At 40.2% G+C, this 72,089-nt stretch overlaps 1 protein-coding gene across 1 annotated transcript; it reads left to right on the top strand.

Moving 5' to 3' along the window:
• The first annotated feature begins 23,760 nt into the window (after nucleotides 1-23,760).
• Nucleotides 23,761-27,543, top strand: LOC149500417 (uncharacterized). The gene is made up of 2 exons (XM_089736288.1): nucleotides 23,761-25,153; nucleotides 25,576-27,543. Exons 1-2 carry the CDS (start codon nucleotides 24,935-24,937, stop codon nucleotides 25,810-25,812), a joined length of 456 nt encoding a protein of 151 aa, XP_089592414.1. The 5' UTR covers nucleotides 23,761-24,934; the 3' UTR covers nucleotides 25,813-27,543.
• Nucleotides 27,544-72,089: the final 44,546 nt, after the last annotated feature.

Raw genomic sequence — 72,089 nt, forward strand, 5'->3', positions numbered from 1 at the left:
AACGCTCTGAGATCGTGGTCAATGAATGATAAAAAAATATGTTATTTTTTCTACGTTATGACAAAGTTAAGTCGTACACTGTGTGCATTACTAATAAAAATCTTACGTTACGGACGTTTTTTCCCGGTCAGGGTACCCCTCCGCATCGTCCCATAAGGAATTTTGTTCCAAAAATCACAAAACTATCTCAAAAGACACCACTGCCTTCTCCTTTAGACTGTAGCTTTATCTCAGATGGGTCGTCATCTCAGAAGTTAGGTTTAATTAAAGTCGCCACTAAGATCCAGTCGCCGCTTAAAGTCTCCGATTCCTGCTTCGAATAGGAGTTGGCGAACTATTTGCATTTTGTATTACTACCGGTACATTGTTCCCGACGTCCGAAATAGATTCCTCTTGTACTAATTCAATTTATTAATTTAAAATGATTTTGGAAATGTCAAAACCTAGACTGTATTCTCAAGAATGGGACAAAAAACCTGCCGTTTTCTATATCACAGCTTGAATTCGTTTGAGTCTGAAGTCTACAGAAGAACGAATAACAAATATTTTAAGACAATTAAAACTAAGATCGAATTCTTCAAGGTACCCAAGCATATTCACGCTGTTGATGATTAATGAGTTCAGAAGACCTCTTATTACCAGGTGTGTAGTAAACTACTGATATTTTTATTTATTTCTTTAATTTGATACTTTAGTTTGGTACCTACTGGATTTCTTTTTTCTGTCGTACACAAAATTGTAGTTTAGCCACCGGCACGCTAGCAAGTCGGGCCGCGTTCTCTGCGCTTTGTGCTTTGTGTCGTATGTCTCACGGGGAGGGCATAATTATATCAGATAACCCCATCATCTCTGTTAACGACATTGTCAATTACTCTAGAAAAAGAGCTCATCGTCACTACTTGAACTGCTGGGATTGATTATACGAGTAATACATTAACAAAAACTAATTATGTGGTGTCGTGGGACACCAGGTAGGAACGAAGTTCCTTCGGCTAATGTAGAATCGACACAATTAGCAAAAAAAATATCGTGCTCAATTTTATGTTGGTTTTCTTGATTTTTCTCTTAAATTTTGCTAATTAGTTTTTATTTAAGTACAGGAAAGTATTTAGGAAATTCAGTATTTTAGGAAATAATAAATTACGTAAAATAAAAATAAAATCGTAATTCAAATTATCAATTAAAATAACAAAATATGTCTCTTTATTTTTGTTTGACAACATAATATTACATAGAAATAGAAATAATTACAAAATAGAGAGAGAAGGGATGAGAGAACGAAAAGAAAGAGGGAGAAAGAGAAAGGTATTATACACTACTCGCTTGTGTATACGACTGTCGCGCCTGCGCACGTCTCATTTAACGGTTTTATTCCACGCACTTTTTTCCACGGATTTTTTCTTACGGTTTTACTATCACATTTTTTTCAGTTCGGTCGCGCAGCAAAATCCCTATCCCCTCCAAGCCTGCCGTAAGGAACTTCGTTCCAAAAACAGTTTTGCTCTCTTCCCTCCTCCCACCATTCTTTAGTATAAGTTTGGAAAATATTCTTACTCATATTCTCTTGTATTTTCTGATGTCTAAAATAACGATGCCTACTGACCATCAGGTGAGCTACAGTGTTATGAGATTTTAAAGGTATTGAAATATAATGATAACTGATGTTTATCCACACATTTTGTTCAAATTATATTTATTCTCGTTTACCAGAAATTATGTTGTAAAAGCTAGCTAAGCACACGATCGTACTAGCAATGTCGTCAATACGAGACACACGTTCAGTTATATCGCTAAACATTTTTAACGTTGCAAATGATTCTCGCTTTGACAGACCGAGCGTGCTTGCTTACTTATACGGGTTGTTAAGGCTGGTTGTGGGCTTGCGATTTTGACTATTTAGTCGTCAAGCACAACTGTGAACTGTGAACTCTCAATATGGGCTTGCGATTTTGACTATTTAGTCGTCAAGCACTGAAGAACTGTTTTGTGTACTGTTAACTCTCATTGGGAATGTTGTAAGCATTTGTACTGCGTTTAAAATGGGCAGGCTCGACAGAGCAAGAAGCTATGGCTTGCCTGGTGTTGAATGGCAAATGAAGCCCTCAGGTATGACAACCTAAATGTCATAGCCCAGATTGAGACGTGAAATCTGGTACTGGTTACTGGTGGTACGACCTCTTGTGAGTCCGCACGGGTAGGTACCACCGCCCCGCCTATTTCTGCTGTGAAGCAGTAATGCGTTTCGGTTTGAAGGGTGGGGCAGCCGTTGTAACTATACTGAGACCTTAGAACTTATATTTCAAGGTGGGTGGCACATTTACGTTATAGATGTCTATGGGCTCCAGTAACCACTTAACACCAGGTGGGCTGTGAGCTCGTCCACCCATCTAAGCAATAAAAAAAATAAAAAATCTCCAGTATTGGTACGATGTAAAACATTTGTACATCGTTGTATTTAGCATTTTAACATTTACAATTTTAATTGCTTGAGCGTTGATCTGTGGCCTACCTAAGCGGTAGCCAAGGCAATGTGTGTAAACAGACAAACGTTCACCCACAAAGTTAATTGACTCGTCAGTGGAAAAGCTAATGTATTTATTTGGTGTTCAACATTAAATATACTGCGCTGTTTAATTTGCAACTGCAAGCTATGCTCTTTGCCATACCCAGAACAGAAACACACATCAATAAGAATATATGTTAAATATTCTAAATTCTAGGTTTATTGGCTTATGCACAGTATTCAAACGTTACCAGTAAGATATTTATTTATAAAACAGACTTATTACCTAAATAATTACCGTCATATTGTAATTATGAGCACAATAAATGTAATTAATGAGAAGCTATTACATTCCGACGATAATTCTAAATTATATTAGTAATTCGTGCCGTCTCTGATTAATCTTGGTTCGAGGACGCGTGTACCAATCATTGTGCTATTAGGAGAGTGAGAAATGTGATGTAACGGTTGCGAGACCTGGTTCAGACCCTTTGTAAACTATTGTGTGGAGCCTTAGAAAAGGCGGACTTTGGAATTTTCGATTTCAGATGTTAACTAATATATAATACCATTTTACGAATGATTATAAAATAACCAGAAAATAGACAATACGACATGAACGTCACTTATCCCTTTGAAGCATAAAGTCAAAGTCACATTTTTATTCGTCAAAAATAGACACTCAATAGATCAGTCAGCTAAAAGATCTGACTAACAACACCCTCTGGCAAAAATATTCCGAGCTACAAGTTGAATATTGAAGACGCATTTCTGTTAAATTTAGTCTGTGATTTTTCACTTGATATATTTGCTACGAAATTCTATTATTGATTTAGAAAATTATTTAACAATCTAATTTGAGTTTCTCAATCAACTAAATCAGGGACTCCCAAACTTGTTTTTTTTTTATTATTGAAGGGTTGCTGGTGGCCCGTAGGCCTTTCCAGTTTCACCAGGACAGGTGGGCGAGCAAAGTCTCAGCCAGGAGGGGTGGGATTTGCTAACAGCTACCCGAGCCCCTCCGAAGGAGACCTAAAAACTCAAGAGCAACTGCTTCGCGAATGAATCTACTACCGGATCGGAATCGCGACCCGCTGAGAAGATCCGGCGAGAAACTCAGCGAGCTGATTCATGGGTTAGGTTGCACGGCGAACTCTTTGTCGAGTTCGACGAGTACGGTTACCGGGATCCCTAAGCCTGCTCCTAGTGTTAGAGCTGAAGGCGTCTAATGAAAAGGTTATTGGATCAGAGGGATCCGTAAGGACGTGTCTAGGGCGTCGACGGTGACTGGCTCCTGCGTGATCAGGATTCGGGGAGTAGTCAGCGGCGGTAACGATAAGGCGATTATCATGACGCATAGCCTTATCGAAGTACCGTTCCGACGCTGACTTCATGTATATCTGGATAGATTCGAGGCCCGGGTCGTCGTGTAGGTCAACGTTCCTCACGAACCACGGACCTCCGACGGCTAACCTGCAAAAGCGGGATTGTAGAGATTGGAGAGTGTCTGTGTGAGCGGGCCGCGTGAGCGAACACCACACTCGCGTAAGTTATGATCGGCCTTATGCAAGTTTTGTAAAGTGTCACCTTGTTCCGAAGGGACATTTTATTCCGCTTACAGATCATGGGGTAGAGTCTACCGAGAATAAACGCGGCACGGTCGCGGACTGATTTTATATGCGGGCGGAATTTCATGGATGCATCCATGGTAACGTCCAGGTACTTGACCTTCCTGGCCCAGGGTATGGGTTGTCTAAAGAGAGTAATCGGGGGTGTATCCTAAGCTTGTGTTGCGTACTGCCCACTTCGAGAATAAATTATTTTTAGCGCTCCCATTTTTCGCCTACTTAATAGCGAGAGCTCAGCGAGTGTCTAAGGGTCCTCCTAGATGAAATTACAAATCGCCTCCCAAGCCTCTCTACACAACGCCCCCATTTTTTTCTTGGTCTCTTACGGCCCCCCTTTAGGCTTGCAACGACTACAAGGGGATATTATGGCCCACTTTGGGAAAGGGTGAACTAAATCCTTGCTGCCTTACCGTCCATAAACATACCCATAAGTAATTCATCAGTCCTCAGCATCAGGACTACAATTGACGAAAAATTTAAATTTTGTTATTTTTAATATATCGCCTGTTTCGTGGCCCAATAGAAACACGCACACAGTTATTACGTACGACACTGGCGGCACTCAAACTCGTATTATCTGATACAGCGCACGAACAATCCGCTAATGTCGCCTTCACAATTTACATATAATTCCACACGACATTACACCACGCTACTATCACATTATATTTAAACTGGAATTTGTAGTTCGGGAAAATATTCAGTGGAAATTTTACAGTTGAATTGAAGGAGAGTTATGAAATCATTTATAAATTATTAAATACGTGCTAACTTTGTTAACTAGTTATTTGAAGTTAAACCTATGAACTTAATGCGATTTCGTCTATTATATCAAGAAATTGTACTGGAAATTTAGGAAGATTTTAAATGATATAAAATCATGAGGAATGGAAAGGATTACCTTTTACTTCACCAATAATACAATAAAACCTACAATAACTATGGAAGCACAAACATTAAGCAATTATTAATATAATGAAAAAAATTTAGAACCATTGGCTCCTTTTTCTTGAAACTACAAGCAATTATCTCTTCAAACTACAAGCACTATGTCTTTTCTTCCTTTCTCATTACCTCCCTGCAGCCACTTGAAGTATTATCTCGAGATGCTTAACATTTTACTCAATTTAATATATATTTTTCGAATTTTTAGCAATACTTTAGGCAGTTTTGCTTTTATAGAGAAACAAAAATGAAGATAATGAAAACATCGAGGTAGAAAAATTAAGAGTTCGCTTTATAAAAATCAGTGGCATTAAAACTTGAATGCGAAGAAAATTTACGCTTTAAACTACGTCTTACGACTTCAATAAGATAGAGAGAAAAACTGTATCATTTTTTTTATTGCTTAGATGGATGAACGAGCTAACGGCTCACCTAATGTGAAGCGGTTACTAGAGCCAATAGTCATCTACAATGCCGCCACCCATCTTGAGACAAGAGTTCTAAGGTCTCAGTTTAGTTTAATCGGTACGCAGTGGCTTGGCTCTGCCCCTGGCATTCCTAAAGTCCATGGGCGACGGTAACCACTCACCATCAGGTAGGCCATGTGCTTGTCTGCTTACAGGGGCAAAAACAAAGTTTTTAACAGTACAACCGTTAACGGCTGCCCCATCCTTCAAACCGTAACGCATTACTGCTTCCAAAAACTGCGCCAAAAATAGGCAGGGTGGTGGTACCCACTCGTACGGACTCACAAGATGTCCTATCTCCAGTAAATATAAACCGCTCCTAAAAATATATATTATTTAGATTGATTAACAAGCTTACAGCACATCTGGCTTGAAGTGATTACGATGTAATAGTTAGACTAGCGTGCTAAAAAACTATTTTATGGAATTTTATACGGCACTAATTGCATGGCACAATACTTAAACGTCGCATACGTAGACCCAATCTGTCACTTCCCACAATTGCCATTACTATCCATTGTAGCGCGTGAAGTTCAGTGCCAAGATTAAATTACGGTATTCCGAAACACTAAGTCATAAAATTACAATTTGTATAATGTCTGAACACAGAATAGCGCGTTTATTATCATAAAATAAATGGCAAACCCTTCATTTATCATTTAGAGGAACGCACCGACCTTTAGAATCAACAGACAAATGGTTGAGGATAAAACAACTACAGAAGGCCCAGTTTTATATTATTTCATTAGGAAATGACCACACAGCACAGATTTTTATCAGTTTATGTTTACAGGGCACACATTCTAACTTTGGACTCCGACCAATTACTAATATCACTTCTTCATCCGCAGTAAGTATTCTCAGATTCGTAGGGGTGTTTTGCATGTTCGCATAGGTTTCAACTGCTATTTTATCTTTGAAACAAAGTTAGCATGTAAGTTAAAAATTAAAAATAAAATCACTGCTACATCATAAAAGTTCACTAAGCAGTGAGGAATAACACAAAAGGTATATTGTTTCTGTCCAGTTCGTGGGGAAAGAAGCGGCACACCTTTGCACTTGATGTGTTTACGGAAACCCTTAGACGTCACGAAACTACCGTAAACTTTGAAAGTCATATAGCATAGATGGTATTCGTATTAAAAACCATCAATGTTGTGTGTTTGATAAGAACTACGTTGACATTTAATGGCAATATACTAAAATTTAATACGGATGACTGATAAAGTAAAAATATGTAACATCAAACTTATTGAGACTAAAATTCCTCGCAACACGTGCAGTGCTAACACGTATTATGAGCTCTGAGGGAACAAATCGACGTACCGTTTCTGCTAAAATTACAGACATGGTTTTGCGGAGTAAAAATATAAAGTTTGTCTCGTTCTGACTTTAATATTCCCAATCGCGATTCATAAGATTGTATTAAATTATCTGTTTCTCTAATACTACTGTTTAACTCTTGCCTATATTTGACACTCACAATTAACATAGATGCTCATCTTTTTCTATCAGTCCACGAGGTTTTTATTACGAATTGTTTTAAACTTTCGTAGATATCTACATTGTAAACTATATTACTTGTCGAGTTGTTACCACGATTGTCACGAGTTCCCGATATTTTGGCGCCACGATCACGGATAGACTGACCACATTTTTCAATGTCAATAGCAAAAGAGAGTATTAAACTGTAATAGATAAAATTAATCTAAACCTTGAAGCGTATGTAATTATGGTCGAACTTTGGTCAATGGACGAAAACTTTTCAAGTACCCAAATGTAAAATAAATAATAAATGCTCCATAATAAACGGCTCCAAGCTAGACTTTTTTTTGTATACTTTGTGCTTATACCCCAAAAACACGAAACTAGAACTAGGCAACCAGAGAGCGATTGCCAAATGTTTTAAGAAACAATATCCGTTCGCGATTTAAATCTGGACTTCAGTCGAGATCATACACCAGTATAACAATAAGGCGATCATAGATAATGCTAAGTTCATTATTGTTCTTTATAGTTCATGGTCCTTTATTTGAACTAAGCAGTTCAATTTATCTATTATGAAATAGATTTAAGTACAGTATTGGAGTTTACTCCTTTAGAATCGATTTACATATATAGGCCCGGGGTATGAAAATTATGGGGACCAAAATCGTACTAGCATGTCACACGAAATGCGTTATGCGCATTTCGTGTGACATGCTAGTACATGCGCCGGCAGTCCGCCACAAAGCCTCGTACTGATCGCGCGTTTCTCTCATTATTGTATTTTCATATATTTGTTAGTCGTTTGTTTTGTGTCTCGTTAATTTGTTAATAATCTGTAGTGTATCGTGTTGTCGTAATATAGAACTATTTCTCGTATTGTTTCGTTTAATTTTTTATATCCAGTAAACTCCAGTCGTGCGTCGGAGCGGACACACACACTTTTTTTTTCTACATATTTCTCCCGCGTTTAATTTTTGTGCTAGCTATATGGCTGTCTGAAAGAGGTCGTCTTAAGCGATTTGTCCGCCAGTTCTACTTTTTGCTTGAATTGCTTGTAATGAACTTTTTACTTGGTGTGTAATGAAGTATCCACTACTCTACTTAATTAACAGAAAGACTTTATATGATGGCGCTCAAAAACTACCGCGGTAATGAGTTTTAATAGAGAGAAGTTAAGCTACGAGCTTTCTGTTTTATTTCATCATTGTAACTCGAAATTTAGCGTTTCAGCAGATTTCACTTCTCATTATAATTTAATTTCCGACGAACCGTTAGAAGTGTTCGGGATATTCATGAGGTTCGCTGAAATCCAAACAAAAATCATGAATGGAAAGCTCTTCGTAAGATAACAATAGATATGTGTTCTTATAGCTTTGCGATAGCGTGCTATTAATAATTTATATTTCGTGCTGTAATTTTGCTGTCGCTGTAGACGAAGCGTACGGCCCACTTAACTCTGATTTGAAATGCTGGGGACATAGAAAGCCGCCGTAAAATATTTTTAGATAACTATAAAATTATATATTTTTTAATTTTTTTTCCTTAAAAGATAGATGAATACGAAACATCATTTTTCAAATCCTTAAGATGCTCACGATCAACCTAGTATTCAGCGGCCAAAGGAGCTCGTCAAAACGTGAATGCCTTCAGCCATTTTGAGGTCTAAGTCCCAATGCTTTGAAATAACATTTATCGACTCCTTCAAACCAGAACATATTCTTATTTCCCTGGAGTTATAGGATAATTACTTCTATAATAGCTACCTAGAAACCTACTTTAAAATTAAAATTAAAACGATATTTAACAAAATATTTTTACTGGCGGTAGGACCTCTTGTGAGTACGCACAGGTAGGTACCACCACCCTACCTATTTCTGCCGTGAAGCAGTAACGCATTTCGGTTTGCGGCAGCCGTTGTAACTATACTGAGACTGTGGAATCCATATCTAAAGGGTGGTAGCTGCATTTACGTTGTAGATGTATATGGGCTCTTGTAATCACTTAACACCAGGTGGGCTGTGAGCTCGTCCACCTATCTGTGCAATAAAAATAAAAATAAAAAACTAGCAATAACTTGAAAATCAAACGTCACCGATCGGCACATTAATAGGATGGAATTAATTACGTTTTTCAAAATGCACCGTGTAACAGAATATTATTTGTTCAACTTAATCACCAGACGTATATGAATTTAATTTTAATAATGGCTGCATTCATTTTCGGATTGTGAAAATTGGAGAACCAGTTATTACGTTGTATTTTAATTTATGATAGTACTTGCACAGGCGCGAGAAGCAATTATTCTAAATTATTGCTTTTTATGATCTCTAATGACATTTTTGTGACACTTTTCATATTTTCTCTGTAAGTCGAAGAAATCTGAAAAATTGGTAATTTCAGTGAGTCTCGCCTAGGAGTAAAACATCGTCACTCTATCGTTCTCTCTAGAAAATCCTGTACTCTTGTATATTTTTATTTTCTTCTTATGGCTTGGATGGGTGGACGAGCTTACGGCCGATATGGTTGAAGTGGTCACCGGAGCCCAAAAGCATTAACAGTATAAATGCCGCCACCCACTTTGAGACATGAGTTCTAAGTCTTAGCTGTATAGTACAAAGGCTGCCCTTCGGAACAATTACGCAAATTATAATTTTCGCTGGTTTGATTTATGTATATTACACGATGATATTCTTTGATCGTGGATATCATCCGTGAACATTTGTCAAGTACGTCCTCTTTCTTGCGTCGATAATGTCGTCGTGGCCTAAAGGATAAGACGTCCGGTTCATTCGTATCTAGCGATGCGCCAGTGTTCGAATCCCGCAGGCGGGTACCAATTTTTTTAATTGAATACGTACTTAACAAATGTTCCCCGTTGATTTCAACAGAGAAGGAATAACATCGTATAATAAAAATCAAAACCACAAAATTATAATTGGCGTAATTACTGGTTGTAGGACGTCTTGTGAGTCCGCACGAGTGAGTACCACCACCCCGCCTATTTCTGCCGTGAAGTAGTTATGTCTTTCGGTTTGAAGTATAGATCGCCGTTATATTCTAGCAGACTTAGAAATAATTCCCCAAACTAGGTGGTGGCATTTACGTTGTAGATGTCTATAGGGCTCCAGTAACCACTTAACACCAGGTGGGCCGTGAGCTCGTACACCCACATAAGCAATAAAAAAAAGAAAAAAAGTGTGTGTGTCCGCTCCGACGCACGACTGGAGTTTACTGGATATAAAAAATTAAACGAAACAATACGAGAAATAGTTCTATATTACGACAACACGATACACTACAGATTATTAACAAATTAACGAGACACAAAACAAACGACTAACAAATATATGAAAATACAATAATGAGAGAAACGCGCGATCAGTACGAGGCTTTGTGGCGGACTGCCGGCGCATGTACTAGCATGTCACACGAAATGTGCATAACGCATTTCGTGTGACATGCTAGTACGATTTTGGTCCCCATAATTTTCATACCCCGGGCCTATATATGTAAATCGATTCTAAAGGAGTAAACTCCAAAAATTAGTATTCCTTTTTTATCGGGAAGGGAGCCGAACTTCCTACGAGGTATACGCAGACAGAACCTGCCTGTCGGGTCGGACTGCGATACACCGCCGACCAGGTTGTTCTTCCATGAAGCCTCTTCGCAGGGGCTGGAGCTAGACGAACGCCCACTGCCAAACCTCCAGCTCGGTGGCGGTGGAACAGCGCCAAGAAGGAAGAAGAGTTCTCCCTCTCTCATTCCGCCGCCTCCTTCTGCGAGATTGTGGACTCGCAGGAGTCGAAAATCGCCTGCCAAGACTCATCACTTTCGAGCATCGTAGCCACGACGGTCGGCAGCGACAGGTCCGATCCTATCTTCGTGACGAGGACGCGGCCCAGCTCCACAAAAGCAAATGCTTCCGTAGATCAAATGATCTGCAGTGATGATTGCCATCGTCTTACCGTGCCTTGAGAAATGGGGCGTAATAGGACGTTGCGAGGTCGATTCACTATTATCGCAAAGGAACAGTTTGGCGCAATCTTAGTGATTCTAATGCAATCAGGATGTTGATCTTAATGTGAGTGATGGCGTCCACGCTGCGGTATCGATACGCTCCGGTAAACAATTGACAACAGATAATGGGCTCATCAAAATTTGCCACTATTCCACTAAAAAGATTTCAACTTATTTTTATTTATTCGTCGATTAGACTTTATTGTAAAAATGTAAATAACAAAGACTTTCTATTTAAAGTTAAAACAAAAGTTGTATGCAAATACTTTGGGCGAGTTAATAACAGTTTCGAACCCCAAAAGCTTTCACTCTAAAGTTTTCAAATCTAATATAATTAATAATGTAATCTTTCGAGTCGGATGGGTAGGCAGCTATCTTTGTAAAAAGCACGTGACGTTTCACGTAAATTATCTTTCTTTTTTTGTCAAAAATATCTCCCGTCTTAACTTTTTCATCTGTGAAATCTCTGATAAGTAACTTCTACAGTTCTTCAATGAGGAGTTAAAAAATATTATCGCGAACATGTAACAAGTTTTTATGAGGAGCACCTATAATGTCGATATAACACAACTAAATTAAATGGTACGTAATTAATATTTACTGGTGGTAGGACCTCTTGTCATTACTGGTGGTAGGACCTCTTGTGAGTCCGCACGGGTAGGTACCACCACCCCGCCTATTTCTGCCGTGAAGCAATAATACGTTTCGGCTTGAAGGGTGGGGCAGCCGTCGTAATTATACTTGAGACCTTAGAACTTATGTCTCAAGGTGGGGGGCGCATTTACGTTGTAGATGTCTATGGGCTCCAATAACCACTTAACACTAGGTGGGCTGTGAGCTCGTCCACCCATCTTAGCAATTAATGCCTATTGCTGCGAGTCAGCTTCATCAATCTGTCTCTATTTAACTTGGTTCGATAATGAACTTGGATTCTGAGAGTAGCATAGTCGCTAAGCGGTTGAATGTTTCAAAGTAAACAATAGTAATCACGTCCTATAGTCTAGTTCTAACTCAGATAAGAGTTTAGGTCCAAACAACTAAGCTCGTTGCCCGTCTAAGCTACGACAAACATCGAATCAACATAAACAAACAAGCTATCGAAACACAAAACATGTTCTAGGGTCCTATTAATGAACTGAAATGCAAGCAGGTCAACATCGGACCGTCGACGCGTAGATTCAATTTCCTTTGGCTTTACGTAATTAAGATGAATACCGCGGCAGGTGAACAAAGAGACCGCTCCGATACCCGTTGTGCGGGAGCATCCCATGTTTGGATTAAGAGCATGTTTGTCATATTAAGGCTGAACTTTTTGTTGTTGTTGGTACTTGTTACTGGTGGTAGGGCCTCTTGTGAGTCCGCGCGGATAGGTACCATCACTCTGCCTATTTCTGCCGTGAACTAGTAATGCGTTTCGGTTTGAAGCGGAGGGCAGCCGTTGTAACTATATGGGACCTTAGAATTTATATCTCAAGGTGGGTGGCGCATTTACGTTGTGGATGTCTATGGGCTCCAGTAACCACTTAACACCAGGTGAGCCTTGAGCTCGTCCACCTACATATGCAACAAAAAAAATAAAAAATAAGCGGATCATAAGCATTGTAGCGAGTTCAGATTGAGACGCAAAACTTTAAGTAATCTTACCGTCACTATTAACTTCCTTTTGATTAGCGTGAGGTTTTATTAAAGCCTCTAGCATATTGTGCATCAATTGAGTACTAAGCTTTATTTTTGAGAACAAGAAAACATAGCGATGCACAGCGTGATACCTGGGATACTATATTTCAAAGGCATGCAAATTAATACCATTGTATTACAATATTGTGTTACTAGAATATTTTCACTCAGCACTGTACACCTTATTTTATTTCGATCATTTAACCAGAATCATCGATAGCTCTTAAATCAAATTAATTGATAGAGGGCAGCTTGTTTGTCTGTTCATTCTGCCGGTAATTAGCATAATAGAGAATGTGCGAGCCAGTTCGTAGCTCTATCTGCATAGCGCACGTACTCTCCCTTACATACAATATAGGTAGATTTTATAGACATGTAGAGTCATTAATTTGCATAACTTTAGTTCGTTTTGGATTTTTTATTAATTCATTTTCTAATACATTAATGAGTTACAGATATAATATTTCAACACACAGACCGTCTGAAGGCTCTCCGGTATCGCCGTCGAAGCCCCCCATAAAAAAGGCACTCCTAGCCAGTGCCATAACTGTCAATTGTACGGGCACTCTTCCCGTAACTGTCACGCGCGCCCCCGATGTGTTAAGTGTTTGGGCGATCACGCCACGGCCCTCTGCGCTCGCGACCAAAAAACCGCAACGAAACCGCCTAGCTGCGTCCTGTGTAGAACACAGGGTCACCCCGCGAATTACCGTGGTTGCCCCCGAGCCCCTAAAATAAATCGCCGCGTCGCCCGCCAAAACCGCCTCCGAGCTTCCGTCCCAGACATCAAAGCCTCGGCACCCTGTGTGTCGCAGGCTAAGCCAGCGTTCGTTCCGGCACCGGTGCCCAGTGTCTCGGCTTGGGCGAAACCGCTGCCGTACACGAACACGGTTACAACTCCCTCCTCCGCGATTCGTCCCGCCCCCGCAACTCGTCCCTCTCCCGCGACTTGCCCTCCGACCGCGTCCGACAATCTCGCTTTAGCGATCGACTTCTTTCAGTCGATCAACTTTGAGCGCATTAACGCTTTGGGCGACGCCATTCGCGCTGCCTCCACCGCACAACACTTTATCGCCGTTGTACAAGAATACGCCGACGTATACGCGTCATTAAATACGTACGTCCTCCCCTCACTCCGCCGGTAATCAATGGCGTATATAAGTAGAGTAAAGCCCCTATCCGTAACGATAGGATTTTTTAACGCTTACGGTCTCGCAAATCAACGTGATCGGGTTTCTGACTTTTTGCGTGACCATCAAATTGATATATTTTTAGTGCAGGAGACCCTACTTAAGCCCGCGCGCCGTAACCCTAAAATCGCGAACTATAACATGGTCAGGAACGACAGGCTCTCTGCTCGTGGTGGTGGTACCGTCATTTACTATAGAAGAGCCCTGCATTGCGTCCCGCTCGATCCTCCCGCGCTCGCTTATATCGAAGCATCAGTGTGCCGAATCTCACTGACGGGACACGCGCCGATCGTTATCGCGTCCGTGTATCTTCCACCGGATAAGATCGTTCTAAGCAGTGATATCGAGGCGCTGCTCGGCATGAGGAGCTCTGTCATTCTGGCGGGCGACCTAAATTGTAAACACATCAGGTGGAACTCACACACCACAACCCCGAATGGCAGGCGGCTTGACGCGTTAGTCGATGATCTCGCCTTCGATATCGTCGCTCCGCTAACCCCGACTCACTACCCGCTAAATATCGCACATCGCCCGGATATACTCGACATAGCGTTATTAAAAAACGTAACTCTGCGCTTACATTCGATCGAAGTCGTTTCAGAGTTAGATTCAGACCACCCATCCACCATCAGGTCGCGCTCCCGATTCCGTTCCTGTCGCGAGGACTGTGGTGGATTGGCACACACTGGGCATTAGCCTGGCTGAATCTGATCCACCATCGCTCCCGTTTAGCTCGGACTCTACCCCGTCTCCTCAGGATACCGCTGAAGCCATAGACATCTTAACGTCACACATCACCTCGACATTAGATAGGTCATCGAAACAAGTTGTAGCGGAGGACTTCCTTTACCGCTTCGGGTTGCCCGACGATATTAGGGAGCTCCTTAGAGCTAAGAACGCCTCGATACGCGCCTACGACAGGTATCCTACCGCGGAAAATCGTATTCGAATGCGTGCCTTACAACGCGACGTAAAGTCTCGCATCGCCGAAGTCCGAGATGCCAGATGGTCTGATTTCTTAGAAGGACTCGCGCCCTCCCAAAGGTCTTACTACCACTTAGCTCGTACTCTCAAATCGGATACGGTAGTAACTATGCCCCCCCTCGTAGGCCCCTCAGGCCGACTCGCGGCGTTCGATGATGACGAAAAAGCAGAGCTGCTGGCCGATACATTGCAAACCCAGTGCACGCCCAGCACTCAATCCGTGGACCCTGTTCATGTAGAATTAGTAGACAGTGAGGTAGAACGCAGAGTCTCCTTGCCACTCTCGGATGCGTTACCACCCGTCACCCCGATGGAAGTTAAAGACTTGATCAAAGACCTACGTCCTCGCAAGGCTCCCGGTTCCGACGGTATATCCAACCGCGTTATTAAACTTCTACCCGTCCAACTCATCGTGATGTTGGCATCTATTTTCAATGCCGCTATGGCGAACTGTATCTTTCCCGCGATGTGGAAAGAAGCGGACGTTATCGGCATACATAAACCCGGTAAACCAAAAAATCATCCGACGAGCTACCGCCCGATTAGCCTCCTCATGTCTCTAGGCAAACTGTATGAGCGTCTGCTCTACAAACGCCTCAGAGACTTCGTCTCATCCAAGGGCATTCTCATCGATGAACAATTTGGATTCCGTACAAATCACTCATGCGTTCAACAGGTGCACAGCCTCACGGAGCATATTCTTGTGGGGCTTAATCGACCAAAACCGTTATACACGGGAGCTCTCTTCTTCGACATCGCAAAAGCGTTCGACAAAGTCTGGCACAATGGTTTGATTTTCAAACTATTCAACATGGGCGTGCCGGATAGTCTCGTGCTCATCATACGGGACTTCTTGTCGAACCGCTCTTTTCGATATCGAGTCGAGGGAACCCGCTCCTCCCCACGACCTCTCACAGCTGGAGTCCCGCAAGACTCTGTCCTCTCACCCCTCCTATTTAGCTTATTCGTTAACGATATTCCCCGGTCGCCGCCGACCCATTTAGCTTTATTCGCCGACGACACGACTGTTTACTATTCCAGTAGAAACAAGTCCCTAATCGCGAAGAAGCTTCAGAGCGCAGCCCTAGCCCTAGGACAGTGGTTCCGAAAATGGCGCATAGACATCAACCCAGAGAAAAGTACTGCGGTGCTATTTCAGAGGGAAAGCTCCACACGGATTTCCTCCCGGATTAGGAGGAGGAATCTCACACCCCCGATTACTCTCTTTAGACAACCCATACCCTGGGCCAGGAAGGTCAAGTACCTGGGCGTTACCCTGGATGCATCGATGACATTCCGCCCGCATATAAAATCAGTCCGTGACCGTGCCGCGTTTATTCTCGGTAGACTCTACCCCATGATCTGTAAGCGGAGTAAAATGTCCCTTCGGAACAAGGTGACACTTTACAAAACTTGCGTTAGGCCCGTCATGACTTACGCGAGTGTGGTGTTCGCTCACGCGGCCCGCACACACATAGACACCCTCCAATCTTTACAATCCCGCTTTTGCAGGTTAGCCGTCAGAGCTCCGTGGTTCGTGAGGAACGTTGACCTACACGACGACCTGGGCCTCGCATCTATCCAGAAATACATGAAGTCAGCGTCGGAACGGTACTTCGATAAGGCTATGCGTCATGATAATCGCCTTATCGTTGCCGCCGCTGACTACTCCCCGAATCCTGATCACGCAGGAGCCAGTCACCGTCGACGCCCTAGACACGTCCTTACGGATCCATCAGATCCAATAACCTTTGCATTAGACTCCTTCAGCTCTAACACTAGGAGCAGGCTTAGGGACCTCGGTAACCGTACTCGTCGAACTCGACAAAGAGTTCGCCGTGCAACCTAACCCATGAATCAGCTCGCTGAGTTTCTCGCCGGATCTTCTCAGCAGGTCGCGATTCCGATCCGGTAGTAGATTCATTCGCGAAGCAGCTACTCTTGAGCTGTTAGGTCTCCTTCGGAGGCGCTCGGGTAGCTGTTAGCAAATCCCACCTCTCCTGGCTGAGCCTTTGCTCGCCCACGTGTCCTGGTGAAACTGGAAAGGCCTCCGGGCCACCAGTAATCTTTCAATCATAAAAAAAAAAAAAAAAAAAAAAAAAAAAAAAAAAAAAAAAAAAAAAAAAAAAAAAAAAAAAAAAAAAAAAAAGCTGTTTAATTTAACGAAAGCTTAGTCATCTCTATGAATTAACCCATGGATGGAAATTTTATTACAACATTCAAAACTCATCGTTTGTAAGTTTTACTATCGTATAACCAAATGATGTCTGTAATAATTTCTCATAAAATTTACCACAAATTAGTTTGTCGTTAGTATAAAATAATTGACTCGTTCTTTTGAGCTTTTATCCAAATGCGTTTTGTTTACGCTGCCCTGGATGCGCGGTCTAGCTCACGTTCCATCTGGCCCTTTTTTTTATTGCTTCGATAGGTGGACGAGCTTCACAGCCCACCTGGTGTTAAGTGGTTACTGGAGCCCATAGACATCTGCAACGTAAATGCGCCACCCACCTTAAGATAAGTTCTAAGCTCTCAGTATAGTTACAACGGTTACCCCACCCTTCAAACCGAAACGCATTACTGCTTCACGGCAGAAATAGGCAGGGTGGTGGTACCTACCCGTGTGGACTCACAAGAGGTTCTACCACCAGTGAGGTCCTAAATGATTAACGAAATTTTTAAGCCTACCCACATAAATAGTCGTCGTGGCCTAAGCGATAAGACGTCCGGTGCATTCGTGTTGAGCGATGCACCGGTGTTCGAATCTCAGGCGGGTACCAATTTTTCTAATGAAATACGTACTCAACAAATGTTCACGATTGACTTCCACGGTGAAGGAATAACATCGTGTAATAAAAATCAAACCCGCAAAATTATAATTTGCGTAATTACTGGTGGTAGGACCTCCTATGAGCCCGCGCGCGTAGGTACCACCGCCCTGCCTATTTCTGCCGTGAAGCAGTAATGCGTTTCGGTTTGAAGGGTGGGGCAGCCGTTGTAACTATACTGAGACCCTTTGAACTTATATCTCAAGGTGTGTGGTGCATTTACGTTGTAGATGTCTATGGGCTCCAGTAACCACTTAACACCAGGTGGGCTGTGAGCTCGTCCACACATCTAAGCAATAAAAATAAAAAAAGTTACTTACCTCGAAACATGAGACCAGTCTCAAATTCAATTGTGAAATAATCGTCCGACCTTCCAGATAGAAATGCATTATCGCTTCGTAGCAGAAATAAGCATGACCGCGACACCGAGCCGTGCGAGCTTCAATTACTCTACGCCACCAATAACAACTAAAGTCACCGTTGGCCTCGAACACATTCACTAACTTAGTAAAGCTTTCGAGCTTTTTGTTTTTACTATAGCTCCCTTTCGCTGTGCCACATTTTATCTGACTCTACGCCCATTGCAGGGGATTTTCCTGGTTTTTTCGCTTTTAAAATCTAGCGTATTTAAATATGGATTAAGCTAAGTTCTTCTTGCATCATAAAATTAGAGGTTTAGTGAAGTAAGCTGTAAATAGGGTTTCCTTTTTTTGCGGAGTTATTTCGGATTATCCGCTGGAGTGTTGTTTGTAGTCGTTCCGTTTGTTTGGTGGTCGATGAAATGTATTCGTATTAGTTCGAACACTGTTAAATATGCAGCTTCATATTGAACGTGAAGACCAAAGTATTCATGTAAGGAAAAAAAGTTGTACTACTATTTTTTTATTGCCCTTCTAGGCAGACGAGCATACGGCCCACCTGATGGTGCGTGGTTACCGTCGCCCATGGACTTCAGCAATGCCAGGAGCAGAGCCAAGCCGCTGCCTACCGCTTAATACTCTCCACAAGCCTCGTTTGAAGAAGGACATGTCATAGCGCTCGGGAAACACCGTAGATTGGAGCTCATTCCATAGCCGGATGGTACGTGGCAAAAAAGACCTCTGGAAACGCACTGTGGATGACCGCAGTGGCTCCAGGTAGTATGAATGAACTCTACCCCGGTGGCGGGCGGTGCGATGGTAAAAAAGAGATGCTGGTATCATCTCGAATGAAGTCGTCGTGGCCTAAAGGATAAGACGTCCGGTGCATTCGTATGTAGCGATGCACCGGTGTTCGAATCCCGCAGGCGGGTACCAATTTTTCTAATGAAATACGTGGGTCATACACAAAAAGGGTAAAAAAGTGTTATAGCAATGTATCATCTAAAAGAGCAAATTGGCGAATATTTGAAAGTATTTAAATCGTAAAGGTACTATATTACTACTCATTTTAATCGTATCTTGTAAAATATTACATTTCATAACTTCATTTTGATGGCGTTAAACATCAAAAAATCTCTTCCTGTGGACTGTTACAAGACGAAGGTATAATGTTTGAACCATGTTTAAAAATAGTTAAAGTACCCTATATATTAAAATTATTTACTTGTAACACAAACATTATAATAAAGATGATAATATTGAGAATAAAAAAAATATATCGTTACTATCTGTATACAATAAATCCAATAAACTTATGGTTACATGAAATGGAGTCTTTTCTGTGGACGCGATAAAACGACATCAAATTTTAATTTATTCGACCGCATTAAGTTTTTTTTTTAACTGTTGGCAATACTAAATAGTGGCCATTCCGGCGTTTGATATTTTGTTGTTTCGATTCCAGTGCCAGTGAAAATATATTTTTTATTCCAAAACACACATAAACGTAAAAGATCAAGTGTTCTTTCCTGTTCCAATTATAGACATGTAAATATTATCTATAAAAATGTATATTTATTGTTTTTATATAAGCATTTAGTACAAGTAAATGAAAAGCATGTTGCTTGATTTCTAACCTTAAAGTTAATTTCTTTACGCAAGAGTTTTTATAATACATCTTTTCTGTGGACATCTTTCCTGTGGTCCCGATGTCCACCGAAAAGACTATGTCCACAGAAAATGTGTAAGAAACATACCTTAGTAGGTCTAAGTAGAGAAAGTAGTAAGTAGAAAAATAGTTGAACCGAGGGCCTACTCCTTTTTTAAAGTTGGTTAGAAAGAGGTTTGATTTTGGCAACATTTGATATTCTAAGTTAGAGCCTCAAACTTTTTAGTACATTTTATATTCGCAATAAAAAAATTATAAATCTAGTCAATGTAAATAGAGGAAACGAAAACATTTTTTTTATTTTTATTGATTTCGTTCAGGGGGTTCAACCCTTGGGTCGTGGGTTTGTCCATATCTTGCTTCGTTTTAGTTCATGCTGATTCAGACGATTCTGATAGTTCTCTGGAAATATTTTGAAATAATCAAAGTCCTTAAATTTCATTACATTGCATATTAAAATTCATTAGCTATCTAAAGAATTATATACGAGTAATATACCATGGCTGTAAAATTATTATCATTCGAAATTTTGTTTTGTTTCATAAGTCCACCGAAGGGATTTTCCTTTCTGTACACATTATTATTTTATTTTTTATTTTCCAATTAATGTGATTATTTTGACATGTTATTTGCGTTTGGGTATTCGTTTATATCAGTGGCTACATGTGTTTGATTATGTTGTCTTAATATATTTTAGCTTACGTTGCATCACAGCTTTTCATCTCTCTTGTAGACTAAATCGTCTCTTCTGTGGTCCGCAAAAATATAAAAATTGCGATTATGCCAAAAATAAGACATATCGATCTCGGTTACAGTGATTAAAAGATTGATAATCAATAGCTAAATAATAAATAGTTTGTTTCACACTGATTCTGAGATATTTTTTTTGCTGCACTTTTTTATTCTCTATTTGTGTATGACCCACGTACTCAACAAATGTTCACGATTGACTTCCACGGTGAAGGAATAACATCGAGTAATAAAAACCCAACCCGCAAAATTATAATTTGCGTAATCACTGGTGGTAGGACCTCTTGGGAGTCCACACGGGTAGGTACCACCACCCCGTCTATTTCCGCCGTGAAGCAGTAATGCGTTTCGGTTCGAAGGGTGAGGCAGCCGTTGTAACTATACTGAGACCTTAGAACTTATATCTTGAGGTGGGTGGCGCATTTACGTTGTAGATGTCTATGGGTTCCAGTCACCACTTAACACCAGGTGGGCTGTGAGCTCGTCCATCCATCTAAGCAATAAAAAAAAAAAGAACAATTATTATTCCTCAGAGCACTCCCCGTGGAACATACGGTACAAAATACAGAGGGACTACTAAGACGACTAAGATACTAAGACGACCGCTATTTAGTTTCATTATTACATAAACAGTTTGGGGGGAAACTTAGGTATTAGCTCTCAGCAATAAATACCAGTCTGGCTACACTCTTTGTGTTTCTGAAGATGAGAGATTGATGAATAACGACGATGAATTCCAAATGAGTTCACAAGGCGGGCAACAAATACTTAAAATTCCATTAAGACTAGTTTTGTGCTCGATGAAGCAAATCAAATGTAGGTCGTTAATTTTCCGCATGTGCCGCCGGTAAGGTATTACCGCTGTACGACTTCTGACACATGTATAGAAATATGTTACGTAATTTGTCAACATCTACCCTTTCGCTGAAGCCTTCAAAGTAGGCCTAAGGACAAATTTTGTTTTACTCGAATTGTTGGAACGGCTCACACGTCATATTTTGTAGGCACTGTGCCAAAAGTTAATGCTTAGCCCAATTATGATGGTATCTGTGGGTTAAGTGATAATTTATTAACATAATTCCGAGGACGAGCTTTACGTTAGGAGCTTTTGTTTCACTAAAATAGGTAGCAGGTCTAGTATTTGGTAGTTCTCGACGTTCCCCCGAGTCTTTAAAAACGCGTCTGACCTTTAAAGCCTTTGTGATGATTGTGAGACTTACCCAATGCTTTTAGGTACCTCAAGCACCGGTCGCTGTCCCCGCTGAACCCGTCGCTTGCTACGTAGGGCTCAGCGAGTAAATTAACCCACAGACACAGCCCACTGAGTTTCTCGCCAGATCTTCTCAGTGGTTTCTGATCCGGTGGTAGATTCTGTGAAGCACTGCTCCTACTAGGGTCAGTGTTAGCAACACCCCTGGCTTGAGCCCCGAGAGCTCACCTACACGTTAGGGTAGCGCTGATATAGCCTCTCAAGATTATTAGTATAGGTAGAAAAAAAAAGATACTTACCCGTGTAAAATGGCAATACGCCGTGCCACTAGTAATTGTATAAAAATCGTTAAATTATAACCTCGCAACTCTTCATACAAGTCAATGAGCGCGCAAAACAGGTTTCGACATTATATTCAAAATAGTTGTAAGTTGGCGATTGTTGACGCATTTCAAAGGATATTAGCTTCACGGGAGAACAGCTCTCAAACACTGTAATTTTCTTGATATCTCCCTTATCGACTGGCGTGCTCTTTAGATAAAATAATTCGTAATAGAAAATGGTAAATTAAAAGTATAGTAAAAATTTACTTACTTACTTTACTTTTATGTTCTGTCCCGTTAAATTCCGCATGGTAATTTCCAATACAGATATTGTATTAGTTCTAAAAGTACTACTCTGTCAAGAAAGTACTGGAAAAAGATCTATAATACACAAAACGCTAGTTATTCATCCGAATTTATTTCAACACCTTCCAAGTATACTCCTTCAGAAACGATACACTTACACCGAATAATTCAACCATTAAAACATTTTTAAGCGTATTTTTCTGGAATTGAGGTCCATTCTCGCCGCGAATTCTCCTTTATGTCTTCTGCCCAATGGAAACCGGTGCTACGAAGTGGTGTAATTTTAGTTTCGAAAAAAGAGAGAAGTCCGCTGTAGCCATTTCTGGTGAATGAGGTGGTTGCTCGATGGTACTTGTTGAGTTTTTGGTAAAAAATTCTTTCAAAACGATGGTCTTATGCGAAAACATATTATCATGGTGCAAATCCAAAAAAATTCTTTCTACAAATCTGGCCCTTTTTTGTTGAATTTGCTCTCTTAAACGCCACAAATCGCTTAATACTATTTATATACCGTTTGACCTTTCGTTAAAGATTTCGTGCCCACAATACCCCGATAATCAAGAAAGCAGTTAAGACTTTTGATCGACTTTGGCGTGATTTTTCAGTTTCGGTTCGGTTTGAAAGCTCCACGACTGTGAAGTTTTTTGACTAGTCTGCATCTCGTAAAACCCACATTTCATCAGTAGTAACAATGTGTTTCATGAATGTCTCGTTCTAACATGTCCTCAGGGACTCTAATGCGATTGAGTTTTTGAGAAAACCCAGGTGTTTTGAGACTAGCTTAGTGGCAATATGTTTTATACCCAAATGATTATTTAAAATCGTACGGCTTGACTTACTAGACACAAAAAGTTCGTTGGTTATCTTAAATAATCTCATAAATTTGAATGAAGATTATCAGTCATTGTTTCCTTCACTTTTGCGATGTTAACTTCAGCTGTAGACGCTAATGGTCTATCAGAACGAGGAAAAGGTAACATCATATCTCGACCGCTTTTGAATGCTGTGTTCGACTCATAAGCACGTGTGTTTGATAAAGTCCATACGCCCTAAGCTTTCTGTAACATTTTCAGTAACTCAGAACGCAAAATTCCTTTGCTGATTCAAAATTTAAGACAAACAAAGACAGGTTTTTGGCTCTTATAAAATTCGCAATACCCACTATAATAAATACAGCAACACAAACTAATCTATATATTAATACGTGAACCAAAAACTTTGTACCCCTTTTTACGAAAATTGCACGGACGGAGGAGTATGAAATTTCCTTCAAGGAGTGCAGAATGCAATTTTTTTTTAATTATGCATAAAAAATATATATAGTATTAAATCAATAAAAAAACCTTACCCACACTACCATGTATTTGATACAACACATACAAATAAATATGACGGCGTTAACGATATTTATGTTATACAGCTCGTGCAATAGGAGTGACTCACACAAGCCAGGCGCGCCGGCCGTGTCGTTCCACTCGTAAACAACAGCTGCAACAGAAGTGACTCATAAGCCAGCTGCGCCGGCTAGTATAAAAAGGCGGAACGTGCCTTGAAATGAACATTCGTTCGACTGCGTTTGCCCGGTGCACTTACTATATCGTTGTTACGTTGTGTGATTCAGTGACTGTTGTACGTACTGGTTAAAGTTGGACAAGTGTTAAAGTGAATTGTCAAGTTAACATATTGTTGATTAAATTAGAAATCAAAGGTGACTTCGTTTTACTTGGTGTTCAACAAAATAATATCTACCCTCAAGCCAACATCAGAAGTGAGATCAGAACTCTACTCTCACTGGCGTGACGTGTTTGAACATGTTCGAAGTACAGCAAAAAAAAAACATGATGCAGATCAGAATACTAGTAGTGGTACGCCACAAGAGCGTGAATGCAGCATACGTAAGTCGTGTAATAACGTCTCTGTTACCTCGATGGAAGATCTGAGCCACGAAGAAATCGTCACATCTTACGTTCTGGCTCATGTTACCCAGTTTGACTGTCGACTTCATCACATGGCATTTACTAACGGAAATACAACACGTAACAAGCTATTGCAAGAAATTAAGGCAAGTGCAAATCTCAAGTGAAACTTCGATCGCAATAATGGATCTGTCATGACGAGTGGGTAGTTCCGACACGAATCGTTTTTAAGCCAATGACTACTGCTAGAGTTACATGGCACTAGTACAGTAAACCAGGACATGAGACTGTGAATTGTCGCTGAAATTTTAGAATCTACTCGATTCAATACCAATAACACTACACGTTCGATGACTTCGGGCTCCAGCAAGCAAGCAAACAAGAAAGCAAGCAAGTTTCCGTGGGGAAGAAAAATTGACAAATCTGAAGTCGTCGTGACCTGTAAGATAAGACGTCCGGTGCGTTCGTGTCTGGCGATGCGGCGATGTTCGGGTTCCGCTGGCGGATGCAGGTTTTTCCGGTGAAGTGCGTGCTTGTGCGTGCTTGACATGTGTTCGCGGTTGGCTTCCTCAGTGTGGGAGTAACATCGTGTAAGAGAGGTGGAACCCGTAAAATTGTAGTTTGCGTGGTGGCTGGTAAGATTTGTTGCGGTAAGAAGTTTGCATGGTGGTAAAATGTCTTGTGAGTCTGCACAGGTAGCCGGAGGTGAGACTTCCGCGGTCGCGGCCCACCCAGTCCGCGAGAACCGGGCAGATCGCCTCGACGGTACGGAGGCCGGCCGACGGGTCCGCCAAACGACGAGACCACGCCTCCAGCACGGACTGCCGATATTGGAGCCCCCGCGCTCCGGCTGCTCTTGCGCTAGGGCGCACCGCCTCGTAGGAGACTGTGAGGTATCATTGAATAACTCTGACTGCGATCGCGCGCTGCCGGCGTCGCAGCGCGGCGACGTTCTCGTGGGTAAGGACGTGGCACCAGACGGGTGCTCCGTATAGTGCCATCGACCGCACGGGTACCATCACCTTGCCTATTTCTGCCGTGAAGCAGTGGTGTTTTTCGGTTTGAAGGGTGGGGCAGCGGTTGTAACTATACTGAGACCTTAGAACTTCTATCTCAAGGTGTGTGGTGCGTTTACGCTGTGGATGTCTATGGGTTCCAGTAACCACTTAACACAAGGTGGGCTGTGAGCTCGTCCACACATTAATACGAAGAGCATAATCAAACTAAATTAGATACGAAGTTTAAAGGGCCGTTTAAAGTAGTTGAAGTATTGGATGGTGTCGATTTAATTTTGACTCTCACACATTCGCTTAAGGCTCGAGCTACTACTTGCCTCACAAAAATACAGCCTGCAAAACCTGAACAACCTCCTCATCCGTGGGCACCCGGCTCTCGCCTGCAAGTCGGCTGTTACGTGTGCGGTGATGCGAGCCATGTAGCTTCTGGGTGTTCCATGCGCTACAAGAAGAAAAACGACACTGCTCCAGGTGCTGTGGCAGGTCCAACCAGAGACGTCAACGTGTGTTCCAGAGCTTCAGTGTGTTACAGATAAGTGGTTTTGGCTCCCCCTTTATGTTCCATTCAGGGTCAGACTGTAGTCTTATAAAACAAAGCCATAGTAATTTATTCAATGGTAAGCGGTTTCATGAACAAGTCACCGTAGTCACCCTAGACACGTCCTTACGGATCCATCAGATCCAATAACTCTTGCATTAGATACCTTCAGCTCTAACACTAGGAGCAGGCTGAGGAACCCCAGTAATCGTACTCGTCGAACTCGACAAAGAGGTCGACGTGCAACCTAACCCATGCATCAGCCCACTGAGTTTCTCGCCGGATCTTCTCAGTGGGTCGCGATTCCGATCCGGTAGTAGATTCATTCGCGAAGCAATTGCTCTTGAGTTGTTAGGTCTCCTGCGGAGGCGCTCGGGCAGTTGTTAGCAAATCCCACCCCTCTTGGCTGAGCCTTTGCTCGCCCACCCGTCCTGGTGAAGCGGGAAAGGCCTCCGGGCCACCAGTAATCTTTCAATCATCTGCAGTTTTGGAAAACGATAGGTATAAGTTGAGATATGTAAATGGTTCTAGTGTACAAAGTTCCCCATGAAAACTTACGCGAAGTACCTCGAGGCCCGTCAGGCCTACTAGAAATTTCTGAAAATTATAGTGACGATGACGTGACGGCGTACACAGATGGGTTAATTAATCTTGTTCGTGAAACTGATCTTAATGATGACGACTCTATCACTGACAATAGAAGCGACATTTTTGTTCGCAAATAGCGATACAGCAAACATAGTCTGTGGGTAGTGATACAATGTCTGTAAGCGCAGGCACCTCAGGTGCAGGTGTTGGAAATGTAGAAAACGATGGTCGGTCTCGCACTATTTCTGAAGAAATTCCGTATAAATGTTCTGGTTTAAGAAATGTTTTAACAAACGCTACCGTACACGCAGATTAAAAAAAAAAAAAAAAGAAAGAGAATTGTATGTGGCTAGAGAGATGTTAATCCGGACTAGCAAAAAAAAAAAGAGAAAAAAAAAAAAAAAAAGAAAAAAAAATGTGTGAAGTCATTGAAGGGTCTGTCCGGTCCAATGGCTTGGCTATAGGGATTTTCATCCAGATTAGCCACAACAATTAGCTACAGGGATTGCGATTCGGTCTAGCATTATCCGGTCCAGTTCGAAAAACTGAAGGGATAACAATTCCGGTCTAAGTTAAAAGGGACATACTTACATACCTGAAGAGTTTTAAATGAACTGGCCCAGGTATGTAAGCAGTCTGAAGGTTATTTATAGCCAGTATAGGATTTTCTGAAGAATTATGCGAACCGAACCGTACTAGATTGTTAATATCATAGACCACGTTTTAAGTTGCATCCGTTCATGTCAGGATGAACGAACACGTTTGTTGTTCAGACATACCATAAGAATGCGCGCACGAGGACGAGCGCACGTCAGTATGGCCGTGACGGCGTTAACGATATTTATGTTATACAGCTCGTGCAATAGGAGTGACTCACACAAGCCAGGCGCGCCGGCCGTGTCGTTCCACTCGTAAACAACAGCTGCAACAGAAGTGACTCATAAGCCAGCTGCGCCGGCTAGTATAAAAAGGCGGAACGTGCCTTGAAATGAACATTCGTTCGACTGCGTTTGCCCGGTGCACTTACTATATCGTTGTTACGTTGTGTGATTCAGTGACTGTTGTACGTACTGGTTAAAGTTGGACAAGTGTTAAAGTGAATTGTCAAGTTAACATATTGTTGATTAAATTAGAAATCAAAGGTGACTTCGTTTTACTTGGTGTTCAACAAAATAATATCTACCCTCAAGCCAACAAATATATTCTTTGTTTATTGTCAATTGTCAAACTTTTATTATTGTTTTAAAGTTTGTGGTCAAATTCGGAAAAGATTAATATTATTTATCTGTGATTATATTATAGAAGTATACGAGTAACAGTATTTGACAATAGAACCATAATAATGCTTAAACTTATAATTTCAATTAATTATAGTCGAATTTCGACTACTGTGGGACCACTGGTATGACTAAATACAGCACAATATTTAGTCTAAATAGAAGATCTAACTAAAACTTCGTGCCAAAATGGAACACAGTTTTGCCAATCTAACAACAACAAAAAATTGAGTTTAGAACCATAAACAAATCATCCATACCCGATACTTTTTAGTTTCAATGTATTAACACTATAATAGCCCTCCAATATTAGAAATTAGCTCCCCCTAGCGTGGTGATTAAAACGGATGCAAAGAGAAACACCTCAGACACCTATAATTTGTCACTCCACACAAAAAGGAAACCTTTCCAAGGATAATCTAGGGTGTTCCCGAAATATCCCCGCGAATTTATAATGCTCAAGCCACGAAAATAAAAACATAATCCCGGGGACTGCGGCCGTATAATTAAGCAGTTATTCTGTGGTCGCGGATTATGAAAAACCACATTAATGTATTCCGTTTACGAAGCTTTTAATCCAATAGCATTAGGGTTTAATTTTGGTTGTCTGTTTCTTAATTTTTTATGTTATACATGGTGTTGCTTTAGCAGTATTTATAATTTTTCAACGTGTTCCAGAATAGGGTTTCACATTGTGCTTTCGGGTCTTGTTGTTAGTCAGCTTAGAACACTGTCTTATTTTGTTGCGTAATTTACAAATATGCATATATTCATACTTAAATTGTAAAATTGTGGTGAAATCAAACTTTAACGAAATATCGGCCCAGTTAGTTAAATTATACATGTTAAAAGGATTTCAATTGTCCTAACTCGTCTAATATAAAATATGATTTTCAAGTGAATATCATATAAAATAATCTGTATATATTTTGATAATAATACCGACCAGGATCTTATAATAGCCCGGACTGCTTGGTAAATTCAGCTTAAATTAAGTTGACTAATAACAGGACTATTAAGGTGATATATTATTATAATGCAGTTAGGTTTCATAATGGATCAATTTTAATACCAACAACAATATGGAAAAAGCGAGCAGCTGAAGAAGAGATCTCTGTATAACCGAAATAAAAATGATGAGCTTCCGTAATGAAAATGATGAAGGAGAAGCAAAGTAATAGAAATAGTTCGCTGCAGCAATCCCGAAGTGGCATTCAGGAGGCACTCGAGGAGGACAGCTCGAGGAACCGATGACCGACGTGGTAAAAAGTATAGTTTCGGTCACATATGAAAAATACATTTATGTATTTGTAAAATACATAATGTACTAGCTTTTGCCTGCGACTTTGTCCGCGTGGAATAATTACTTTGGGATAACGCAAAATTTTACCCACAATTTCATTTACGTAGGTGAAAATATTCTTGAATAAATGAATGTTAAGGACCTTTTTTTTTTTGTTCCTACCTATGCTGGTAGCCTTGAGAGGCTATTCCAGCGTAACCTTATCTAGTAGGTGAGCTCACGGGGCTCAAACCTGACGACGTTGCTAACACGAACCCTAGCAAGAGTCGTGCTTCGCAGAATCTACCACCGGATCGGAAACGCGACCCACTGAGAAGATCCGGCGAGAGACTCAGTGGGCTGTGTCTGAGGGTTAATTTACTCGTCGAGCCCTTCGTCGCAAGCGACGGGTTCGACGAGAACAATTCGAGCACCATTTTTTTATCTATGTATGTTCATCGATTTTTCGAGTATGCTTGAACCGATTCTGATATTTTGTTTTTCAAATTTGGTTCGCTTAAAAAAGACTTTAGTGAGCCAACCTTATAATATAGACGGCATATGCTGTCGCGGACTTTTTTAGAACTTTTAAAGGAGAACAATTCTGTTCTGTCATCCATTATTTTAGCGAAACTTTAACCGTTTCCGCAGCGCACGCAGCGTTAGCTCTCAAAAGGAAAAAAATCCCTGATTTTGAAACATTCTTTATTAGTGCTCTGCTCTTATTAGTCTTAGGGTAATGTTGTAAAGCCTGTTGCCTCCCTTAATAAATGGGCTATCTAACACTGAAATAATTTTTCAAGTCGGACCAGTAGTTCCTGAGATTAGCGCGTTCAACCAAACAAACAAACTCTTCAGCTTTATAATATTAGTATAGAAGTATAGATTATGTAGCCTTGCGTGAAAAGTCTACGGAAACTCCGAGGAAAACTAAACATTAGTTTTATTTCATCATGTTATCTTTTTCATGCTTATTTCTACATGTTAATATGCTACAAATAAAATATATCAACATTATAGCTATTCGCGGCTGATGAAAACTATTTCAAGCCATTAATGGAGCCAGATGCTCGTTAGTTGACTAATTTTGTTTAAATATATCTTAGCGCTATAGTATATACCCCTATAAAGTATGTCTTATAGTTAATTACTTACACTTTTACCGACGTCATTCGTACTAATCACCGACTGCAAGGCAAGATGTCGTTTTGGGATCTCAAAACAATACTTCGCGGTTGATAGAAAACCCCAAAGCGGAAGTTTTTGAAATGATAATAATAAGTCAAAAATGTAATTTCCAAATTCTTTCCCTAGAGGGGCAGTTAAAGGGCACCGGTTTAATCGGCTTTGCATTGTCAACTGTAAACAATCAAACAATTCGATTGTTCCGTCTATTTAACGACAATCAGCGCAGCGCAAATTGTATAATCGATTAATCTCTATTTGATCGGATTACGGAATGCAATATTTATATTAATTATTAATTATTTCACATGTATCGATAGTTCGTCGTTCAAACTTCGCAAGCAAGTGATGCTAACCTTGCCTTTTAAATACAAAGTAGCAAAATTTGAGAAGGAGTCGAACGTTACTGGTGGTAGGACCTCTTGAGAGTCCGCGCGGGTAGATACCACCACCCTGCCCATTTCTGCCGTGAAGCAGTAATGCGTTTCGGTTTGAAGGGTGGGGCAGCCGTTGTAACTATACTGAGACCTTAGAACTTATATCTCAAGGTGTGTGACGCATTTACGTTGTAGATGTCTATGGACACCAGGTGGGCTGTGAGCTCGTCCACCCATCTAAGCAATAAATAAATAAAAAACGTTATTGTACGAATCGACCGTAAACGCTTGTAGATGACAACGTAAAGCCGCGGTCGCCCGAAACATACCTTGTCTCATCCCCCGCATCCACTCTCGGTACTCTTTTAGGGTCTCCATGCACCGGTCATCATCTTCGTTGAATTCGTTAATTATTACGAAGAGTTCGACAAGCAAATTAACCCATAGACACAGCCCACTGAGTTTCTCGCCGAATGTTCTTAGTGGGTCGCGATTCTGATCCGGTGGTAGATTCTGCGAAGCACTGCTCTTGCTAGGGCTAGTGTTAGCAAACTCTTTCAAGTTGAACTCGTGCGTAACCCGTCCGCACATAGCTGAAATATTACCTTAGGCTAATAGATAGGCAAAAAAATATCGCCAAACACCAGATCGCCCGTGAACTTATCTGCTATTATAGTTTAACTAAAACAACACAAAGGCATAACTGAATGACCAAAGTCGAGCATCGAATATTTTATTATCGTCATTTCATAGTCGAAACTATTAATACGTAAGCACATAGTGTTTTTGGAGCGACGCCAACGTTTGTTACTGGTTGTCGCGTCGTGTCCGCCCCGGTGCGGTCACTGACGCCGACCACGGCTTTGCTTCCAACCACTATTCTGGTTGCGACATAACTGTTCTCGAGAGGTATGAACGATCATTCACCAGTTTAAATTTTAAAGAAAACATTCTTAGCCACTTTATTGAAGGATTGGTAATATGTAATTGGTATTTGAAGTAGTCGTGGCCTAAAGGATAAGACGTCCGGTGCATTCGTGATGAAGCGATGCACCGGTGCTCGAATCTCAGGCGGGTACCAATTTTTCTAATGAAATATGTACTTAACAAATGTTCACGATCGGCTTCCACGGTGAAGGAATAGCATCGTGTAATAAAAATGAAACCCGCAAAATTATAAATTGCGTAATTACTGGTGGTAGGACCTCTTGTGAGTCCGCGCGGGTAGGTACCACCGCCCTGCCTATTTCTGCCGTGAAGCAGTAATGCGTTTCGGTTTGAAGAGTAGGGCAGCCGCTGTAACTATACTGAGAAGTTAGAACTTATATCTTAAAGTGGGTGGCGCATTTGCGTTGTAAATGTCCACCAGGTGGGCTGTGAGCTCGTCCACCCATCTAAGCAATAAAAAAAAAGCTAAATATCAGTGCATGTTTAATATTGTTAATGCCATCCACGATGATGGTATTTAAAAGTTAAAAAGTATCGTTTGAAGCAACCTTAAGGTAAATGTTGGACATTTTCAGCGAAATCCAAATCATCCTTGACGAGGATATAGGTTCCGCATTTCCTGAACTAGTTACGTCGGACTTGAAGTGGTGACCACATAAATCATGTCGACAGGCAAGTTTTTAGCTACGTTGGAGTTGCGCCAACCTCCGAACTGGAATAATTCAAAGAAAAGTTTTATTTTTTGAGATTTTAGGGACTTTATCCTGTTGTTTACTACGAAAGGCAATTTTCTAATCGCTTTAGAACGGAAATGCGCTTATAATCTCAAAATTACTTAATTTAAAAAGTTTTACATATACTCATTAATGCTCTGGTAAGTCACGTAATTATGTTGTTATTTTAGAAAACACAAATAATATATCATTATCACACCAAATCTACCAAGGTTCATCTCTGCACCCCCCCTAAGGTAAACTGTCAGAGAATGCCTATGGCATTAAGTCCGTTTATATACTGTCTAGTATATAAAGTTATAAATAAATAAACAGGAAATACCCAGTTTCCAATCTGTAACATTTAGCGTTACTATGACAACCGGTGTACATTTGTGTAAACAGATTAACCCTCCACGTGGACGTGAACAGTTATCGGCGAACGTGTTTATACAAACGCCCAATTACCGTGATAACGAGTTACGAGCTACACAGGGCAGCCATCAGAAGATGACGCATTTACAAAAAAATTCTTAATTTTGAAATCCACAACGCTCATATTCCCTTAATTATATATCAGTTAACATCGACCATTGTTCATAAGAATTCTCTTGAAACTCTCTTGTACTTGAAAGAAGTGTAGGTCCTCGTATCTAGCGATGTGACTTATATCGGTTTTCAAACAGTGCAACCACGTGCCAATTTTATTAATGTTATATGTACTCCATACGTGCTCGCGAATACCACCACCATAACTGTTTCTACTGCGAAGTACTAATGCGATCAAGTTTGAGGGCTGGATAACCATATTGTACTATTTACTTTATGCTCCACGTTACACTATACAATACATAGCTTATACTACCACACTTAGAGACCTCATCTCTAAAGTCTGTAGTATTTACGCTGTGATATCCCTGAGTTCCAATACCCACTTAGGAGCAGGTTGGTCGTAAGCTTGTCCATCCGACTTTACGATTTTTTAAAGAAAAAATCAGTGTAGTGTGGTGTATAATATGGACATTGTATTTTATTTCTGTCGTAAAAGTATCGATAGGAAAGCATATATGAGATTGTAAGGATCACTTGTAAAAATAAAATGATGATACGGCTGACAAGCCTTACGCTTCTTATTAGAGAGCTACAAATCAGAGAAACCTAAAATAATCGTAGCTTTCGTGGCAATTTGACTACGCCGTAGCTTCGGTAACGCTACGAACTAAAATGCACACTGCACTTCTTTCTTTTTTTTTTGCTTAGATGGGTGGACGAGCTCACAGCCCACCTGGTGTTAAGTGATTACTGGAGCCCATAGACATGTACAACGTAAATGCGTCACCCACATCGAGATATAAGTTCTAAGGTCTCAGTATAGTTACAACGGCTACCCCACCCTTCGAACCGAAACGCATTACTGCTTCACGGCAGAAATAGGCGGTGTGGTGGTACCTACCCGTGCGGACTCCCAAGAGGTCCTACCCCCAGTGATTACGCAAATTATAATTTTTGCTGGTTTGATTTTTTATTACACGAAGTTAATTCTTCACAGTGGATTAGAAAAATTGGAATTTACCCGTGGGATCCGAACACCGACCCTGTCGCCTCGCTCGCTACGAATACACCGAGAAACTTATCGATAACTTAACGATAATAAATAAAAAGCAATAAACAGCGAATACCACAACAGATTCCAAATAAGCGCGGGTTGGGGAATTTCTTGCATAACCGATAAAATTTGCTTGGCGTATTATTATGATTCCCGATCTCAGCTTATGAAAAAAAAACGGTTTTCTGTAAAGTCGGTTTACTGACGATAGTTAAACGTGTCAACGTCATATGAAAATACTGATGGAATGGTTTCATTTTTCAATTATCGCAATTATCGTGGCTATAAACAATTGACACCACATTCACTTTTCACTGAACTTCATACTTGACGAAAACATGTACGCCTCAGAGCAAGGTAGCGCCGCATGAGTCATTTTTTTCGTGCGTGCAGCCGGATCCATCAAATTATAAGACGTTGACACGTCAAAAAAAAAACTATAAGAAAAACATAAAAAAACGGAAAATTAAACCCGTAACAGTAGTTTTAATTACATCTACGATTCCCAAAAAAAAAAAACAGAATATATTTTGAAAAAAAACTTTGAATTCCGGTTTTCATTAAATTCAGTAACTTTGTAAAACGTCTTTCGATGTGGAATGCAAAGTCTGGATTGTGAATAACAAATTTCAAATTGCATTTCCAGGAAAGTGTGTGATAAATCATAAGGCAATAAAACAAAAGTGTCAATGTACAAGAAAAAGCGCGGAACGGCGTGTTGACGCGAGGTCGTCGCCTGCCCGGACTAGCGGTACACAACTGTCTTCCTACCTACCTACTAAATATCTAATATCGAAATAATATCTATTATTTATCAAAATCAAAATAAAAAAATGTTTTATTCAACACTAGCTGACCTGACAGACTTCGTAGTGACTCAATCGATACATAAAAGACCTAAACTTTTGTATAAAATAAACTGAAAACAAACAAAAGGAATCCGTCCGACGGGGGACACATCAAAGGAAAAACAAAATTGTTATTTTTATTTAATTCCGAGCATTTTCATATTTATCATCTACCTTTTAAACCTTCTCTGGAATTCCACAAATAATTCAAGACCAAAATTAGCCTAATTGGTCCAGCCGTTCTCGAGTTTTAGCCAGACTAATGAACAACAATTAATTTTTATATATATAGATATCATATTTTTTGTGCTATAATAAATTCTACGTACTAAGTATTATGGTGCAAATACGTATGTACGTATTGTTATATCCTTTCGCAATACTGTTAATGTGCTGAACAACCAGCACGTGTAATATTCTTTCATCACTCTACTAATCTGTTTAGACAAGCACTATAGAATAATATAAAAAACGAGGCGGCCTCGTGGGCGCCGGAAAATCATCGGCCCAGTCTTAGCCATCGTGCAAGTCTCAGTCATCGTGCCAGTCCCAGTCTTACAGTCTCTTTCTTAGTCTCAGTCAATCAGTCAGACAGATAGTCGCAAGTGCAGTAAAAGCCAACTCAGTCGTAAAGTTCAGTCGTTTCGCGTAGTGTCAGAATATATTAAAATAACTGAAACAGACGTGTTATATAAACATTTATTGTGAGCGTTTTCTGAATAAAACAGCGGTGAAGAAAAGCACTTGTGTTTTTTTTTAAAAGACACGCCAGCCGCCTCCTTACAGTTTCCTACTAATTATAGTGACTTATTTGTTTTATTTTCAATTGCTTTAATTAAGACCACTAACAAATTTGAATTGGAAATATTAATAATAATATAATAACTGGGAGCAATTCACTCACGGTCATCTGGTCCCAGATTAGGATTCCCAGTGTTATGGATACCGGAGACTGCGATATATACTTTTATTCGTTTAAATATATAGATAAATATCGTCTTCTTGCATTAAAACTGTATAATCTCAAAACTTACTAAATTTTACAGGAGAGTGTTTTAAAGGTTTAACATAATATGATATTTTTAATATTAATCATCTTTGCAACATTTATTTTTTAGTTTTTACCAGTTACATTTATCAGTCTTTTAAATTAAGATAAAATTATATATTATTTTGTTAATAGTAGTCAAAATACAGGAAAAAAAAACGAAAACTAAACTACGCTCTTTTGACAATATTTATGAGAAAAATACTGGTGATACCAAATGATACCGCATATTAACTCAATTTCGAATATTTTTGGAAATTGTACACTTTTAATGCGAAAAGACGATATGACGGCGCCAGGGATGGCTCTGTCCACGTACCATCTTTTTTGTACTGTGGCGTTAAGGCGTCTACCCTACATTTTTTTGATATTTATCAAAACAATATTATATCATTTAAATATCAATCAAAACAATGTTTTATACTACTTAAGTTATTTTCCGCAATATATAGATAATAAACATCGAGACAAAAATCAAACAAATCTGTTCATCTTAATGTTTGCCCGATGTGGGAATCGAACCCACGACCCTCCGTGCAACAGTCACACATGCTAATTACTTCACCACAATCACTGAAAATAAAGAAGAACATTTTAATGAATACTAAGTACAAACGATATGTGACAGATTAAAGCCGCGCTATCGATATATTGGGTATGTGTATCATAATAGGTATTCGCGAAGGTTGGCTGCGAGTGATCTTATGAGACAAGCCCTTTTGATCGTCAGCATTGTTCGCTGTCAGGTGTCAGTATGGCACCTCTGTCAATACCGAGCTGTGGAATGGGAGCGGATCGATGGGGCGGGCAGACGGGCGAATCAATCTATACGACTTATTTTTATTAATATTATTATTATAAAGCTGAAGAGTGTTAGAAACCCAATAAATTGGTATAAAACCTTTCTTATTGTTGTGGTTGTGGTTTTTGACATTACATTTGAATTTTGAATTTTGGAATGTCTTAGATTTGTCATTGTCTTTTTTTCGTGCTATTGTACGCCATTTATAAAATTTCCAAAATATAAAAATTTTATACGTGCAATCCTCGCGAGTTTATTTATCAAGTTCCTTGCCAATCCTAATCCTACAGTCCACTACAAAGAGTTTGTTTGTTTGAACGCGCTAATCTCAGGAACTACTGGTCCAATTTGAAAAATTCTTTCAGTGTTAGATAGCCCATTTATTGAGGAAGCTCACACAGCTAAGACCAATGCAAGCGGAGCACCAATAAAGAATGTTTCAAAATCGGGATTTTATTCCCTTTTGAAAGCTTCCACTGCGTGCGCTGCGGAATCGGTGAAAGTTTCGCGAATATAATGTATGAAAGAATTGTTCCCCTTTAAAATATCTAAAAAAAAGTCCACAACAGCATATGTCTATATGTTAAGGTTGGGGTCTCTATAACGTTTTTTATGCTAACCAAATTTATTTGTTCTAAAATAAAGCATTATTTGTAAAGCTGTTTTTATAAAGATGATATTCTACGTAAATGAAGAGGCGGGTAAAATTTAGCGTTATGCCAAACTAAATACTCCACGCGGTCGAAGTCGCGAGCAAAAGCTAGTTACTCTAATATGTCTTTCAATAACTTCGAATATTAAACTGAGCTCATACAAAAATTGGTGGTCCTCAACAACAAGGCCGACGATATAACAAGGGTCTCAGGAACATGCGGGATATAGGGTGCTTCAAATCGGTCCCTATAAATATCGGCGACGAAAATAATGAGCAGCAGCAGATTTTCTCATGATGAGGTCTGAATAATACTCGAAACTGAGTACTTTTGATCCTTATGATATGTTGTATTGCGTTTTCAATTTTAAAATATTATCTGCGTATCTGACGCGTATAATCAATATCTAACTACTATATACACTTAAATTTCCTGAAATACATTCATTCAATTTTTTGTTTCCTATAAATCACAAGGATAATTAGTTAAATAATCTTCTTAAGGTAATCACTGGTTGTAGGGCATGACACGGGTCGATACCATCGGCCTATCTATATCCGTTCCTGTTTGAATGGTTTAACAGTCGTTATACTGTATATTTGAGACTTAGAAACCTGATGTCTCAAGGTTGTGGCACTCGCATAGTGATGTCTAAGAACTCCGGTAACCACTTAACGACAGATGGACCATTAGCCCGTTCATCTGTTCAAAAAAAGCCCGCTGAGTTTGTTTCGCCGGTTCTTCTCAGGACTGTGGCTTTTTTTGGAATCGGTGGTAGAGTTAACATTGTTATTTATATTTTGACATTCAACAAGTATGTTATACTGACATCTAAGTTGAAATAAATGATTTTGAATTTGAATCAATAAAAATATAACTTGAAAAATCGTTCGTCTGCTCACACTATAAGTTGTCAAAGTTTATAGACCGGATTAATCACATGTAATATTTTGACGCTAGAATGATTTCTCGCAGTTAACCGGCGAACCGAGATTAAGGAAGCAAGCCCGATTCCGTAACTTGACTGCGATAACGTTCATTTTTACGTTTTACGTTGCCTTTCTTACATGAAGAAACATAATAGACTTATTCGTAAACTATACACTCAATGTTTCCAACTGACAATTGAATAACAAACCACGACCAGTTAACAAATTTTCTTGTTTCATTTTCGCCACACTACCATACACTGTAGCGGGTAGCCATCATACAATACAAGACAACTGACAGGTGCCTGAATCTCGCTTACGACATTTTCAACAGAAGTGTGCATATGTACAAGTTCCGAACAACCACATTAGGACCGTCGGTCTACCGAGAAATATCATTCATTTGCTAGAAGATCTTCCCTTTATCGTATATAAGCCCATATACAACACTCCTTCATCGTGCAAGTGATTCGTGAACACTTGTAAAGTATGTATCCTTCGCATCTTAAAATATAACTAAATCGGAGGCTTCACACATTAGCCAACGTCACAAATCATTGTAAAGGCTTCGTCAAACAGAACGCGTAATTAGCGCGCGTCAAAGCGCTACGCTATGACGCCGAGATGTGATGTACAGTACAGCAAAGCAGTCATACATCAGCTTGAAACTTAACGTAAAGCCTTCGTCAAACAGAACGCGCTTATAGCGCTTATAGTGCTGGCGCTCTGTGTGACGGTATGTTACCACAGTGGTACATCACATCTCGGCGTCATAGCGCAGCGTTAGTTTAGCGCTCTGACGCGCGCTAAGTACGCGTTCTGTTTGACGAAGGCTTTACGTTAAATTTCAAGCTGATGTATGACTGCTTTGCTACACAATTAAGCAGCAATAAATAAATAATTATTTACTAACAATTACGCCACGTTAACAGGTCCCGTGATAAGTTCGTAAAGAACTTGTGTTACAGGTACCAGATAGCGGATATAAATGTAAGATTTTTATTATACACATACATATATTTAATACACATCCATAACCCTGGAAAAGACATTTATATTTATCATACAAATATCTTCCTTTGGCGGGATTCGAACCCGCGACCCCCTTGTGTAGTGACCATGTCACTTACCACTACACCAGATGGCCGTTAATGGACCGAACCCACTGGGTTATTACAACACATTGCAGTTATACCGATTGTTAAGAACTCACTAATCGTATTATTTTCCTTCCTAATCTATATGATAATTTCAGACTAGTGCTTGCGAGATCACAGATCTTTTTCATCATTATATCGAATCCAAAAATATATAAAAAATACTCTTCCCTAATTTAAATAATATAACGCTCACATCGACACTAAAGCGAAATTTTCGTTTCCAAAAACCAATTTCTAGAGCCACTTTGACTGTTACTTTGACAGAGCTTCGCAACATCAAGCGGCTTTATAATTAATTAATTGCTCAACGTGAATCGAGAGAAGCCAATTACTTTGACTGCGACTCGAAAATCAAGACATCGCTTCGATATAAGAAATTGGAGCTTTTAACATTTCTTACACCTGCTTTTGAAGCTTTCCATATACTCGAAAGCCTAGTGTTCATATCTCGTTAAATATAAACAAACAAATTAAATTCTTAAGAAGGTCTCACTTGTAAGTTCGGTATCAATTGATTTATTTATTTATTTTAGATTGAAAAAGCGTTTGAAGATTTTTTCTACATCTATAAAATTAGTGGCACATAAGGGTTGGATTTACCGGAGATCCTAGTTCGAGAGGACATTTGAGATCTTTATGCAAACGCTAAATTTAATGTGTGCATTTATTTCTTTAATCTCTCGACTGCATTAAGTAGATTTTGTCATATATTATAATTCAAATCATTTTGATGTTGGCATTTTTTTCATTTCCTTCAAAAACACTTTTTGCAATTGATTTTTTTACTCTTATTAGCCTTAGTATTGTGTTTCATTGAATATATCAACTCTACCCGATTGCCCCTATCAGACATCACACCATTATCCCTATGAGATATAAAACAATTTCACCTATCACAGTGTCATCTTCGATCTATAATCTAGTGTCACATCTATATGCATTTTTTTATTAATAATAATCTATTAATTTCCTAACATAGTAAACTAGACCAAATATGATTACAAAAGAGTTTGAACCACTGTGGTAGCACACTTAGGGTTCTAATACATATTATCATATTAGCAAATGCCCCAGTAACTGTTAAGTGTTTACTTCTTGAAACTTGACCTATATTTTATATTATTATGTAAGTTCGAGAAATTAGATCAACGTTGTTCTAAAACAGTGAAAGCTGACCTCACGTCGTGAGCTGGCAGCTTTGAAAGCTGCAGTATTTATTGTCTCATAACAATAATATTATACGCAAATTTCAATCATTTAACCTCGCATCAATATTTATAAGCTTGAAGATTCCCTTCAAGAAAGCGTCTTACCGAGTCAAGCACATCTAAAGCTCTACCTTCGTATAGTTCATTGACTTGATGTTTTCACTTCAATGATATTCACGCCCTTTTGAATCTCCCTAATAATGATGCGAAGAGAATTTGTTTTGTCAAAAAATACTCTCTACGGGAATCAAATAAAGTATAATGGAGATTTGGGTCGTTTTAGAAACAACGAATATTAGATAAAATATTTTATTTTTGTGAAGATTAAAAATGAATACTGAATTTTACTTTGCAAATAGCTTGAGTATTTAATATTAAAAGTACTTTTTCTAAGGTTTTTTTTTTTTCGTCATTAATAAGTAAAAATTAAATAATCACGATCTGACGAAGCACTATTTTGTACACAAAGTATTTTGGAGTCTCCGAAAAAAAAGACGAGTAGACCTGATGATTCCTGACAAGGGCAAATTAAAAAGCAGCTGAAGCGTGGCATCCATTGTCTCCAGAGAATGCGGCCGCCGTTGAATCTTAGTTTGCATTTCGGATCCGCAAAATATGAACGTACTATTTCTACTACTACTAAATTACTATAACTACGTACTTATAATTTATATTATTTATTTTTATTTATAATATCATATATTAAATTATCATTGTTTATATCATAAGTTATATTCCGTATCTAGTCTAGACTGAAAATCAGAACCTTCTCAGCTCCTTTAGCCTTTTTATTTATTTATTTTTATTACTTGTAAGAATCTAAGCCTATGTGAAAGGCAATAAATAATTTATCATAATTATTATTATACTAAAACAAAAAGTTTATATACTACTAGCGGACCTGACAAGCGTTGTCCTGCATACACAAAATGAAGCCGTCGTAGCCTAAAGGATAAGACGTCCGGTGCATTCGTATCGAACGATGCAACAGTGTTCGAATCCCAGGCGGGTACAAATTTTTCTAATAAAATATGTACTTAACAAATGTTCACGATTGACTTCCACGGTGAAGGATGATTTATGAAGATTTCATGTCAAGCACATTGCCTATGTGGCCATAAATAGCACATTCAACTCTTTAAAAAGAGAACGCCTGTGACAACACCAAATTAGTTCATATAATCTAATATTTACTCTTTTGTTAGCCTAACCCATATATTTAATTCAATGTGGCCAAAGATAACAAACACACTCTAAGTAGAACTTCGTCCAAGCTATGGGCAATGTTACATTGTATTACTTCAGAAAAATTGAACTCATTGCCCAAAACGTGCGCAGTTTAGTCATGTGACCCTTAAATTGAGAGGCGCGCCCGATACCACTGAGCCCCTCAGCGTGTTTTTTATCTTCTCCGAAAGTATAGTTCGTGTAACAATAATTTATATTCGTCGCTTCGGTCACGCACTTCCGACTTCTCTCTCAAAGGTAATAAAAAGGACCACAAGTTTTTACTCGAAAGGGTAAAAACCCCTCCGAGGATCAGTCCATCGTTTGTCATTCGGCGGAACCTTTCCAGCTCTCTCCGGGGGCCTACGAAGAACGCCAATCATCAATTTTAAACCTAACGTTATATTGGAGTTACATTATGCTATGATTTTGCATGATGATGAAGTCGTCGTGGCCTAAAGGATAAGACGTCCGGTGCATTCGTATGTAGCGATGCACCGGTGTTCGAATCCCGCAGGCGAGTACCAATTTTTCTGATGAAATACGTACTTAGCAAATGTTCACGGTTGATTTCCAGGGTGAAGGAATAGCATCGTGTAATAAAAATCAAACCCGCAAAATTATAATTTGCGTAATCTCTGGTGGTAGGACCTCTTATGAGTCCGCACGGGTAAGTATCATCACCCTGCCTATTTCTGCCGTGAAGCAGTAATTCGTTTCGGCTTGAAGGGTGGGGCAGCCGTTGTAACTATACTGAGACCTTAGAACTTATATCTCAAGGTGGGTGGCGCATTTACGTTGTAGATGTCTATGGGCTCCAGTAACCACTTAACACCAGGTGGGCTGTGAGCTCGTCCACCAATCTAAGCAATAAAAAAAAAAAAAATTGTATGGAAATGGCAGTCCAGTGACAGGTGCAATTCCATGTGAATGGTGGCAATATCGAGGCTGAACAAATACGACAGGCCCATTTCTTCATAAAATGATGGTACAGCCTAATATTGTATATCTTCAACGCACTTCCAGATATCCAGACCGTGAACTAAACTTTCCTCATTTATGTTTCTTTTTGTGTTAAATAAATGCTTTGAATAGTCGATCAGTTACGGTGACTTCGAGGCAGTTAAGATAAACACAAAAATACCATACATAGAGACAGACATAGCCTAGTGATTTTACAACATGCTCTATTGTCATGTCATCACAATATGCCGACAGAGGTCAGTGTCGCAGTTATTCGCAACGAAATCGATAATAAATTAAAGTAGGGAATCAGCAAGGCCGGTGTACTGTGAGACCGGCGTTACGGCTCACCTGAACAATAACACACGACCTTATATATTACGAGCGCATACTTTTTGGAAGCATTTTTGATCTTAAAGAATATTTTTGTGTAGAAAGCACAAGAATTTATTTTCCGAGATATGACTAAGTATACCAAAACATTTTTCTTTTCTGTAAATACTGAAGTAACGTTACGTTTTAACATGCTAATTTCTTATTTTGCCGCGAAGCCATCATGACTTTTACCGTTCACGTTATCTGATCTCTGTCTATTAACTTTGAAATCTGTTTTTTTTTAGTATTTATCCCTATACCAAACCCGGGCTCACCTATATTACTCTCAAGAACCCTTCTGCTAAACTATAAACACACTACGGGGCCCTCTCCTTCTGCTTTTTAACACGGAACAGGCCTATATTGGCCCACCGTGGTATTTTCAGCTGATGCAGATGAAGAAAATTATGTCTCTCTTGCAGGTACGGACCAATTATTTCCGGTGTATGTAAGAGTTCGACACGGACAGCTATGTATGTATTATATAAAGTATGAATTGTATAGAGTATGTTTTCGCAAAGTTATAGCATTTTAATCTACCCTAGTACTAGTGGGTCGAGAAAGACCTGCCACGCACTGGTGGAAATATCGTAGGGATGGCATTTCGACCCGCTACTGCAACTGATGAACGCTTATGATTTTACTTTCCACAGCCAAGGTGTTAATGTTAAATAAAACAAAAACAGATATTTAATATGATAAGTCTCATCAAACCATCAATATGCATGAGATCTCTCCACTTTCTTCTTAGTCATTCTTGTTTCATGTATGTATGTATAGTGGACATGTGAATAAGATGCTTCACACATATTTAAAGTATCAAAATTGTTCGTAAAATAATAAAATATGTCACATCTACATTTGGCTCTGTGCGAGCGGCGTACATACCTCGCAATAATATTTCACGGTTTCCATTGTACCGCACTGTTCACACCCCATATATCTGTCAAGCAAGACGTATCGATTCCTAATCCAGTGTGTATCGCACCGAATTAATTAAAAGCCATTTTAATAAAAAAGCTCGGCTTCGTAAAGCTACATACACAAGGTCATAAAAAAGCTTGGTTACTCTTTTCAAATTTACATAAATTTTCACACATTTTTGAAGTCATACTTCTTTAGGCGCGTTATAAAAAATTGATGAGAGTGAAATTTTACGATGCGCGCGCACCGTGACACAAAATTAACAGAATGAAGTTGCCCACTAAATCGCTCATTACAATACGACCGACGTAACTTGGCGAGTCTGAATATAGCCGCTGGTGAACTTTCCGAACCGTACCGAGAATTACCGAATTTATACGATGCCAAGAAAAGGGATGTCCAATATGCGTGTTTGAGGATGTTGTTTAAACGATTTTTTTCAGTGATTAAAATTGAAATAATAAAAAAAAGAAATAAATTTAATAAAAATAAAGTATAACTTCTTACGCGCGTACATAAGTACACGCACCCCTTTTTTTATTGCTTAGATGGATGGACGAGCTCACAGCCTACCTGGTGTTAAGTAGTTACTGGAGCCCATAGACATCTACAACGTAAATGCGCCAACCACCTTGAGATATAAATTCTAAGGCCTCAGTATAGTCACAACAGCTGCCCCACCCTTCAAACCGAAATGCATTACTGCTTCACGGCAGAAATAGGCAGGACGGTGGTACCTATCCGTGCGGACTTAAGAGGTCCTACCACCAGTAATTACGCAAATTATAATTTTGCGGCTTGATTTTTACTACACGATATTATTCCTTCACCGTGGTAGTCAATCATGAACATTTGTTAAATAGGTATTTCATTAGAAAAATTGGTACCCGCCTGATTCGAACACCGGTGCATCGCTAGATACGAATGCACCGGACGTCTTATCCTTTAGGCCACGACGACTTTTTTGTAACCGAGTTATCGACCTCATGTCTCAAGGTTGGCCGGAGACACTCACGTGGTGCTATGTTTGTGAGCTTTAGTAATAATTTAAAATCAAATCGAGAACTAAGGCCAAGTAAATCTAATTATCAAGTATCATTGATTGGACCTTATCGGGCATGCAGCATTGGACCGGACCACTTTTGATAGTATTTCAATGATTCTGTGTACACATTTGAAGTCGTCGTGGCCTAAACGATAAGACGTCCGGTTTATTCGTGTTGAGCGATGCACCGGTGTTCGAATCTCAGGCGGGTACCAATTATTTTTCTAATGAAATATGTACTCAACAAATGCGACGACTTCAATCTGCTGCTCTAATCGTAGTTCAGTTACACAAGTTTTTTGGCCCCAATGTAGGTTCTTCTTTACACCTGTTCGCTGCCGTTTACAGCCGAGCGCACTGCGCGGCCCAATTATTGGGAAACACGTTTCGATTTAATAAAGCAATTTAGAAAAACGCCAATTTGCATCCGAATGAGAGAAGGGTTGCTCCTTCGTTGCGAGACCATTTCTATACTATAAATTAAGGGTAGCATTTTATGAAGGCATTCCGAAAACGGTTTGTTGTATTCAGTCGTTTTTCTGTATTACGATGCGCTCATTGAAAAGTAATTTAATGCAGTAGTGTGTTTAGACCCATTAGCGTTAGCACAACGTAACCTTCAAATAACCAAACAATGGACGCTTCGACTTAAAAAAAACACTTTTTGAGTACAAAAATTCATAGGCATTATTAGGTAGATTCTATAACATATATACACTTAAGCAATTTACACACTTTGTTTACTGGTGGTAGGACCTCTTGTGAGTCCGCGCGGGTAAGTACCACCAACTTGCCTTTTTCTGCCGTGAAGCAGAATGCGTTTCGGTTTGAAGGGCGGGTCAGCCGTTGTAGCTATACTGTGACCTTAGAACTTATATCTCAAGGTGGGTGGCACATTGACGTTGTAGATGTCTATGGGCTCCAGTAACCACTTAGCACCAGGTGGGCTGTGAGCTCGTACACACATCTAAGCAATAAAAAAAAAATATTAAAAAAAAACATTCAGTACATAGTATCCTATTCATTAAAAACCGCTATGAGCTTTTTAGAAGAGATAGTAATAATAAGTATTACTACACGAAAATTAAATAATCGTCGGAGGGAGGGCAGGAAGTTACAGACCATTGAGCAGACTAGATCAAAAGCCCTGACCTTCTCCTGGTGTAAAATCATATTTAATTACAATCGTTAAGCATAATAATAATATTTATAATATGTACACTAAGCACGCAAAATATAATGAACCAACCATCAAAAGACAGTTGAACGCACCTCACACGTTAAAGATAATAGTAAAAGTTTATTAACCTCGTCCGAAGGATATGTAATAAAAAGTTTATTAAGTGACAATTTGATTTTTTTCTCACGTACGACTTTGTATGTGGAAATCAAAGAATCGTGCGCGTTTGGACCACGCGTAATGTCGCGATTCCGATGCAAGATGACCCCCCGTGAGCTTTCCTCCACCCGCGGTCGTCAGAGAATATCGTACGGTAAAATAATCGCACGACAAGTGACGGGACTCGTGCGGAATTAATAAATTCTATCAGCGTTCAGAGGGCGCACGATTATGGATCTCACTATTTCGTAAATGTTTATATTTCAGTTAAAAGAATAGCTTGTTTTTTTTTCTTTTTTGTACGTACAATGATGGATACCTTTGTATTTTGCGAGCTCATGCCAAAACGTGATGGATAGTTTCCAAAGAATGAATCTGTAACAATTTTTAAAAGAGGCTCTTTAATATTTAGATACAGAATGTTTAACAAATTATTATTATTATCTTTTTTTTTTGGGGAACACCAGCATTTACGGTCCGGGGGTCCGAGCATGAGCCGTCTACGACGACTTTAACTCTCCGTTCCGCAAGGAAACTGCCGATCCACCTACAAAGTCTCTCAGGAAGCCCATAGGAAGGAAGCTTCGATAGTAAGGCTTTATGCCAAACCCGATCGAAGGCTTTCGCTATGTCCAAACTAACGCCTAGTGCCTCACCCCTACTCTCAACCGCCTGCGCCCAGCGGTGAGTTAGTAAAGCCAGAAGATCACCAGCTGATCGGCCTTTGTGGAAGCCATATTGGCGGTCGCTGATCAGCTGGTGCTCTTCCAGGTAGCCCATGAGCTGGCGGTTGATGATGGTGGTATTATGATTGATTAAAGTGGTGCTGAGCCGAAAAAGCATAGAAAATTTGATGAGTGAACGCAGTTACGGCCCACCTGGTATTTAGTGATTCTCAGGGCTCATTTAAATCACTACGTGTATGCCACCTCCATTCTCGAATATTCCACTGCTCAAAACAGTAAAAGAATTACTGTCCCGCATCAGTGCTTAGCGGCTGGAATAATAAGTAATACTATTAACCTCATTTCTCAAGGAAACTGGCGACATTCACGTGTGTGTGTGCATCAATAACCACTTAACACCAGATAGGCCGTAACCTTGTTTATACATCGGAAACAATATAAAAAGCAAAGTATTTTTAAAAGCGTTTTGATAATGTTAAAAAACTTTAGTTAATGGCTTGACCGTCCACTTTCAGTACTCTCTAAGGGAAACATTATTTTTAATTCATCGCCGCATGCCGAAAAGAACTTGTGGAGTTATTAAATTTTATCTGAACTCTCACACTGAATAAAACTACCTTCTGTATTTTTACTCATATTTATGTGAGATTTTAGTGTAAGTACCATTCGTCTCAATGGAGAAGTGACGGATCAAGACTGAACTAGTACTATTAATCAAATCAAAATTAAAATCATTGATTTCAGAAAACAGGCCGTATGTTTTGTTTTTTATTGCTTCGATGGGTAGACGAGCTCACAGCCCCTACTTAAGTTGTTACTGGAGCCCGTAGACATCTACAACGACATCTACATGCGCCACCCACCTTGAGATATAAGTTCTAAAGACTCAGTATACCTATAGTTACAACGGCTGCCTGCCCTGCAAACTGAAACGCATAACAGCTTCACGGCAGATATAAGCAGGGTGGTAGTACCTACCCGCGCGGACTCACAAGAGGTCCTACCACCAGTAATTATGCAAATTATAATTTTGCGAGTTTGATTTTTATTACACGATGTTATTCCTTCACCGTGGAAGTCAATCGTGAACATTTATTGAGTACGTATTTCATTACAAAAACTGGTACCCGCCTGATATTCGAACACCGGTGCATCACTCAACACGAATGCACTGGACGTCTTATCCTTTAGGCCACGACGACTTCAAATGTGTACACAGAATCATTGAAATACTATTAAAAGCGGTCCGATCCAGAGCTGCATTATCGGGCAGTCCAGATCCAATCAATGATACTTGATAATTAGATTTACTTGGCATTAGTTCTTGATTTGATTTTAAATTATTACTAAAGCTCACAAACATATCACCACGTGAGTGTCTCCGGCCACCTTGAGACATGAGGTCGATGACTCGGTTACCCTAATAACGGATATTCCTACTCGACAACCGGAACGTTAATACTTTTTGCTTAGATAGGTGGAGGAACTGGTCCACCTGGGGTTAAGTGGGTACCAGATCCCATAGACTTCAACAATGTATATGCCGCCACCCAGATTATGACATGAGTTCTAAGTCTCAGGTCTATAGTGCAATGGCTACCCCACCCTTCAAGACGAATCACATGACTTCTTCACAGCAGAAATAGGCAGGATCGTGGTACCAATCGGTGCGGGCTCACAAGAGGCCCTGCCACCAGTTGCTTTGCTACATGATGGTGGTGCCTGATCGATATCCATCCGGTCGCGCACCTACCTAATTCCATAAAACTTGATAATGAAATTCTCCTCGTAAAACACAAACACGTAACTCTGCACGCTTCTGAAAACCCTACCTAAATTTTAATGGTCCAATACAAAAGTACCCACAACACACGAAATACCAAAGCGCTTATGAAATAGTTATTGAAACATATTCAGTGTTCGAAATAGTGGAAAATCGTGTGAACAGTAATGGGGCCTGCAGGGACGACTCGCGGCTCATTGTTCACGGATCTGTAATTGTTTCGCTTCAAATTTATCATTTCAGTGTTTATTCCATTCGTCTTTGCGATCATTTGCTGTATTTTTTTATGTTTTTATATGCTTTTTTTATTTAATAAGGCAGAAATTGGCTTTATTGAATCGGTCTAGTTTATTTTTATTATTTTTATATTTATTTTTATTATTACCTTTTTGAAGTTATACTTCTTTAGGCGCGTTATGAAAAATTGATTAGAGTGAAACTTTACGATGCGCGCGCACCGTGACTCAAAATTAACAGAATGAAGTTGCCCACTAAATCGCTCATTACAATACGACCGACGTAACTTGGCGAGTCTGAATATAGCCGCAGGCGAACTTTCGCGCATGTACACTCGTAAGAAAAAGTGTTATTAGCATTCATTTTTTAGTAATATAAATGACAAAATTATTATTTAATATAATTCATACTAAATATTACTAAATTATTAACGTTAAATATTTATTATTAATTATGTAATATTTAAAAAAAAAAGAAATAAATTTAATAAAAATAAAGTATAATTTCTTACGCGCGTACATAAGTACACGCACCCTTTTTTTTAATGCCCGTGTTGGCAGACTAGTATACGGCCCACCTGATGGAAAACAATCCGTTGAAGAAGACCAGTTGATTGACTGAAGTATGATACCATCCAACTGCGATTGACGTTCGGTATTCCCTAGTGGTAGCCTGTCTTGTAAGTCCGTGTGGAAGGATAACACCATCGTACCCATTTCTACCTCTAAACAATTATGAAATCCGTTGTCCGGCTGCACTAAAAGTATCGGGAATGGAATATTTCCACTGTTCCTGTCATATTAAAATCTTTTTAATTGAAAACTCCTTGGTTTTAAAAATCGAATACCATTTATTTATTTAAAAAAAGATTCTCGGTCTTGTCACGAGGTTTTGTCAAACTTGTTTAGTCGTTGAGAAAATGGAATTGACTCGAGAAAATTCAAGAGCGATGATTTATTATGACTTTCGAAGTGGTTTAACACAAAAACAGTGTGTTGACCGGATGATTTCTGCATTTGGTGATGAAGCCCCATCCAAAACCACAATTTATCGCTGGTTTGCTGAGTTTCAACGTGGACGTGTCAAGCTCAGTGATTATCCCCGTCAAGGTCGTCCAAAAACTGCAGTCACCTAAGAAAACGTTGATGCTGTGCGTAAGCTGATTGAGGAAGATCGACATGTGACATACCGCGAAATTCAGGCAACTTTAGACATTGGCATGAGTCAAATACAAATAATCTTGCATGAACAATTAAGTGTAAAAAAGTTGTTTTCCCGATGGATACCGCATTCGCTCTGTGAAGAGCAAAAAGCAGCTCGCGTTACTTGGTGCGTCAGAACTCTGGAAAGATTCCACGCAGGATCCTCAAATGCTGTATACAACATTGTATCAGGTGACGAATCCTGGATATACGCGTACGAACCCGAAACAAAAAAACAGTCACGAGTTTGGGTGTTCGAAAAATAGTTATTGCCAACAAAAATTGTTCGTTCACGGAGTGTTGCAAAAAAAATGGTGGCCACGTTTGTCTCCAAAACCGGCCATGTTACGACTATTCCTCTTGAGGGACAAAGAACGGTTAATGCAGAATGGTATGCTAGCATTTGTTTGCCACAGGTCGTTTCTGAACTCCGTAAAGAGAACTGCAACCGCCGCATCATCCTCCATCACGACAATGCGAGTTCTCACACCGCGCATAGAACAAAAGACTTTTTAGAGCAAGAAAACATAGAATTATTAGACCATCCGCCGTACAGCCCCGACCTAAGCCCTAATGATTTCTATACTTTCCCTAAAATAAAGAATAAATTGCGTGGACAGAGATTTTCATCACCTGAAGAAGCTGTGGACGCCTACAAAACGGCCATTTTGGAGACCCCAACTTCCGAATGGAATGGTTGCTTCAATGATTGGTTCCATCGTATGGAAAAATGTGTCAAATTTCGCGGAGAATAATTCGAAAAGCAATAAATACATTTTTAAATAGTAATGTTGTGTCACTTCGTTCCCGAAATTTTCAGTGCCGCCCTCGTATGCAATACCACGGATAGCTTAACCTTTCCTTTCGATATGAGCGGTATTCTGCGGGCTCATTCTGTCTAATTAGAAAGAATTAAATTATCATATTACTTGTATTTAGAATTAGGATTTCATTAGATCATAAACTATGTCTATCTATTAATGCTTTTAACACCCTGCCCTGGTCCGTGATAGGGGGAGCGCTGGAACGACACGGAGTGCCCCCCTACCTTCGCCGGCTGGTGGGTTCCTACTTGGAGGACAGATCGGTCACGTGTACCGGACACGGTGGGATCGTGCACCGGTTCCCGGTCGTGCGCGGTGTTCCACAGGGGTCGGTGCTCGGCCCTCTTTTGTGGAATATCGGGTATGACTGGGTACTGAGGGGTGCCCTCCTCCCGGGCCTAAGCGTAATCTGTTACGCAGACGACACGTTGGTCGTGGCCCGGGGGGGGAGTTTTGCTGAGTCTGCCCGTCTTGCTACGGCTGGGGTGGCGCATGTCGTCGGCAAAATCAGGAGATTGGGCCTCGACGTGGCGCTCAGTAAATCCGAGGCCATGTGGTTCCACAGGCCCCGGAGAGTGCCACCTGTCGATGCCCATATCGTGGTTGGAGGCGTCCGTATTGGGGTCGGAGTGCAGTTGAAGTACCTCGGCCTCATTCTGGACAGTCGTTGGACCTTCCGTGCTCACTTTCAAAATCTGGTCCCTCGTCTGTTGGGGGTGGCCGGCGCGTTAAGCCGGCTTCTTCCCAACGTTGGGGGGCCTGACCAGGTGACGCGCCGTCTCTATACGGGGGTGGTGCGATCAATGGCCCTATACGGGGCGCCCGTGTGGGGCCAGTCCCTGGCCGTGGGGGTAGCGAAGCTGCTGCAACGGCCGCAACGCACCATCGCGGTCAGGGTCATCCGCGGCTATCGCACCATCTCCTTCGAGGCGGCGTGTGTACTGGCTGGGACGCCGCCTTGGGTTCTGGAAGCGGAGCCGCTCGCCGCTGACTATCAGTGGCGGGCTGACCTTCGTGCACGGGGCGTGGCACGTCCCAGCCCCAGTGTGGTCAGAGCGCGGAGGGCCCAATCTCGGCGGTCCGTGCTGGAGTCATGGTCCAGACGGCTGGCCGATCCTTCGGCTGGTCGTAGGACCGTCGAGGCGATTCGCCCGGTTCTTGTGAATTGGGTGAATCGTGACAGAGGACGCCTCACTTTCCGGCTCACGCAGGTGCTCACTGGGCATGGTTGCTTCGGTGAGTTCCTGCACCGGATCGGAGCCGAGCTGACGGCAGAGTGCCACCATTGCGGTTGCGACTTGGACACGGCGGAGCACACGCTCATCGCCTGCCCCGCATGGGAGGGGTGGCGCCGTGTCCTTGTCGCAAAAATAGGAAACGACTTGTCGTTGCCGGGTGTTGTGGCATCAATGCTCGGTGACGACGAGTCGTGGAAGGCGATGCTCGACTTCTGCGAGTGCACCATCTCGCAGAAGGAGGCGGCGGGGCGCGTGCGAGACGCGCAGGCCCGCCGCCGTCGAGCGGGGGCCAGGGAGGCGGATTTCGCCCAAGCCCTGGCCCTCTAAGTGTTTCGGGTCTCTCTCACATGTCGGCCTGGGGACCGACGAAGGGGACCTAAGAAGATGACGTGCAAGCTGCTCTGCACGCGTTTTATGCAAGAGCGTCCGGGTGATGGAAGGCCGGCTATCCTCAACCCACGCTGGTTCTGACCCAGCGGGGTATTCCGAGGGTAGACCATTCTAACCGGCGCCATCTAGGCGGGCTTCGGATAGCCTGCCGACCGAGAGGACTGGTGGTCGTGGCGCCGACGACCGCCAGTCCGGCGTCCCGAGGGGGAGGGTGATGGGAGAGATGTGCTCCGCACTAAACGCTTCACTTTCCCCCCTTTGCCTTTTCATGAGTTCTGTCTCATGCGAGGTTTGGACGTTGGTTGTTGAGCGACAGGAGGTTTTAGTCGGTTCAACTCCGACATGCCCCGCCCTCCATCCCCAGTGGAGGGCGGAAGTCCGGTGATTTCCTCCTGACAAAAAAAAAAAAAAAAAGTCTATCTATTAACGGGCCTAGCCATACCTATCAGAGTCTAAAGTAAGCAATACGTGTGAAACTTCATCGATTTACATAGAGACAAAGGTTCATATTATGTTTGTCGAATGTGAGAAACCACTTTAAATATCAACGACATTAAAAACAGGAAAAATCATGTTTATGGTTGAGAAGAAAAAAGTAATTACTATGTGTAATAAGGAAAGAAATACCGGTCTGACTCAAAGGGCTTCTATTGATTTATTCAATGAAAATGTTCAACGGATATACGTGCAAACTCGCAAATGAGTAATGAAATTGTTCGGTAAAAATTGTAAAAATATCAAACATGTGTAAGAAAATGCAATATGTGTGTAGTCAAATGGAAGAAGATGGTATTTGCGAGGCTTGGCCCAGAGGTAGGAGCAGTACCACGGTAATCCAGACTTGTGCTTTGTACAACAAAAATCATTGTCTAAGCGTGAAGTACCGCTTCGCTTTGATGAGGACCCCAACTTGGCTTTGCCTTCCAAATAATTCCGTTATAGAACATCCCTTGAAATGTCGAACCCAAGAATGCGAATACTAGTGGAAAGTTGCAAAGATAGTCCTTGGAATTGCGGTGCCATGACAAAAGGGTCTTGTAACCCGAGAGGTCTAGCCGGTCTCTCTTCTTAGGGATAGAGTCAAAATGGGCGGTCTTCAATGAAACCTGTTAGTGCTATAAAAGAGCCGATTTCAATATCTGAGACATGGGTGGGCTGTGTCGGCTGGGAGAAATTATAGGCCAAAACGAAATCGGAGATAGTCTGTCCCAGGAGGTCAGTAATTTTGAACTACAATTACTCTTGCTGGCGAATGTTAAAATCTCCAAGGACCACTACTAATTGCCTTTCGATGAAAACTCTAATAGTTAGTTCGGCGTGCTATTTATGCGTGTCCTTCACTAGAAAGACACTAGTAGTAGTAGAAAGACGTAGACATAATTAAAACTACTCTTACAGTTAGCAAGATTAAGCCGTAAAAGTAATTTAATTACGTGTGGTTTTAGTTTTGAAGTACATTTATGAAATCTTTATACTCAATGTGTTCCTAAGTCATTTGTCATATTGTGGCGAAACGACGCAGAGCTACTGGCGACACTGCAGTGAGAATTTAGGTACCATTAACGACTATTAACGACTATAGTACTATTGACGAGGTACCAGAGACAAGGTACTATTAACGACTTTGGTAGTTTTAAGAAGTCGTTGTTGTTCATCCAGTTAATGATAATCACAGTGAACGGTAACCGGGTTTCGCTAGTTTTAAATAATTCCATCTACATGAAATATAATATTGAGCAGACATATAGTACAAGCAGCGTTGACTCCGTTATTATCAGCCGCACAGCCAACGCGCGGACGAATGGCCCCGGAGTCATAAATCCCAGAAACAGTCCACGGACTTTAGCAATGCCAAAACGGACTGTCACACCGATTTGTGATATTACATACTTTACTTTATAATACGGGAGTGTGTTTATTAGTATTGTCTTTTTGGAGTTTACTCCTTTAGAATCGATTTACATATATAGGCCCGGGGTATGAAAATTATGGGGACCAAAATCGTACTAGCATGTCACACGAAATGCGTTATGCGCCTGATTGGCTCCTGATTGCGTGATGCGTGCGCGCGCCAATCAAAATCGTACTAGCATGTCACACGAAATGCGTTATGCGCCTGATTGGCTCCTGATTGCGTGATGCGTGCGCGCGCCAATCAAAATCGTACTAGCATGTCACACGAAATGCGTTATGCGCCTGATTGGCTCCTGATTGCGTGATGCGTGCGCGCGCCAATCAGGAGCCAACGCGCGGCCGCGTTATCGCAGGTGACGCCGGGCTGCTGCGCCGGCAGTCCGCCACAAAGCCTCGTACTGATCGCGCGTTTCTCTCATTATTGTATTTTCATATATTTGTTAGTCGTTTGTTTTGTGTCTCGTTAATTTGTTAATAATCTGTAGTGTATCGTGTTGTCGTAATATAGAACTATTTCTCGTATTGTTTCGTTTAATTTTTTATATCCAGTAAACTCCAGTCGTGCGTCGGAGCGGACACACACACTTTTTTTTTATTTATTTTTTATGGCTTAGATGGGTGGACGAGCTCACAGCCCACCTGGTGTTAAGTGGTTACTGGAGCCCATAGACATCTACAACGTAAATGCGCCACCCATCTTGAGATATAAGTTCTAAGGTCTCAATATAGTTACAACGGCTGCCCCACCCTTCAAACCGAAACGCATTACTGCTTCACGGCAGAAATAGGCAGGGTGGTGGTACCTATCCGCGCGGACTCACAAGAGGTCCTACCACCAGTGATTACGCAAATTATAATTTTGCGGGTTTGATTTTTATTACACGATGTTATTCCTTCACCGTGGAAATCAATCGTGAACATTTGTTGAGTACGTATTTCATTAGAAAAATTGGTGCCCGCCTGAGATTCGAACACCGGTGCATCGCTCAACACGAATGCACCGAACTTCTTATCGCTTAGGCCACGACGACTTCAAAATATTCATAAATATTCATAATCAAGTATATAATAGTATTTTTTTATTAAATGGTTCGATGATCTCACGACTCTCTTGCAGTTGATTGGTTATCGGAAACAATAGGCATCAACGTAAATACCGCCACCCAGCTTGAGAATAAGTTCTGAGTGTCATTTCGTCCAGTAGAACGGCTGTCCCACCCTTCTAACCGCAAAGCATTACTGCGATGGTGGTCATTGCCCCATTGCAGTAATGCGAGGGACATTCATTAGACTTTAAAATTCGGACTTAAACCTCGTGTTTCAAGATAGCCGTCAACTCGTTCATACAATAAAAAGTATTCATCCAGCTCTGAAAACATTATCCTTCAGAGTATTTTTGGAATTTGCATGAATTAATTAAATTTTATTTTATTTTATTATCGCTTAGATAGGTGAACGAGCTCACAGCCCACCTAGTATTAAGCGGTTACCGGAGCCCGGAATAATCTACAATGTAAATGCCTCCACCTACTTTGAGACACTTTCAGTTTTAGAGTATTAAATTTTTAAATAAAATAAAAACTAAGACGAGAAGTAAAAAATAGTCTTCAGCGGTAGGCTAGTTCCAGGACATTCCCAAGGAGCCATAAAAAGGCACCTTAAGGATCACCGTCCGTTCATCTCCATAACTCTTAAGATAGCTTTTTTAAGACCCAGTAGAGGTCTCAATAGCACGGCGTTGAGCAGGGAGAGATGGCGGGACATCGTGAGATGTGTCAAGTTGCCCCCTCCAACACTACATGACGATCCACTCTGTCAAGAGTAATAGGTACGATTGAGAAGAAAACAAGTCTCAATAAATATATTTTTCACATAGGTTACAGCAAACGTTGTGATGTCTCGATTTAAGAACGTCAAAAATAACTCATTTCGTTCGTTGCGTGTCCCTGAATGAATTTACATTCGTAATTATAAGTATTATTATTCAAGTTTACCTGATTTTCATCTTTATGTGTATTATTTCATCATTAAATATTGTAACCAAGGTAGGCAATGTGGTAAGCATGCCAGACTCAAGACTGTAACTAAGCCTTGAGTAGAACTTGAATTAGAAAGTTACATTACGGCAATGCTCATTAATAGGTTTGTAACTTGGCATTGTCATACTGACGTATGTTCGAAACAGCAGCCGCGGGCATACAAATTCATAGTACATCTGTTATTAAGTGGTCATCGAAATTAATAAACATCATGACATGAATACCGCCATAATAGTCTTTATTCAGACGCAAAAAGGACATTGACAAATAACAAACTTAAGTTAACGACTCTGCTGATCCAATGACATTGAAAATTTCGTCTGTTTACCCAAAATTGGCAAAAGCTTCCACCATTACTTTCGACTCTACTCGACTTAGAGCTCAGCTGTCCATAGTTTTCTTGCTATTGTCTTTATCTCATCTTCCCACCTCCGAATTTGTTTGCCTAGTATCCTTTTTCTATTACTAGGGTACCAAAACACATGAATCCCACTACCTTAGTTCAAACAAGATATCATAATCTCACTTGTGTTGTCTAACATTTCTGTCACCCTTCGAATCAGACAGTGCAATGATTTACAAGCGGTAATGCAAATGAACTCTGCGCAGATAGGTACATTTTGACCTATTTCAGCAAGTAAGAAGAATGCTTTAGTTTAAAGCTTACGATTTTTATTTGTACATTCCATTGGCATTTTATACAATTTCATGTCTCACGTTGCGGTTGATTTAAAGTGAAAGGAGGAGTGTGTCGATGACTACGAAGTAAACTCATAACATTCGCCTTACATCATCATTGGCATGTGAACACGTCTATATTTCTCTTCCTTTAAAAAAGACGTGTGGTGTCGTGGGACACCGGACAGGAACGAAGTTCCTTCTTATAAAAATATTAATTTTAAGTTTCTAGTCTAGTTTCTAAGTCTAATCGAGGTATAAAAAAATAAAACTGGAGGTTTCGCAACAACCCACGGTCATTCGGTAACGTGCGAACTTATTGTGGTACACTTCATTCACGGTTGCTTGCATAAGAGTTAATGTATTGCGCAAACGAACGCTCTGAGATCGTGGTCAATGAATGATAAAAAAATATGTTATTTTTTGTACGTTACAAAGTTAAGTCGTACACTGTGTGCATTACTAATTTGTACGTTATTACAAAGTTAAGTTGTACACTGTATGCATTAATAACAAAAAGATTCACAATTTATAACAACTGCGTCACTTAAAATTAACCAAACCGTAAATAGCAAAGATATAATCCCAATAGATAGGTTCGCGCGTGTACACAATCAAAGGATTAATTTTAAAGCGATTAAATGCATTTTCAAACACAACATAGCGCTGTGAGAGAGCTTAGTCGATACGTGGCGCTTCCATAAATATTTACAAATCTAATTATTGGATCTACGGCCATTTGTAACTATTTCATATGTTTTTAAATCTTGTGACTTTTTTCTTTCAAAAATTTTTTTTAACTTGCCACCGGCATTGATACTTTACATTTGCAGTATTGTTCGTTTGGTTGTTATGTTTTGATTTCAATCTATTCTAGGAAAGGAGGCATCATCAAATTGTATGGCTTACTTCAGCGGAGTTGTCTACAATTTAATAGTCTAATGCACACTCAAAATTCGCTCGCAAGAGAATTTTGTGAGATGGCCAGTCTAAAGCAACCATATTTATGAAACTCTTTATTTTCAAAGCTACCTTTCTTAAAGGCGGAAATGGAAGTCTTTGAATTTCATCATACCGAATATTACGGACATTAAACCTGACCTCTTAGCAATATATGCGTAAAAATTGGTATGTACGTGAATTCTGTGAACCGCTAAGCTATGATGTTTCAAAACGAGGAGACTATATTAAAGACTATATTAAAGGCTTACATAAAAACAATATGTAAATATAATTAAAAATACTTTTACGGTTTAATCTCTGGGTTACTGAATTTTGTGACTACAAAAACTGTAAAGTATTCATAAAGTCGGAAATAATATAATAACAACAATAAACGGTAAAAAATAAAACTTTAAAAATATTTAATTATTTAATTTAATTTTTATTAATTATATTTACTATTCGCAAAAACCGATGGAAATATTATGATTTTTTTTTGTGTAAACAAGTGTAATTAGGTTTTATTTAAGTAAGTCTTCAATGAACGAAATGTGATTTTCAACTCCACTGCTACTAAGATTTGTGTTTCTCAAATCAAAAAAATATTACTACTCGACTACTTTTGATAAAACACCGATGACAGTGCACTTTGTAATCCCACATTAATTTCATGGTCCTGCTTAATTTACTGCCTTCGAAGACCAACGAACTGATCAGCTACCTGATGCTGAGTGGTCACTGTCGATTATGAATGTCATCAAAATCAAAATGTCCCTGACATAGCAAAGGTTCCATAGAATATGGAGAGATAGAAAAATATCTCTTAAAACCAAAATGAGACTTGTCCGAACTCGGGTGTTCTCAATCCTTCTCTATAGCTCTGAGACGTGGACTCTGAAATCAGCTGATCGCCACCGCGTTGATGCCTTCAGAGATGTGGTGCTAGAGGAAGATGCTACGAATCCCGTGGAAAGCATATCGGACTAACGCATCCATATCAAGACAGCTCAATATCCAAACCCAGCTCTCTACCATATGCCTCAAGAGGATATTTGAGTTCTTCGGTCACATTGCCAGAAAAAGTGGCGACAATCTTGAAAAATGTATGGTAACTGGCAATCCAATGCCGGTCCGACCGTTTTTACTGGTGGTAGGATCTCTTGAAAGTCCGCGCGGGTAGGTATCACCACCCTGCCTATTTCTGCCGTGAAGCAGTAATGCGTTTCGGTTTGAAGGATGGGGCAGCCGTTGTAACTATACTTGTGACCTTAGAACTTATATCTCGAGGTGGGTGATGCATTTACGTTGTAGATATCTATGGGCTCCAGTAGCCATTAACAGCAGGTGGGCCACCCATCTAAGTAATAAAAAAAATACCAAATCCACACCAATCTGGATACCACAATCTACGATGCCATACACATTCCCGAGAGCAGAGGAAGATGGCGATACATCATCCAGAGAAGGATAATGGAAGGAGATGACAGACACGAGGAATGCGACTCAGGGAGGAGAAGGAGCAAAAGTTCACCTGCCTCTTAGGACTGTCCTTAAGCCTCGTTTAAATATTAACACTTTTTAAAATGGTTCAAACATTTCTGCCGCCAAGAACATTGCTTGTAGATTAGAAGGGTGGAACAGCCAATATTTAATACAACTGGAACTTTGACCTAATCTCCGGATGGGTTGTCAAATTAAGTTCTTATGTCTATCCACTATGTTAACCAGTATATACTAGGTGAATCGTGAGCTCCTGTGTCCATTTGAAGCAATGAAAAGGAAACAAATGATTCCACATTGCACCAACTGGTGGTAGGACCTCTTGTGCAAGTGGTGGTAGGACCTCTTGTGAGTCCGCGCGGGTAGGTACCACCACCCTGCCTATTTCAGCCTCACGGTGCATCACAGCAGTAATGCGTTTCAGTTTGAAGGGCTGGGCAGCCGTTGTAACTATACTGAGATTTTAGAACTTATACCTTTCTTTTTTTTTTATTGCCTTTCTAGGCAGACGAGCATACGGCCCACCTGATGGTGAGTGGTTACCGTCGCCCATGGACTTCAGCAATTCCAAGGGCAGAGCCAAGCCGCTGCCTAAAAGGTGGGTGGCGCATTTACGTTGTAGATGTCTATAGGCTCCAGTAACCACTTAACACCAGGTGGGCTGTGAGCTCGTCCACCCATCTAAGCAATAAATTTTTTTTAAAAAAAACAAACTTTTAAACGACGTACCAATCTCATTATTGTGATCGTGATAAAACAATTTCACCAAATGAAATATAATGCGTATTGATTATCTGAAACATTTACATCACATTAAGTACTAATTGAAGTAATTAACTCTGTGCCTGTGTTGCTGTTTTTGTTGTTCGAAATTATGTTATTGTGCAAATATAATAACGTGGAATAACGAGTACTTAACTAGTAAAGAGCGTAGCGTACTGCAAGCCCGTAGACAACAATTACCTGAACATTTTGATAGCCCTGCGTGTCAAAGCGTATTCCAAAGAGCTGAATTCATCAACCTATCACATCATCTATGGCTGTGAGCGGCAGGAGTTTTTAGTGAGGTTCAACTCCCACATACACCGCATCTTCCGCGCGGGTGGGGATCCGGCGATTTTCTCATGTGGAAAAAAAATCACATCATCTAGCCTTTGAGCACATTTTTAATTTTTATACGTACTCTAGACGCACCCCAGCGGTTCACCCAGCCTTAAATTTCTTATTCAGAAAGCATAAAACATGGCGCTTCCAAAATAAAGAATGGCTTGGGTCTTGGTTCATGAACTACGAGTCATATAACAACCGTTAGCATGGCAACATTTGCTAAGGACATGCTCCTATTACGAAATATGCTCCCAAGATAGGATTTACATAAAGCTATTCTTAGTGAGCGCCATCAAAAAAGGTGGATGTACTGAAAATCTACCAGATTCTACCATATCAGTAGTTTTGGAAACGTCGTCAGAACCTATGTATCAATAAAATAAATCAATCAACATGCAAATAAACCATTTTAAATTAATTGCACGATTAAATAAACCCGCTGTATGGTAAATTTTCAATTCGTTTATCAATTCTTTTTGCGAAAAATATTCATTCCGCTATATAACTGTTTTTTTGTCTTTTCATGATTGTTCTTGCACCAAATAATATCAATGAAGTTTTCGTTTTACAATACTGACCATTTAAAACGTAATTTATGTATAGGTGATAGTGAATTCTAAATCCAAACAAATTTTATAAACAAATTTGGAACTATATTTTCACATTCAGTCATTTATTTATTGATTACTAGCTGACCCGGCAGACTTTGTAGTACCTCAATCGCTAAATAAAAGACCTAAACTTTTGTATAAAATAAACTTAAAACAAACAAAACGAATCCGTCTGAAGGGGGACACATCAAAGGGAAAACAAGATTGTGATTTCTATTTAATTCCGAGCATTTTCATATTTATCTACCTTTTAAACCTTCTCTGGACTTCTACAAATAATTCAAGACCAAAATTAGCCAAATCGGTCCACCCGTTCTCGAGTTTTAGCGAGACTAACGAACAGCAATTCATTTTTTTATATATAGATTGTTTTGTTTTCACTACATTTGTATATTTTTCATTGATATAGATACGATAAAAACACGAGTAATTATGACATACAAGTTCCGTCGCGGAAGCAATGCCGCACAAACAGCTGACTACATTAATGACATGTGTGCAGTGAACACTACAGACGAACGCACGTCTCGTTATTAGTTTGAACGGATTTGCTTCCGATGTGGAAACATTGATCTAAAAATTAAATCCGTCGTCACTCGTAAACTAAAGTCAACAACGATGAATTAAAGGCGATAGTGGAAGCTTATCAAAACAATATTGGTCCATTTTAAACCAAATCAAATAAAAAAAAAATTATTCAAAATAAATGAAAGTACATACTTGTTGAACGTCAAAAAGAACTACCGCCAATTCACAAAAACTAGCCTCCGTCCTGAGAAGAACTGGCAAGAAACTCAGCGGGCATGTCTTTTTTTAAATATTAGATATTATTTTTTTATATATTCATTTTTACAATGAGTATTATAACGGAACAATTAATGCAATATTGAAATGCCCGGAGCGAGCAACTCATTTCCACTTTGTACAATCTTCTAGACAATCATTGACTTTATAGTAAGCTTTATTGTTCTTTAATAATTTTCTTAAACCTATGTAGGTTCTGAACATCTTGTGGGATTTTGTTGTACAGGCGCACAGACAAACACCCGAATTAATTTTGTATCTTATGTAACCTACTCATTGGCACAACAAGCGTCAAGCAGCAGCAAGCAGCAGCAGCGCAACAGCATTTGGGTCAAATTGGCAAGGTAAAAAACATGATAAGTAGGTTCCACGCGACCTGAACAATCGTCAGCGCGACGCCGTGTTTTGTTGCTTAGCAGACATAGACACGATGGACTTTTAAAAATTATAAAAAGGCACCAGTCGCGAGTGATGGGAAAAGCATAATTGATATAAAAAATGAGTGTATACATTTCGTTTCACGCTGTGTAGATCTTGAATACTAAGCGGTCATCGTGTTGGTTGGACCCTGGTTCAGCACATAAGCAATGCCTAAACGAAAACTCACTCCTAACGTCGGAATTATTTACTGGGTCGAGAACTATACGATATGAATAACAACTTTAAAACATGTTCGCAATTTAAGTACAAATTCAAATTGAAAACTGAGCGTTCCTGTACAGCTTAGCCAACTCATAACTATGCTAGACTTTTTATTAAAACTAGTCTGCGCGAACTATGTGTTAGCTACAATTTGCATACATTGATCTAATATAATTACTAATATCTCAAGGTTGGTGACGTTGTAGATATCTATGGGCTGTAGATATCTATGATATCTATGGGAGTAGTGACGGAGTACTATGAATCAGAACTTTCTAATCTCCATTCTCTATCATACTCTATGTTAAGCTACGACGTTCAAATAACTGGAAACACAAACAAGCCCTGTGGATAGTTTACGTTGAGTTTGCCAGTAAATCAGAGGGACGGCCCCCGATCGCCACCTGCCGGATGTTGACTCTACCAAATTAATGGTACACGTTGAACGAAGACACACAACATTCTGATGTAATAGATTTACTGCATTGTAGAGACATCTCTAGATAAATTGTCAATTAGCTCTATGGCTTATTAAAAAGCATTTTGTTATATTCAGACCGAAATTCATGTATGCTTCGCAGCCGGAACGAACAGTAAAGTAATAGCTATACTTACAGGTCAACAGGTCAGGTTTAACTCTGCCATTGCCGGTCCCAAGCCCGGATGAGAAAAGAGGAGGGTTGGCGTCGGTATGCCACCTACCCGACCGTAAAAATATAACGCCGAGCAACGGGCGGCCGTCAAGTAACCCGAACTAGGGCTTCAGTGGCCCAAAGGAACTAAATCGCCTCTGAAATTCTGCTGTGGAAGGACGCGGGAACCCACCACTAGCAATTTTCCCAAGAAAACCTTTACGTATGTATTCCGTAAAGGTCACGATCCTCAGCACTGAGGAACACGACGCACGAAAAAACAGGTCAACAATATATTCTACCACTAAAAGCAGTTATAACATAAAAATACCAAACGATAAAAAATTCGTGAAATTATCTTAAATAAATAATATTGTAAAGCTACTCTATTTGGCACTTTGTTTAACCCAACATCTGTGATATTGATTGCTAGTTTTTTTAATTTATTACCTAGATGGGTGGACGAGCTCTCAGCCCACCTGCAGTTAAATGGTTAATGGAGCCCATAGACATTTACAATGTAAATGCGCTACCCACCTTGAGATATAAGTTCTAAGCTCTCAGTATGATTACAACGGCTGCTCCACCCTTCAAACCAAAACGCATTACGGCTTCACGGCAGAAATAGGCAGGGCGGTGGTACCCATGCGGAATCACAAGAGGTCCTACCACCAGTAATTACGCAAATTATAATTTTGCGGGTTTGATTTTTATTACACGATGTTGTTCGTTCACCGTGGAAGTCAATCGTGAACAATTGTTAAATACGTATTTCATTAGAAAAATTGGTACCCGCCGGCGGGATTCGAACACCGTTGCATCGCTAGTTACGAATGCACCTTACTAAAAATTAACTATTCACCAGAGGCGCGTAAATTTCAAGCGACAAATCATTTCCACGTAAATATGTACAACAGTACTTGGTCGTTAAACGTCCAGCGTTTGAACCATTAAGATCGCAGATAGCCATTATATGCAAAAAAGTGTATCACTTTTCGCCATCATATGGTAATTACTTTTGCTGCGACCTTGGCTCTTAGCTTCGTTACAATAAAGTATAGATTTCCGTGTTGCTTTACACGTGGATGTTGGAAAAAGCAATGTCGTGGCTAATGTACCGAGCACAGTTTTCGGTCAAGTTCCAGTGATGCTATTACGATAGCGCGGAGAGGGCGCGAGCTCACAATGCCACCTCCATTGTGTCCACTTGATTTATAGTTCTTTGCACTCACGCTTCGAACGTCTCTCCTAGAGGTTCTTTGCAAAAATGTCCTGCTAATATTCTAGGAAATGAACGCGATTTCATATTGTCATTTGTTTTTAGTATCGATACCTTAGTACGGGTATAAGAGGTGCTCGTAACTGGAATTCGTTTATGGATACGTACATAAAGATTGATATTCGTGCTTGTATGATAACAGTTTCCATTTTCCTTTAATGTTGAACATATTAAATTCATACTGTAGCCTGATAAATTATTTTACAATGTTTTTACTAAGATCAAGCATAACATAGAATAAAAGGGTGTTAGAAAATCATTCTCAAAGACGTAATGGTTTTGGTAGTTAGGCATTTATTTCTTTAATTATTGCTACGAATGAACATCAATTTAGATTTGGCGAATCAGTAATTTAGGCGAAGACACTTGGCGGATATTATTCCGCATCTTTCAAGATCATGAATCTGATATGTCGGATCAATCTTATTTACTTATAAAAAAATGTTTTCAGTGACATCACTCACTAATACTGTCTCTAACCACTTCATATCAATAATGCGAAAGATTTTATAAGACGTATTTTAATCCGTAGCTCAAAAACGAGTGTGAACTTGTGAACAACTGCACTGGCCTACACTGCATTCTTCGACATTCAATTTACAATCATCGACCTTACCATTATGGCACATTATTTTCATGATCACGCATGATTTAAGTTCCTTTAGAGATTGTTGGCGAGATTCGATCGAAGAAGTATTTTAAGTTTGTCATCGACTCGTGAAAATTAATAAAATGAAATCCTTTTAAATTTTGTATTTGCTCACTAGTCATCGGCAAAACTCTGGAGAATGATAAAAGTTGAACACTCTCTTAGGGTAAGCAAAAGGCTAGGATTATCGTTTTACAGTGAGCTTTTACTTCCTCTCGCTAAAAATAAATCACGTTAAATTCAAATAAAGACAATAAAAATTACGAGTGACTCAATTTACAATCATACAGACAGAACCTCAACTGAGTGCCACTTGCAATCGTGCCAGAACCCGGCGCCAAAAATGGCGACATCATCTAAGCGAATCACATCAACTTAAATTTAATGTGATTATTTGAGGAACTGTATATATTATGTACTTCATTCGTAGTGCGGCTTTATTGCCCATTTCATCATCAGGTCATCAACTAATTAGATGACAACTGCATCGACAGCTTTTGTACAAAGATAAGACCGCCCATTGGTGGTAGGACCTCTTGTGAGTCTTTGCGGGTAGGTACCACCGCCCTGCCTATTTCTGCCGTGAAGCAGTAATGCGTTTCGGTTTGAAGGGTGGGGCAGCCGTTGTAACTATACTGAGATCTTAGAACTTATGTCTCAGGGTGGGTGGCGCATTTACGTTGTAGATGTCTATGGGCTCCAGTAACCACTTAACACCAGGTGGGCTGTGAGCTCGTCCACCCATCTAAGCAATAAAAAAAAAACTTTTTTGTATTTAAGGTTTTGCATTTTTATTTACTTTGTGTACAATAATTCATACTTTCTCTCTCTCTCTCTCTCTTGATTTATAGTCTGAAAGTAATTCCCAATTCCATATTTATGAGCTACAAAAATTGCTGAATAAAGACCAATTATAAACGCGACAACACTGCGAATACTTACTTACGATCGAAATGAAAGGGTCAGGAATTAAAGAATCACGTAGAAAAGTGTGTGATAATTTTATTTATCTTAGGAGTTCTATGGGCTGGTTTTCCCTAGATAGCAATAAACGAATGGCCGGTCAAGGTTGATGGCCAAGTGGTACCGATAATCCGCGGCAAGAATCATATAGCTACAGCTTCTTTACTGGTGGTAGGATCTCTTGTGAGTTCGCACGGGTGGATACCACCACCCTACCTATTTCTCCCGTGATATTTCAAGGTGGATGGCGCATTTACGTTGTAGATGTCTATGACCTCCAGTAACTACTTAACATCAGGTGGGGTGTGAGCTCGTCCACCCATCTAAGCAATAAAAAATTATGAAAAACTCATTATCACTAAGACCTTCTGACCAAAGTGATCCTTATCTCAGAGCCCCAGACCATTACTAAGCCTCCACCAGCACCTTCCTGTTTCTCACGTACAAGTATAAGTAATACGGTAAAGCATTAAGTTGTCGAAAGTATAAAAGTGCGATGTACCTCGCTCGGGGCGCGAATAACGTTACAACCGAGTGTTATTGCTGTTTGAAACGGAGTTTTAATTTACGAGAATTGTGATCTAGAAGCTAGCAATGATACTGTTTGTGACAACTCTGGGTAACACGTTCTCACCTTATCTAAAAATAACAGAGAGCATATGTCATTTACTTTTTGCTATGATTTATATTTGATAATCTAATGATTGTCTGATAGAGATAGTTTCATTGTAGTTTTAAATCTTATTCCATGTTTTCTTATTGTGAATACTTTGCAGTAAAATAAAATGTTAACATCTAATTAGCTTTAACTGATCTTATAGGGTCTGGTATTACAATTAGTGCTATTTCTGACCTACAGTAATCAGGAGTTTCTCATGAATGGATCTTAATGAAATCGTAAAAGCTTATTTTTTTTTTTTTTTTTTCTCTCTTTAACGTAGTACAAATACAAATGGAAATTAACCTTATAATTTATTTTGTAAGCCTTTGAAAGAGCTGAAGTCTGTACTAGGTTCAAAGACCTGTATTACTGATCTCCAGGCTCCCTCCTTCTTAAGATAGGTTAGGTTAGGTAAAGTCGTGAACAGTTGCTGCGGCCTAGTGTTGAGAGATCATTAGGTGTTATCATTTAAGGTCATCATGCGTTTGTGTGCAATCTATCTATATCGCAATCCATTTTTTTTATCGTACCTGTAACCTCGAGGGGTCATGCTAGCTTCACCGAACGTATTGGAGATCTCACGGGGCTTAGCCTAGGAGACTTTGCTAACAATAGCCCTATCAAGAGCAGCGCTTCGAGAAACTACCACCGGATCTGAATCGCGACCAACTGAGAAGATCTTGCAAAAAACTCAGTGGGCCATGTCTGCGGGTTAGTTTTCGCGACAAAACCTTCGTCACATTCAATGGGTTCGACGAGAATGGTAACTGGTTCTCGAAAAACCTAAAAGCACCCGCAAGTCATGATAGTTTGACAAACCTAATATACACGTCAATCTGAGATCAATTAGAGGAAATACTTTTTTTAAATAAGTCACCACATACTTCTTCCACGCAAATATTATTAAAGCTCTTTTTTTTCAACGTGATAAACAATAGTGTTGATTTCCAACCCTATACCAACGATAGCTCCCCGACTATAGCCTTCAGAACAGCGGCGCGCCCCAGAATTGGCGCTTTATCAAAACTTCGCACATCGCACTCGAAAAATAAAGCCTTACGGAGTGGAAACTTGGGCGGGATTCTGTCCGTTACGACGTTCCTTATATACAGCCTTATATTAAATGAAAATCGGTTTAACGGTTTAAAGAACTGATCCGTATTACTTACAGTCCACAGTGCGTTTCCAGAGGTCTTTTTTGCCACGTACCATCCGGCTATGGAATGAGCTCCCCTCCACGGTGTTTCCCGAGCGCTATGACATGTCTTTCTTCAAACGAGGCTTGCGGAGAGTACTTAATGGTAGGCAGCGGCTTGGCTCTGCCCCTGGCTCTGCCCCTGGCATTGCTGACGTCCATGAGCGACGGTGACCACTTACCATCAGGTGGGCCGTATGCTCGGCTGCCTACAAAGGCAATAAAAAAAAACACGAGTGAGAACGAAACTTTGATAAATTCTGTCTAGATGTTTTAATTTGAATTTTAATTATGTCACCTTAGCCAATTGTTTATTCTTCGGCATACATTCACTGTAGATTTTGCTGAAATTTAATTTAAAAAAAAACCACTGCTATCGATAAAGTTTTAAGGACAAATGAAATGGAGAAGCCATCTTAGTAACCCAGTAATTAAATATAAATGCTACACGACTATAAGCCGATATAAATTAATTATAAGAGGCATTTCTTTGGCTTCACAAGTTCTGTTTTAGTCTAAGCTTAAGAGTAAGTTAAATTACTGCCGCCCTTGTATCCATTTATGTAATAAGTCTAACTAAATTCATTTTGGAAATTAAAATACATTCATGTATTTATTTTGGTGGATATTGAAATTCGCTGTGAGATGTACGGGAGTAAGTCCATCTCATAACTTTTCTAGAGCAAAATGCTTATTTAGGACAGATAGGGTAGACTAGCCAATTTTTGATGAAAAAAAAACTTTAATTATCAAAGTTTTTAATCAAAAATGTTTGGCCTATATTCTTCTTCAAACGACATTATCACTGGCTTTATTCGAAGAAACTTTACTATATATTTTTATAAACATTATGTTTAGTATAGTTATCAAGTATAGTTAAAACGGCTGCCCCACCCTTCAAACCGAAACGCATTACTGCTTGTGCGGACTCACAAGAGGTCCTACCACCAGTGTACGTTCAATCGTGAACTTAAATTTATTATAATAATATATATTATGAAACATAAACGCACATTTATTATTCAATTTCTTTTTGAATTGAATATATATCTACTATCAAGTTTTAATTAAAATGTTATTCTACTAGTAAAATATCCCACTAAGTATTATATAATCCGATAATTAACTTGAGGAGAACGAGTGAGATTTCCCAAACGCAATATTTACGATACATAATGAAACGAAAGCGAAATAATTATCACTGAAACTCTGTGTTTTTCGAAGTAATACCCTTTAATCTCGCTGAAGTCTCCCGATGAGTCCCGAAGTACAGAATTAAGTTGTAATGTCTGGGCGACCTTAGGAAGGAAGGTAAAGCTCGTGTACCTTTATTAGGGCCATTTCATTAAGACCTCGTAACAGTTACGCGGCGGACACAGCGCAATTTATGCGAGCGACTGAGGACGCGCCCTAACTGAACCAAAGTCCAAAATAATAGCAGTGAGCTAACTTGACATATTGGAACGAAGTTCCTTATGGGACGACGCGGAGGGGTACCCTAACCGGGAAAAAACGTCCGTAACGTAAGGTTTTTATCAGTAATGCACACAGTGTACGACTTAACTTTGTAATAACGTAAAAAAAATAACATATTTTTTTATCATTCATTGACCACGATCTCAGAGCGTTCGTTTGGCCAATACACTAACTCTTATGCAAACAGCCGTGAATGAAGTGTACCACAATAAGTTCGCACGTTACCGAATGACCGTGGGTTTTTGCGAAACCTCCAGTTTTATTTTTTTTATACCTCGAATAGATCTTAAAATTAATATTTTTATAATAAGGAACTTCGTTCCTATCCGGTGTCCCACGACACCACACATTTTTTTATCGCTTACTTGTGGATCACATAAAAAATCATTACAAACATCATTGCGGCGAGATTGCTACTGCTCGCCTTGAGGTTAATCTCTCTATCCATACTCTACACCGATAGTCCCACGCTTGAATTTAATTCTCTAACAGTTGTCGCTTTCATTTTATTAGAAAACATTGTTCTTTGGTCTTGAGGTTATTTTTAAACAAGTATTAGGTACGCATTCATTGATAAAGATTGATAAAAGCACCAAGACCCCAACCACGGAATAGTACACTTGATATGTACTGGTCTACTGGTAGGACCTCTTGTGAGTCCGCGCGGGTGGGTACCACCCTGCAGTAATGCGTTTCGGTTTGAAGGGTAGGGCAGCCGTTGCAACTATACTGAGACCTTAGAACTCATGTCTCAGTGAGTGGCGGCATTTACGATAGATGTCTATGGGCTCCAGTAACCACTAAACACCAGGTGGGGTGTGAGTTCGTCCACCCATATAAGCATACCAGCTTTACCCGTCCGCTTCGCTGGGCATTTAAAATTAACATTATTTTCTCTCACCCCCACAAAGATTCTCATCATTAAGGCCCCCACAACTGGTGCAGGGAGTCCAACACTCATATAAATATTAGCCTATCCATTAAATACATGTATTTTCTACATGTTTCAAGTTTTTTTTTTTTTATGATTGAAAGTTTACTGGTGGCCCGAAAGCCTTTCCAGTTTCACCAGGACACGTGGGCGAGCAAAGGCTCAGCCAGGAGAGGTGGGATTTGCTAACAGCTACCCGAGCGCCTCCGAAGGAGACCTAACAGCTCAAGAGTAGCTGCTTCGCGAATGAATCTACTACCGGATCGGAATCGCGACCCGCTGAGAAGATCCGGCGAGAAACTCAGCGGGCTGATGCATGGGTTAGGTTGCACGTCGACCTCTTTGTCGAGTTCGACGAGTACGGTTACCGGGGTCCCTAAGCCTGCCCCTAGTATTAGAGCTGAAGGCATCTAATGCAAAGGTTATTGGATCTGATGGATCCGTAAGGACGTGTCTAGGGCGTTGACGGTGACTGGCTCCTGCATGATCAGGATTCGGGGAGTAGTCAGCGGCGGCAACGATAAGGCGATTATTATGACGCATAGCCTTATCGAAGTATCGTTCCGACGCTGACTTCATGTATTTCCGAATTGATTCGAGGCCCAGGTCGTCGTGTAGGTCAACGTTCCTCACGAACCACGGAGCCCCGACAGCTAACCTGCAAAAGCGGGATTGTAGGGATTGGAGGGTGTCTATGTGTGTGCGGGCCGCGTGAGCTAACACCACACTCGCGTAAGTCATGACGGGCCTTATGCAAGTTTTGTAAAGTGTCACCTTGTTCCGAAGGGACATTTTACTCCGCTTACAGATCATGGGGTAGAGTCTACCGAGAATAAACGCGGCACGGTCACGGACTGATTTTATATGCGGGCGGAATGTCATCGATGCATCCAGGGTAACGCCCAGGTACTTGACCTTCCTGGCCCAGGGTATGGGTTGTCTAAAGAGAGTAATCGGGGGTGTGAGATTCCTCCTCCTAATCCGGGAGGAAATCCGTGTGGAGCTTCCCCTCTGAAATAGCACCGCAGTACTTTTCGCTGGGTTGATGTCTATGCGCCATTTTCGGAACCACTGTCCTAGGGCTAGGGCTGCGTTCTGAAGCTTCTTCGCGATTAGGGACTTATTTCTACTAGAATAGTAAACAGTCGTGTCGTCGGCGAATAAAGCTAAATGGGTCGGCGGCGACCGGGGAATATCGTTGACGAATAAGCTAAATAGGAGGGGTGAGAGGACAGAGCCTTGCGGGACTCCAGCTGTGAGAGGTCGTGGGGAGGAGCGGGTTCCCTCGACTCGATATCGAAAAGAGCGGTTCGACAAGAAGTCCCGTATGATGAGCACGAGACTATCCGGCACGCCCATGTTGAATAGTTTGAAAATCAAACCATTGTGCCAGAT

Source organism: Bombyx mandarina, chromosome 21 (genome assembly GCF_030267445.1).
Source record: "Bombyx mandarina strain Sakado chromosome 21, ASM3026744v2".
Classification (NCBI taxonomy): domain Eukaryota; kingdom Metazoa; phylum Arthropoda; class Insecta; order Lepidoptera; family Bombycidae; genus Bombyx; species Bombyx mandarina.

Excerpts from the sequence above, each read along its gene's own strand:
- LOC149500417 (XM_089736288.1), top strand. The coding sequence starts at position 24,935 with ATGTCTTGTGAGTCTGCACAGGTAGCCGGAGGTGAGACTTCCGCGGTC. Across the intron at positions 25,154-25,575 it reads GCCTCGTAGGAGACTGTGAG|GCTCGAGCTACTACTTGCCT; the intron begins GTATCATTGAAT and ends CATTCGCTTAAG.